The sequence below is a fragment of the Capricornis sumatraensis genome, chromosome 3 (assembly GCF_032405125.1).
Source record: "Capricornis sumatraensis isolate serow.1 chromosome 3, serow.2, whole genome shotgun sequence".
NCBI lineage: Eukaryota > Metazoa > Chordata > Mammalia > Artiodactyla > Bovidae > Capricornis > Capricornis sumatraensis.
Window position 1 is genome coordinate 24,184,450 of NC_091071.1, and position 72,089 is coordinate 24,256,538.

General features: G+C 43.9%; 1 protein-coding gene across 3 annotated transcripts; it reads left to right on the plus strand.

The window, feature by feature from the left end:
• Positions 1-214: 214 nt before the first annotated feature.
• Positions 215-15,292, plus strand: GP2 (glycoprotein 2). 3 transcript variants are annotated; one of them, XM_068968136.1, is made up of 10 exons: positions 215-302; positions 2,830-3,279; positions 3,762-3,872; positions 5,061-5,275; positions 5,771-5,919; positions 7,063-7,308; positions 8,181-8,343; positions 9,990-10,074; positions 11,778-11,822; positions 15,234-15,292. In XM_068968136.1, the coding sequence occupies exons 1-10, from the start codon at positions 215-217 to the stop codon at positions 15,290-15,292; spliced, it is 1,611 nt and encodes a 536-aa protein (XP_068824237.1). The 3 variants fall into 3 exon arrangements, with proteins under 3 accessions (XP_068824237.1, XP_068824238.1, XP_068824239.1); XM_068968137.1 differs by having other exon boundaries at positions 2,830-3,270; XM_068968138.1 differs by lacking the exon at positions 2,830-3,279.
• Positions 15,293-72,089: the final 56,797 nt, after the last annotated feature.

Here is a 72,089-nt window from a genome sequence, read left to right on the forward strand (position 1 = left end):
AAATGATAAATACACCTTCCCTGGAGGGTGGTTTGGTGTCTTAAATGAGCTAAGGTATGCAAGGTGCTTGGTACAAGTCATGTGCTAACTGATGTGAGTTCTCTAGTTTTCTTCTTACCCCTGCAGTCAGGGGAGCAACCTCTGTCTCCCTGATCATATCTGGGTCTCCCCACGACCACTGCATGGAGAATCTGCAGGTTGCTGAGTGACCCACATGTCTCAGCTCCTGGAAAGGATGACTTCTGTCCTGTGGCTGGCCCTGGCCTCCTACATTCTGACCCTGTCATCTACAGAGCAGCAAGGTGAGTACTCTGCTCACCTGGCATCTCAGATAACCCGTGATACCTGGAGAGGCAGCAGGGGAGAGCAGAAAATTGGTTCAGGGTCAGCAAGAAAACAGGGGCATGATAAAAACTCAAGGGAAACAAGATGAGAGAACCTGGAATCTAGTCACAATCTCTCAAAGAGCCAAATCAAAAATTCCCCCTCAAGGGCAGTGGGAGCCAATTAAAACCTCCTATGCCTGGATATGGTGGCAATCAGAGGGCTGGGGGTTCATGTGGATGTGAAGCTCCCAGTTGCTCTGTGCCTTGTTTTGGCAAGCATCTCTCTTTCCTCCAGATCAGTTTGCTCATCTGTAAAATGAAGAGACCAGGCTTAGTGATCTCTCTGTGGTCCTTCCAAAGATCCATGGATTGGGCATCTTAGATGCTTGTAGGAAGGATTCTCAGTCTTTGCACAAGGGTGAAAATTTCTGCTTACGTCCCTGTGGAGGGAGCTGGAGGCACTTAGCTCATGGCCTCCCTTGGGAAAATAGTGTGTGCAATAACCAGTCCAAGAATAATAAGTGCAGTGACTCCTTTCCTTAAAACAAACATGTACAAAAGCAAGGCTTGAAAATCTTTTTCCTAAAAAGTTCCTCTAATGTGATTCAGCTTTGTGGGGATGGACTGAGAGCCCCAGTAATCAGTGCATCAGCGCTGGGCACATGATCACCCATTAAATAGTTTAATACATCAAAAGAAAGGAAAGGAATGCGACCCTGGTAGAATGTACTTAAGTCATCATTGGGGCATTTCAGCATATCAGAAGTAGAGGAGAGAACTAGCTTGAACTACTAGGCTCCGGGTGCTGTGCTTGCCATTTTGCACCTAGTACCTCATTTAACCTTCTAACACTCCTTTAAAGGTTTATTCTCCCAAATGGGGCACGCATATCCTGAAATGAGGTTGCACGGCAAACTCTTAACTGCAGGGGCAAGAGTTCACTCCTTGGTTAGGAAACTAAGATCCCACATGCTTCAGGGAATAGCCAAAAAAAAAAAAAAAAAGAGAGAGAGAGAGAGAGAATTTTTGGTAGCTAAGCTATATGTACTTTTCTTCATGGGTATTAAACCATATAACTAATACATCATACCTATGGTATCACCAATACTATTCCTTAGGATGAAATGAATCTATAAAGAGAATCACTGAAAGAAACATATGAAATATATAATGACCTTGTTAATCACTCAATACAAAATAAAATACAAAATAAAAGGTTTTTAAAAAATTTAAAGAGTAAACTACAGACATCAGTGCATTTTATCTGTAAATATTTCAGCATGCAAATGATTAGTCTGAGTTCAATGTTGGTTTCACTTGCTTTTTTTTTTTTGAGATAAACTTAAAATACAATAAATGTACAAAATTTAAGTTATAAATAAAGAGAAAAAACACATGAGACAAATACAAGGACAGATGGACACCTGTGTGGCAACCATGACCTGAAGTATAGGAATGGATGATATTTGCGTTAGCTTACAGGTGGAATTTTGCAGAAGAGTCTCAGGGGAATTAAACCATCTGCCAAGGTCAGCCAGTCAGCAGGTGCAGAGCTGGATTTAAACCCAGACTGTCTGGCCTGTGACTTCCTTCACCCTCCACCCCACCCCTGCTTTACTTCTCCATATCTTCACACATCACAGTCCTTGAATCTGTTAAAAACCAGAGACCAGCAATAGGAAATGGCCCTATTAGACCCAGTGGTTCTCAATGGGGGTGGGGTGGTGATTTTGCTTTTCAGGGGACACTTGGCAATGTCTGGAAAGAACTTCAGGGAGGAGTACTCTTGGCATTTAGTGAGAAAACTCAAGGAAGCTGCTAAACATCCTACAGTGCACAGGACAGAGCCCATCCCCCAATATAATTATCCAGCCCAAACATCAGTAGTGCTGGGGCTGAGAAATCGTCATCTACTGATAAAGGAAAAATCTCTATGATATTCTAAATAATCAATGCAAGTGGAAAGAAAGCTGTACAGCATTAAACACATTAAAAAAAAACTATTTAAAATATATGCACAGAAAGGGTCTGAAAACTGTATGACAAATTTATGGTTACGTCTGGGAATGGAATGAGCTATGACAGGTGTCATTTCTACTTTATTCATTTTAATAACCTTTGAGTTTTCTCCCATGAGCCTATGCTACATTTACAATGAGAAAAACAAATACTGGCAGGCAGAACCACAGTGTGTGTTGGCTCAGGGGAGCCCTGCAACAATCCAGAGCCTGCATCACCACTCAGGCTCAGTATGAGTGACACCCTCTGAGGCTACGCAGAGAGTGTGGGGACTCTGATGTTCTTAATGCCTACAATATACCACACAAAGCCCTCATTATTATTCTGACCCCGAGGTGATGAAGGCTGATGTGCAACCAATGGGTCGTGTGCCTCTTGCCCACACCAGGTTCCCTAGCATTCCCAAAAGAGAGTGTGCTGGGCACGAAAACCCTGTAGGCCCCAGAGTCTGTTCCGTAAACCCGAGCATACCGTTATTCTCCAGGTTACAGAAACTCCACCAACAGCGGTTCCTATGAAGAGGACTTGGATTGCGGAGCCCCTGGCACCCCAGAGGCCCAGCTCTGTTTTGACCCCTGCCAGAATTACACCCTCCTGAATGAACCCTTTCGAAGCACAGAGAACACAGAGGATGTCCAAGGCTGTGACAGCGACAAACACGGCTGGTACCGATTTGTGGGGGACGGAGGAGTGAGGATGCCGGAGGACTGTGTCCCCACGTTCCGATGCCAGACGTCTGCACCCCTGTGGCTGAATGGCACCCATCCCGGCCTTGGGGAGGGCATCGTCAACCGCACCGCCTGTGCCCACTGGAGTGGCAACTGCTGCCTCTGGAAGACAGAGGTGCTGGTGAAGGCCTGCCCGGGCCCATACCACGTGTACCGGTTGGAGGGCACCCCTCAATGTAGTCTGAGATACTGCACAGGTGAGCGGGGCAGGGCAACCCGGTGAAGTGCCCAGGGTCAGTAGAGTGGGTGCAGCGGGTCAGGAGGAGACTGAACAGAACAGCCTCAGTTCAGCGCCAGCAGTGGGCACAGACAGGTTAAGCAATTCTCCCAATATCACAGAGCTGGAATGTGGCAGAGCCAGTTTGAACCTAGCATCCCAGCTCGACGATCCAAATGCTACCCCCACCCCCACGAGGTCTACATGTGAACTGAAAGAATTCAGGCATGGAAAGTTCTGGGAATAGCATTTGCCCTGTAGTAAAAGCACCAAGATGGCAGCTCCAAGGTTCTCACCCCACCGGATCGGGAGTTGGGAAATTCAAGTTCGAGGCCTGATGATTCCACCAAATATGGCACAACCCTTCCCTTGTCAAACATGGCGCCTCTTCTGTAGAATAAGGTTGGCCTTGGTGGCCTCAAGTCCACCCTGCTGTGCACCCTAATCCTCTTCCTCCACGCCTCACCCCAGACCCTGCCACCTCGGAGCACAAGTGTGACAGGACCTGCCGCCCCGAGGAGGAGTGTCGCCTCGTCAGTGGCACCTGGGGCTGCTTCTGCAGACAGGACCTCAACGTCTCCGGTGAGCACCGAGGCTGTGCTGACTCAGCGGGCAGGGCAGGAGGGAGGGAGCTCCAGAAGGTCAGGACTAGGTGTGGACCACAGTCAGTGGTGATGGAACCGAGGTCAGTGGAAGAGACGTGCAAAGCCAGCGAGTTTGCAAGGATGGGGCCAAGGGTCAGACACATTTCCGGGTCAGCCACTGGACTGTGGCCTTGGGAATGGGTGGGCTTGACTCATGAGCGACAAAGATACTGAGGATGAGGACTCTGCCAGTGTTGGAAGTTGTGTTCAGGTGTTGGCATGGTCTCCACGTGAGGAACAAGGGCAGACTCCTGGGTCAGTCTTGGATTTGTTGGGTGGGGTCTGGGACCTGGGACCAGCTGCTTACCCTCTCTGAACCTGAACATCCTTATCTGCAAAATGTGGGTGAGATAATAATAATAAAACAAAACCCACAAAGCAGGGCTTTGATGAGAATTCAATAAGACCAGTCCAAATGGGCAGGCTCTGGAGGTGATGTTCTTGTCATCCCAGCAGGTAAGCAAGCACAGGCAGGTAACCCATGGCTACAGATGAGCCCTAAGCCCTGGGTGGGAGTTGGAGGAGCTTCCCAGTGAGAAGATCTCCTTCCCTCCTAGACTCTAACGAGAGCCTTTAATTCTTGCTTTGGGCACAAGCCCGCTTTCCTCTGTGTATACTCCTCACCCCTGTGGAGGAGAGAGCGTTCTATGTTGAGGGACAAGAAGGAGCTTGAGGTCCCTATCTGTGGTGGCAAGCGTGTCCTTCTACTCCACATGCAGGGAGAGCACCTTTCACATGGGAGAATCATTTCCTGTTTTCAGGGAAACAGAGAGGTATGTCAGAGCATGGCTCTTGCATTAGCTGCAACTTAAGTAACTTTAATTCAAAATAATCAATACACCATTTGGCATATTTGGGGATGATCTGCTCTGGGTCCCAGGAGGGACCAGACATGAGAGCCTTCGCCAAGCCTGCAGACAGCATGCTTGGAAATCTTGGACGGGGGCATCTTGGCCAGCCTCACCTACCGCAAGCCTGAGTGTAAATCCCACGTGGGCCTCAGGCCCCTTTAGTCTCCCCAGACTCCTGGTGGGCAAGAAGGTTTGCCAAAGGGCACAATATGTGAACTCTACCCTCTCCTTCCAGACCCCTATCCACTCTACCTGCCTTCCTCTCGACTTTCCAGATGTACACAGTTTGCAGCCTCAGCTGGACTGTGGAGACAAGGAGATCAAAGTGTCACTGGACAAGTGTCTGCTGGGAAGCCTGGGTTTTGGAGATGAGGTCCACGCCTACCTGCGGGACGGGAACTGGAACTGCAGCAGCCTCAGGCAGAGTGAAGAGAACTGGATATCCGTGACCGATCCCACCCAGGCTGGTGCCTGCGGAAACATTCTGGAGGTGAGTGATGTTTATACCCCTGCTGCCAGAGTGCAGGAGCTGGGCAGGCGAGGTGTAACTCAGTAACTATGAGTCCTTGGACAAGTAACTTAGCCTCCATGGACCTCTCAGGGCATGTGAGATTACACATGTTGGTCCAGGAGGCAGCTTAGAATAGGCTTGATGCTTAAGCTTAGTAAATGAAACCTATGATTATGATTCTTTCACTTAGCGATAATGTGGGAGGGGTTCACAAAGGAGCAAGCGTGGCAGTTCCTGACTGTTCCCAAGAGTCAACAGTTTATTGATCTAGTTTTCGATCTGGGATCCTCATTCCCCTTCCAATAAAGCGCCAGTGCCACTCGGGGAGGAGACCCATTGCCTCCGTGAGATCAGAGGACAGGGTTGTCCGCTTGATTGACAGCATCAACTCTGGAGTCACACAGACCTGAATCCCAGATACACTTGTACCTGCATCCATGTCGACGTATATGTGGTCTTGTTTTTATGCCAAAGAGAAACCAGACCCATGCCATCTACAAAAACACCCTCTCCTTAGTCAACGATTTCATCATCAGAGACACCATCCTCAGCATCAACTTCCAGTGTGCCTACCCACTGGACATGAAAGTGAGCCTTCAAACGGCCCTGCAGCCCATTGTAAGGTATGGCACTGATCTTTACCCTTTGACCTATAACCCTGACTGACTTCACGCACATTTTATCATGTCCACAGGATGCTACCCACCGCCCCCAGGAACTTCCATTCATTCCACAAATATTTGTTGATTATGTATTAGGATGTTCAGCATGAACAAAGCAGGCATAGAATATTTTGTGGATATTGAAGATTATTACTATGAAGCAATGCAACGACATGAAACAGTGTTAATTAAATAAGCTGAGGAACAGAAGAGCATGACAATTTCATTTATCTTGAGGTAGAAAGGCATTAAACAACTCATTATATCAAAAATTATTTACAGGTGCAATGCAGGCAATGTAGGGGAGGCACAGGGTGCTGTGGGAGCAGGAACAAGGGTCCCTGACCTAATCTTGGCTGGGGGGGAAAGCTGGGGGCAGGAAAGCTTCCCTGCACATGTGGGATTTAAGCCAGACCAGATTTGATTGGATAAACTCATCAGATATAGAACCAAATAGAAATTTGGGTGGAATTCAATTAGGGCAGGGGGTCTGGTCATTTGTTCACTGCTATCTAAGTGTGCCTGGAATGGTCCCTGCTGAAGGAATTCCTTGGCATTCCTAGATGTGCTTAGGAGACTTTCTGAGGTATTCGAAATCCAGAGTACCTGTCCCCATTACCTTTTTGCCTCCTGGGTTCGCAGAATGGCATAATCAGGATTAGAAATTTTATAGTTCCATTTCTAGTTTTCAGTCCGTAATGCGTTGGGGCCCAAGGTTCATAAAAATATAAATATTCAAGCTATTTTATTTGTCTTGTTAAAATTGATGTTAAAATTATGGGATAGAGGGAAGAGGTGTGCTGCTAAAAATTGTGAGCCCACAGAACTGGTCCCAAGCCCAGTTGTGCAGGTGAGAAGACGGAGGTGCTTTTTGAGTGAAGGAGGTATGTGTGCTCTCTGATGCAGGGAGGACTGGTAGGAAACCTGAAGTCAGACATCTGTTGAGTTGAATGCCTAGAAGATAGTAGATACTTGATATAAGGAAATGACTAGTTCATTTAGGAATCAAAGGTGCGCCTCTGGCTTCATAATCTTACACAGGTGTGGGACTCGATTTTGTTCTCACTGTTCAAAACCTCACTCTTGTGGTTTTTGTGCTCTCAGTTCCCTGAACATCAGTATGGAAGGGGAGGGAGAGTTCACTGTCAGGATGGCCCTCTTTCAAGACAAGGACTACAGGTCTCCTTATGAAGGGACTGCAGTCACGCTGTCTGTTGAATCCATGCTCTATGTGGGCGCCATCTTGGAGAGAGGGGACACGTCCCGATTTAACCTGGTGTTGAAGAACTGCTATGCCACACCCACTGAAGACAAGACTGACCCTGTGAAATACTTCATCATCAGGAACAGGTACTGGACAGTCTGGGGTTATCCTTCGGCCTAAATGAGGTGGGGTAGAGAACAATGATCAGCTCATCCCTGCCTGGTGGTTGTGTCAATTGGCTTGCCTCTTTTGGAAAACAATTTAGTATGACATGACCATACCCTTTGACTCAGAAATATCACTCCTGAAATTGTGGCCTTAAAAGATTAATGCAAAATAGATGGGCAAGGTAAAGAAATGCCAGTCATTTTTCAATTCAGTATCTTTTATCATTTTGGAAGTAGGTTCATAGATCAAAGGGGACTTTTATACTGATGTTAACACTGACTACACAACATGAAAACAAAATATGGGACAAAATATGATTGAATTGTTAACTGGCAAAAACAAAGGAAAATGCATATCTATAGATCATGATTCAAACTGTAGTTAAAATACCAGTTAATATTTAGCATAGAGTTTAGGTGTGTACCAAGCACTGTGCTAAGCAGAATACAAGGATTATCTCATTAAATGTTCACATCAATCCTAGGAAGTACATATTCCTGTCCCTACTTTATAGAAAATAAAACTGAGGTTCAGTAAAGTTAAGTAATCAGCTCACAATCATTTAGTTAGAAAGTGGGTTGGGTTGGAATTTGAAATCAGTCTGTCTCATTCTGGGGACTGTAGGCCCTTAAATTTAAACCATGTGAGTTTATTGGTCACATTGTGGAGAAAACCTGGAGGAATAAAAATCTATGCTATAGGTTGGAATGAACCATGGTGGGGGGTGAGGGGGCTCTTTAATTCTCTCCAATGCTGTTTTTACGCTGGATGCAGATTAGAAATGCAGTAAGAGCCTCAGACCCCCTGAGTTTTCCTAGAAGTTAGACCCTTGTCCCTGTCACCCTCCCAGCTGCCCAAATCAACGTGATTCCACTATCTCCGTGGAAGAGAATGGGGTGTCAGCAGAAAGCCGGTTCTCAGTTCAGATGTTCATGTTTGCTGGAAATTATGACCTAGTTTTCCTGCACTGTGAGGTTTCTCTCTGTGATTTCATTAAAGAAGAGTGCCAACCGGTGAGTATCTCTTTGGACTAAACTATTCAGTGCCTGACATGGGGCCTGGTACCTCCATACATGTTTATCGGAATTATGTATGGATTGAAAGAGGGGAGGGTGGGAAGGAGAGAAGAAGGGAGAAAGGGAGAGAAAGAAAATCAGATAGATGATGAGATGGAAAGATGGATGGATGGATGAATTAATGGAAGGGAGGGAAGGAGAAACAGAGAAAAAGAGGGAAGAAAGGATGAATAGATGTAACTTAAGTCTCCAAAAGCCCATGTGTCAGCAATTATAGTATCCCCAGGAAGCATATTAGATGAAAGAGCCTGTCTACTATGTTTCCTTGCTACAGAACATTTTAAATGATTTTACTAATAGTTGACTTCTTTCAGTGCTTACTGTGTCAGTTCAATCCAGTTCAGTTGCTCAGTCATGTCCGACTCTTTGCAACCCCATGGACTGCAGCACACCAGGCCTCCCTGTCCATCACCAACTCCCAGAGCTTGCTCAAACTCATGTCCATCGAGTTGGTGGTGCCATCCAACCATCTCATCCTCTGTCATCCCCTTCTCTTCCCACCTTCAATCTTTCCCAGCATCAGGGTCTTTTCTAATGAGTCAGTTTTTTGCATTAGGTGGCCAAAGTATTGGGGTTTCAGCTTCAGCATCAGTCCTTCCAATGAATATTCAAGACTGATTTCCTTTAGGATGGACTGGTTGGATCTCTTTGCAGTCCAAGGGACTCTCAAGAGTCTTCTCCAACACCACGGTTCAAAAGCATCAATTCTTCTGTGCTTTCTTTACAGTCCAACTCTCACATCCATACATGACTACTGGAAAAACCATAGCTTTGACTAGATGGACCTTTATTGACAAAGTAATGTCTCTGCTTTTTAATATACTGTCTAGGTTGGTCATAACTTTTCTTCTAAGGAGCAAACGCCTTTTAATTTCGTGGCTACAGTCACCATCTGCAGTGATTTTGGAGGCCAAGAAAATAAAGTCTGTCACTGTTTTCATTGTTTCCCCATCTATTTGCCATGAAATGATGGGACCGGATGCCATGATCTTGGTTTTTTGAATGTTGAGTTTTAAGCCTGTGTCAAGCACCATTCTAAAACTTTTATATGCCTTATCCAATTTAATTCTCACAGCACACTTTAAAGTAGATTCTTTTATTAACCACATCTTACAGGTGAAGAAACTGAGCTCAGAGAGGTTACTTGCCTAAGGGCCACAGAGCTAGAAAGTACCAGGGCTGAGTATGCCCTGGCTGAGGAGTGACTTACATGCCCATGCTCTTAACCCAGATTCAACACTGCCTACTAAGAGCTGGCATTTCTTGAGTGCTTGCTGTGTGCCTGTGTGTTGCACACATATTTCCTTTTAACCTTCACAGCCTAGAAGATATGATTTAATAATAGTAGACAGGTGTCATCATTTATCCCAAGTTAGACAACTGAAAGAAAAGAGAGGAGATGCAAACCCAAGTTCATTTGACATGACTGAGAATTCTCTAGATTGAGAAAACCACAGCATCAGAGTCAGGATCATATTGTGCGTGGGGGCCCATTCCTGGGCCAGAGCTCCTCAAGGCAGGAGCAATTTGGATAGGAACATGCCTTTACACTTTGATATAATGAGAATTCTCCATCCCCACAGTCTTGCTCAAGAAGTCAACTCCGCAGTGAAGGAGTGGCTATCGACCCAGCCCGAGTTCTAGACCTGGGACCCATCACTCGAAAAGGTAAGAAGTAGCCAAGTCCTGGTGATAGCTCCAGCTGGCCAAGTGCTGACAGTTAACCTCAGGAGCCTGGGGTCACCAACTTAACAGCCCAGGTCCTTTTCTGCTTCCTCAGGAAACCCAGTGGTAAGTGCATCTTTGCAGGAGATGTTTTGGGTAATGATAGTAGCATTTGCACTTGTGCTGGGCTTCCTATGTACTAGAGATCAGGCTAAAGTCTCAGAACCCACTGACTCAATCCTCCCCAACTGCATCCGTTTTACAGGTGAGAAACTGAAGCTCAGAGAGATTAAGTGACTCCCCAAGATCACCTACTCATGAGCAGCTGGAGTTAGCATTGAAGCCAGCTCAGGCTGATTCCCAAGCACGTGTGTTTTGTCTTTTCCCTCCTTCCAGGAGCTCATAACCCAATCCCTTTGAGATGAGGTCTAAGTGCTAAACCAGCTTAGGTTTCTAGAGAATGACCATGTTTCTCACAATCCAGTTATGGTGTTCTGGGGCATGATGTAGGAGAAGCTTTCCAAACACTCCTTAGATTTTCCTAAGTCTATCCCGCAGGCTAGCAGTTCTCTCATAGCTTTTACTTGCACTGAATTGACAGAATCAAGAAGTCAAAAAACTTCAAGCATTTTTTCTGTCCTAGAGAAATTAAGGTGCAGTAACATTAATAATGGGTTTCCCAGGTGGCCTGGAAAATCCCATGGACGGAGGAGCCTGGTGGGCTGCAGTCCATGGGTTCGCTAAGAGGCGGACATGAGTGAGCGACTTCATTCTCACTTCTCACTTTCATGCATTGGAGAAGGACATGGCAACCCACTCCAGTGTTCTTGCCTGGAGAAGCCCAGGGACAGCGGAGCCTGGTGGGCTGCCATCTATGGGGTCACACAGAGTCGGACACAACTGAAGCAACTTAGCAGCAGCAGGTGGCCCTAGTGGGAAAGAACCCACCTGCCAATGCAGGAGACATAAAAGACTCTGGTTCCATTCCTATAACCGGAAGATCCCCTGGAGGAGGGCATGGCAACCCACTCCAGTATTCTTGCCTGGAGACTCCCATGGACAGAGGAGCTTGGTGGGCTACAGTCCATAGGGTTGCAAAGAGTCAGACATGACTGAAGCGACTTAGCATGCATGCAACAATAATATTAATAATAGTAACAATAATAATACCTCCTGCCTGGCACCATATTTATATGCATTATCCCATGGAATGTTCACAATAGTCTAGGGACATAAGCAGTATTACCGCTATCATTCTCCAGATAAGTAAACTGAGGCTGTCTCATGAAGAAGACCCTGCCTCTAGTTATCTTGTTCTTTTATTGAATCTTCCACTAGAAGCTCATGTGTTGTCACAGAGTACATTGGGGAGGAGGGAAGAGGGATTGAGAACTCCACTTTGCAATCAGGTAGACTGGGGTTCGAATTGAAACTCTTCCACTTATTAGCAGACATTGCTGAGCCTCAGTCTTCTCATCTGTCAAATGGGGATGAGAACACTCTTCACAAATCTCTCAGGAGGATTAAGTTTCAAATGCATGAAATGTGTTTAGAAAGGTACTTGCTAAATAATAGATGTTTCCACAATGTGGATTGCCAGTGACTGTGATGACCAGGTCCAGGAGGTCTTGGAGCAACTCTGGCTACAGTGCCACAGCCAGTGGAGCATGACTGTGGAAATCCTCACCTTCTGATCTTGTCTCTAGGTGCCCAGCCTCTTGGTGTCATGAGTGGAACACCCAACACTGCAGGTACATTATTTTCTCTTGCCTTTCCCACAGCCCTCCCAACTCTCCTTCGTTTTAATTCAGTGCATATTTATTTAGTCTCCTCTATGTGACAGGCCCCATGAACTGTGCCGAGATCTGTGAACCCTGAAATGAATCAAACCCTAGACTGGCTCTAGAGATGCTCACAGTGCAGCAGGAGGGCCATCATTAGACAAAAAAATGTTTATTGAGCACCAGCTGGGGTTAGGCATTGTTATTGGCACTAAGGTTATAATGGTGAATGGTACAGGTCAGGTGCCTGCCCTAATGGAGATTGTGTTCCAGTTTCAAAATAGATGATAAAAAAGCTCACAAGGCAATTTAGAAATAGAAGAGAATAATGTGATAGAAAATTATCAGCATGGGTAATACTGCCTTCAATAATGCAGAAGTTTATTTCTCTCACACACAAATGAAGTCAATAAGACAAGCAATCCAGGACTAACAGGCCAGTATCATGAGGTCATCAAGAATCCAGACTGTCTTCTTGGGTGGGGGAAGGCTAGCTCCTAATAAAGAGAGCAAGGCTCTGAAGGCATTGGTTCAAGGCTATCAGAAGAACCACAATCCTTAGGAGCCTCTATCCAGATGATTTCACCCCATGTTCCTCAGTCCCCAGGTTTTTCCAACCAGGGCTCTGACATTATTGCAAAGCTGCCCAAACAGAGCATTCAACCTTCTTTTAAACCTGGCAACTACCATGATTCCAAATTTGCTCCTTAGGGGTATCCACTCTTCTAATGCTGGAGATAAGGGCCTCTTACAAGTTACCTACCAAAGAGACACTCCAGCTCTTTCACTTGGCCCTAACTATTAAAACCCCTTCATTTCTCACTTTTCTGCAATAGGGCATTACTATGGACAGGGAGGCCTGGCGTGCTGTGATTCATGGGGTCTCAAAGAGTTGGACACGACTGAGCGACTGAACTGAACGACTGAACTGACCTGACTGATAAAGCAGTAATCATTAACCAAGTCCATTTCCCCTGTACTTAAAGGCCTGAATCATTGCACTGGACAGAGGATTCCCCTCCTCAATAGTAACTTTCTCTTGGGTCACTAACTGAAGAAATTTTTTTAGCAATTATTTTGCTACCTTATGATGGGAACTACCCATGCCACACAGATTGTGTTCTAAAAAAAAAAAAAAAAAGAATCCAGGCTCCTTCCATCTCACCCCTCTACCATGTTTAGGATGTTACCATCATATTCATGGTCCAAGATGGCAGACAGAACACCAATCTTTATATCTAGGCCAGGATGGAGGGAACTTGGAAGAAGTCCATGACTTTTAAGGAACAATCCTGGAAGCTGACACCTTATATCTTCACTTACGTCTCATTGATCAGTGCTGAATCACATGGCCACATCTGGCTGCAAAGGAAGTTGGGAAATACAGTCTTGATCCTGGATGGTCACACACCCAACCAATGTTTGATGGATCTGTTAACAAGATAGGAAGGAAGAATGAATATCAGAATGGATAGTCAGAAAATTTTTTGAAGGAGGTAATATTTGAACTAAATGAGAAAAAGGAGCCAGGTATGCAAATATTAGCAGAACAAGCCCTGTAGGAAAAATGAACAACAATTGTGAAATTAAATACTCATATAAGCAAATAAATCACAAGCAAGCAGATAGTGCAGAAGAGTAATTAATTGTATTGAATAAGATCAGAAGAGAATTTCAGCTGATGTTAACATCTGAATGTGGTTTTGATGAATGAATGGAGTTCTTTAGGGAGACAAATCTAAGAAACATATTTTGGTCCAAAGGGAAAGCAATGCTATTAAGATTTCACTCTCCCCCAAAATAGCCTATACTGGTGAACCCAGACATTAAAGAGTTCTACCCATCCTCAAATCTCCAACTAGATAACAGTCTAAATGTTTCCAAATAACCTCAGTGCTAACATTCAGACAATGCTCGGAAAAGCAATACTCATCAGAGAGGGTGGTTAGAGCTCAGACTGCAAGCAGCTTGAGAGCAGGGACCTCAATCTCATTAATTTCTTCCAGTCCTTCAGGTTAGCATAGTGCCTGGAACCACCTGGCTTCTCAATGGACTTTTCTAAATTGACCAGTGGGTACTGGTTTCTGGAGACTTTTGAAAACAGAGGAATCACTCCAACATGACGCGGTGGCAGACTACTGCAAGAGTGCACCTATGGGTTTCATAGTTTGCTCTCTCCCACAGCCATTTATGACGTTTTTAGAATTAACTGAACATCAACCTACGTTTCATAATTATAAACTGGTTGTCATATAATGATATGTATCTGAAAATTGTGATATTCTTCTCCCTCTCCCTCCTAAGGACATCAGAAAGTTATTTAGAAATTTAGGGCTTGAGGAGCCCATATAATCTGGTGTTGGGTAGAAGGAGCTTGCACATGCCTCTCCAAGATCCTTTAATATGAGACAGCTATGATCCAGGAGACAAGCCCTTCTTTAACCCTGAGTATACAGTAACGTTCAGAAGAGATATGATTCCAACCTCCCAGATCTTAGAGTCCGATTTTCAAAACCAATACTTACATGGTGTTTACCATGTGTCAGGCACTGTTCTAAATGCTTGCTATGAGTTCACTCACTCGCCTTACAAAAATTTCATGCAGTAATAGCTGTTAGTAATGATCCTATTTTGCACACAGGGACATTCAGGCACAGACAGGTTCAATAACTCACCTGGGCCTGTATAGCTAGTTGCAGAGCTAGAATTCTAAACTAAGTAGTCAGGCTTCAGAGGTAATGCTTTTTTAACCTCTTTCTGCCTTCAGTGTCTTTCTGCCTCTTCACTATCAGAGTGAGTAATGCTAGCTACTGTGACAAGTGATGCACAGCTTTCCATGCTTTTATACAACAGTTTATTTCCCATAAAATCACTGGAAGATGCAGCTCAGTGCCCTTTACAGTCATTATTAGAAACTGGAGTTCTTGCCTTCTGGTAAATTCTGGCAACTCTGCTGTCCCCTGAAAGTCCTCTCTTGGAGGCTCTGCATCTGGTCCCTAGATGCTGGATGAGGGAGCATGGAAAATTATGTAGGAGGCTTTAAGAACCAGGCCTAAAAGTGGCACATGTGACTTCTACCCACATTCTATTGGTCAGATCCAGTCATATGGCCCTACCTACTGCAATGCACGGGGGGGGGGGGGGGGGGGGGGGGGAAGTAACTTCCTATGTGCCCACAGGGAATTGCAGTGTTTGGTGGTGGTGAGTCAGCTTTGCCTCTACGACATGGCCCTTTGCCACCTCCCAGGGGCAGAAAGCTAAAATAGATATTAAGGATACTCTGTATTTGTCATCCTTGTCCAGCAGAAGATAGAGATGCCACCTCACGTTGGCTGCTGAGTTCCAGAGCCCAGCACCCGACAGTCCTCTCTTGTGTTTCAGGATTCCTGGTGGCCTGGCCCATGGTTCTCCTGCCTGTCCTCCTGGCTGGGCTGTTCTGAGAGCTCGGCTGGGCATCTGGCCTTGAAGCTTGTGTTCTTCCCTCTGGCGATGGCTTCCAGTCACCCTGCAGCTCTGCTGGTTCTGTCTTCAAACAAATCATGTTGTCTCCAGGCCTGACTAGTTCTGGAGAAAAAGAAGAGCTTTCCCTTGTTTAACACTCTCAGTCCTTTGTATTCCTCTTTTTCTCATGGTGGGGGCTCTGACACCTGGCCTGGACTGACTTTTCTCATTCATTAGCAGGCTCTTGAAAGCAAACTTGCTAGGTGTTTGTGTGTCTACAAGTATAACACATGTTCATAGCTTCAGGGAAGAGGGGCTATGTCAATGAGGGGAAGGAGCAGGGGCAGAGCTTGTAAAAGAGGCACCCTCCACGATCTTCGGAAGCACCTCCATTCTGACTGCCAATAAATTGAACAGACTGATGTTTGCTTTCACCCCACTTCCTCTGGTTATTTCCATCATGGTTTCAACAATTTCTATGAAACATGTTGTAATGTGACCACTTTTGGAGACCTTGCACCAGAGAAGACTAGTCCCCATTGCTCCCCTGACCCCACCACACTGCAGACCTGCTTTGACATACTAGAACTATACAAACTCCTACCCCTGGGACCTGGATGCTAGAAGAACTGCTCAGTTTGGGTGCAGAGATGTTGTCTCCCAAGAGCACACCTCTAGTGGTAAATAGTGATGCCCTTGCTCTGAAGGGTTCAGCAGGGAGTCCCAGTGTAAAATAATGCATCAGTTCTGCCCTGAGGATGTAGCAGCAGAGCCTGGAGGGTGAGTAAAACCCGTTTCTGGAAACCTTGAATAAACCTTCAGGAAGACTCCACAAAGATGCCTCAGATAGAGAATACTCTGCATGAGACCCCTCCAAGCTGGCTTCAGGGCAAGTGACAGGATCAATGCTAGGAGATCAGCAGGAGTGTGTGCACAGTCATGTCTGACTCTTTGAGACCCCATGGATTGTAGCTGCCAGGTTTCTCTGTCCATGGAATTTTCCTGGCAAGAACACTAGAGTGAGTTACCATTTCCTAGTCCAGAGGATCTTCCCAACCCAGGGCCTAACCCTGCATCTCTTGTGTCTCCTGCATGGCAGGTGGGTTCTTTACCACTGCGCCACCTGGAAGCCCATAATTGACCAGGGGCAGAGCCTATTCATCTGCCAGGAGGAGACTTTGCAAAGTGCCACATTGGTCAGAGATGATTTGGTTGCAAGAAACAAAACCCCACTCCAACAGACTCAGACCAAAGGGGAATTAATTATAAGAATATAGGAGCACAAAGACCAGGGACAAAAGATACAGCCTCACTGCACAAGGAGAACCACGAGAAACAGGTTTGTCTCTTTCCACCTGTCAGTCTTCCTGAAAGCACACAGCCTTTACATCTGCTTATTTTTGTGTGTCCCCTTCATTTTCCTCTCTCTGTGAAATTAACTTTTCCCATCCATTCATCATCGTTGACTACATATGGACACTGCAGCTTCACATCACTTCAGGGACCACAGAGACCAACTGGCATTTTGGTGTCCCACATTCAAACTGTACCTAGGGAGTATGAGTTCCCTGCGTGGGTCTGAGTGCTTTCCCTGGCTTGTTGAGGCCATGTGAGTGGGCTCATCGAGGACAAACAGAGCCACTAGGGCTGACCTAAGAGGGAAAGTCTCAGATAAATGGGGGTGTTGCCTGGACAGATATACCAAAAGACCGCTGTGATAGTGGCTTCTTTGAAAGGGGGATTCCTGGGAGAAATTGCTTTCTTTTTCCCAGTAAGTTGGAGGATTCACAGCTACTACATGCCAAGGAAGGTGGCGTGCTAGCAATGGACCTCAGAGGAGATCAGAGGTCCTAAATTTTCCCCTCTCTGAGGCTCATCTTCTCCCTTCTGTAGGGAAAAGGGGCTTGGCTATAACAAGAGTCACAACATTTACAGGGGAGCCATTTTTTTTTTTTTTTAATACAAGTCTGCCTGAGCATCCAATATAGAGAAGTTAAGAGACTCTTTCTGATGCCAGGTTTACCTCTTCCATTCTGTGCTTGCCTCCTCAACCCCTCAAAGAAACTCCATGATAACCCACAGGTTACCAGGGGCAAAATTTTGAAATTCCCTGGAACATACCACCTCTAATATCTCTTCCAGTTTAAATTACATGGGATTCTACTTAACTAGACTCAATCCTATCTGTCTGTCTCCTATCTATCTATTTATCTATCAATCTATCTATCTATCCATCCCTTTCCCTTTCTGTCTATCTACCAATCACTGATGTACTTACAACCTTTTGTTTTCTGTGAATGGGCATGCTGAATGAGTTAATAGCCACTGAATATTCAGTCTATGTCATTCATCCAATCAACACTAATCTGCTGAGCAATTGCTATGTCCCAAGTCTAAAGGCCTGGGTAAAATAATAAAGAAACACAGTCCTTGCCCCTAAGACATTCAAAAGCTGGTGGAATGCAAACATTCACAGAGGCACACGCATGCGTATCACACTCACACACACACTTACCACTGACCCTCAGGCCTAGTCCTCACACCCATGCCAACATGCACTTGAAATTGTATACATGTCAACTTTCTGTGCTCAAAGATGCATCTCATACACAGAGGACCTGACCTGGGCCCTCAAGCTCAATCACTTACATATTTATTGCCATGAATAACTTAGTAATAGCTAACATTTTACCGTATCCTCTGCATCATTCTAGATGCCCTGTGGACACTGTATCATTCCACCCTCACATTAGATACTGAAGATACATGCTTTTATTGCCCTTAGTTTAGAGATGAGTAAACCAAGGAATAAGGAATTACTCACTCAAGAGCTTATAGCTTTTATATGCTGTATTCAGGGCTTGAACCCAGGTAGCCTGAATTTGGAGCATTTGCTTTTAACTAGACATTCTATGCTGCCTCTATACACAGAGCACACACACACACACACACACACACACACATGCATACAGAGACATACTCATATATCCCCATGTGTATCACCATATATGTACATGCACCCACTCACATACAGACACATGGGAACACACACGTACACAGCAACACTCACATGTAGACAGACATATACATTTGCTTACACAGAGACCCTCACACATACACAGGCATGAAGATTAATGGACACACAGACGCTAAGTTGCACACTGACATGTGTGGCCATGTAAATGCAGACACATACACCACAGTACAGAAAAATAAATAAAACCAGAAACAGATCTTATGCTATATACATGCCCATACAAACACTTATAGATACATAAGCATATGCATACATACCTACAGCACACAGGACCTGAATCCAGCTCCCCAGGAGCCAGTATTCTAACCACATCTCCTCTCTCATTCATTTTCCTCTCCTCCATCCCCAGTCCTGCCCAACTGGGCACTGAGATAAGAAGTCCATCCCAAGACCCAGTGAAAATAGACTCTAGACTCAGCATCTGGAAGTTCTGGAGTAGAAGGATGACAGAGACAGTGAGAAGGAGCTTGACCTGTATCAGGAACACCGGTGTCTCCATCCTTGAGGGTGGGAGCATCTCCTCGTAGCAGCGATTGAGGATGCAGAGAACAGGGCAGCCCTGCCCTCTAGGACCTTGGAGTCAACTTGGGGAAGCCGGGTTTGCAAACTACAGGCTAAAGCCAAGCAGTGTGAGACTGGCGCAGACGCTGCTGCAACATCGAGAGAAAGGAAGACTCGACTTACCCTGGGAGAAGAGGGAAGGAGCCCATCTCAGAAGATTTTTAGTTCCTTTATTTTCCAGGTGGAAACTGAGGTCCCCAAAAGAGAAAGGAGCACATCCATTCTTAATCCTATAAGGGATCCTAGAAGATATATTGTAACCAGCTGGGTGTGAGGCGGCAGGGAGAAAGTGGTCCTCTGAAAATGGGTCACCTGAAGGAAATTGGAATGAGGACCCTAAAGGATAAATTCCACCTAACCTAAGTCATTTCATAATCTCTTCTCACCCTCTCCTTCTACTTCCACCTGGAAATCACCCTTTTCTTTTCCTTCTCATCATGGTAGATTCTCCCTTCTAAAACACTACTACATTCAGTCACTTTTCTTCAGCTCCTTTGACCCAGATCTTCTCTAAGTTACTGTCCCCTCTCACCTCTATTAACAGTTCCTCAAGTGGCCTGTCTCCAGTCTCATCCCTCCTCATCCACTCTCTACTCTGCAGTGAGCCAGCATTTAAAGCAACTTTACTTCTCTCTTGAAACCCCTTCGCCGGCTCTTTGCCTTCTATGGGATGGGATCGGCCTCCTAGCCGGAAAAGTCCTCCACAGTCTGAACCCTGCCTGTCTCTTCAGCCTTAGATCTTGGATGCATCTGCTCTACACCCTTGTTCTGCCTGCTCTGAATTTCCCAGTTCTCTGACCTATTTCACTTCACCTGTGCTGCCTTCGCATGTGCTGGTCTCACTGCCTGGAGACCCTTCACATTCTGGGGATGTGATCCTGTGATCCTAATCAGCTTTAGGGTCATTTCTTCCGAGAAGCCTTCCTGACCCTGCTTCCCAGTCTAGATCTGATCACACTCCACTCTGTGAGCCCTTCTCTACAGAACCTCATGCTCATGTGCGTTATCTGCCTCTAAAGTGATCTAATTACACTCATCACCGACATCCCCCACCCTGGACTGCTGGTTTTTTGAAGGCAGAGGCTTTGCCATATCCGTACGTTACTGGCTGGATAAATGAAGACACAGGCTGCATTATGCTGTCATCTTCCAGGAGGGGAAGAAATAGCTTATATCAAAAATAAAGAAGAACTTCTCACTTGGATAATTATGGTGGAAGAACCAACTCAGAATGTGAATAGGAATTCTGGGTTCAACTCCAAACGTGCACCCCCATCCCAGGGTCAGCCAGTTTCACTGAAGATCCATTTTCTCTCCCTTTAGTTCCCATCTTCTCTTGCTTCAGGGGAAGTTGATTGGGAATCTGAGTATTTTCTTCCTCTTTTTCTTATTGAGAGGGGTTATAATGAAACTGATAAAGTGGTTATTGGTGGAGAGCAAATTAAGAGGGCTGAAGAGGGATTACTAATTTGCAGCAGCGGGGTAAATACACACAAAATCCCACAAAAACCAAGCCCATAAATGCTAGGGAGACTAAGCCCAGAACTGAATGCACACAGCAGTTGGGTGGAAAAATAGCATTCCCTCTACCTTTATAGGGCTTCCCTTGTAGCTCAGTTGGTAAAGAATCTGCCTGCAATTTAGGAGACCTGGGTTCTACTCCTGGGTCAGGAAGATCCCCTGGAGAAGGAAATGGCAACCCACTCCAGTATTCTGGCCTGGAGAATCCCATGGACAGATGAGCCTGGCAGGCTACAGTCCATGGGATTGCAAGAGTCGGACACAACTTAGTGACTAAACCACCACCAGCAGCCCTACAGGTGGAGGTTGAGACACGTCCTCCCTGCGGGCACACACACACACACACACACACACACATACACACATTGTAACAAAAGAAAGACTAACAGGAGAAGAGCAAACAGAAACTTAATAACATGTCTGCTGCTGCTGCTGCTGCTAAGTCTGTTCAGTCGTGTCCAACTCTGTGTGACCCCATAGACGGCAGCCCACCAGGCTCCCCGCTCCCTGGGATTCTCCAGGCAAGAACACTGGAGTGGGTTGTCATTTCCTTCTCCAATGCATGAAAGTGAAAAGTAAAAGTGAAGTTGCTCAGTCATTTCCGACTCTTTGCAACCCCATGGACTGCAGCCTACCAGGCTCCTCTGTCTATGGGATTTCCCAGGCAAGAGTACTGGAGTGGGGTGCTATTGCCTTCTCCAATAACACGCCTACCTCCTATATACATGAGAGATGCCCAGGAAAAGTGTGTAACTCCCTGAAATGGTCCAAGCCATCACCTTAAATACCATCTCCAACTAGAGGTGAAAGACAATTTGGGGGAGCAGAGTGGGGAGGAGGCCAGTTATGGACAGTCACCAGGAAAATAAGGGCCTAGTGGTTTTGCAAAGTTGTTATACAGATTTAAATCTTTGCCTGTCTTTTGTTAGAGGTTTCTAGAGGTTTAGAGTCATCTTTCTCTTCCTGGTACAGAGAAGGAGACACCCTTACAGATGGAGTTTTCCCTCATAGATGTGAACGTCTCTTGTAAGACGTTAGATGAATTCTAACACCTTATTAAAACGATAACTTCTACTCAGGTTTCAGAGTGTCTCCTGTGTCTGCCATTTCTTAAAAATAACAGCTCAAAATGATCCTTATGTCCAAGAATCGTATTTTGGAGTGGTGAATTCTGTCCCCCTTAGCAGCCAATCAGCAAACAAATCTTAGAAAATCACAGAGAGGGACTTTCAAACAGACAAGTGTTAGAGAAAGAGTCCATTGTGCACTCCAGCCACAGTACCGGATTCTGGGAGCTCTTGTGTTCAAGAAAAATTAGCCTTGTTTCATACAATACTTTGCATGTGAATTGAGTTGGCAAGGAGGCAGAGGGGCCTGGTTTGTACATACTTTATTTCAGTGCACACACCTGCCTCCAAACTCACTGAGAAGAGCTACGACTTTAAATGGCAGCACACTCAGACTCTGGGTCCCAAACAACCCATGCAAGTGCTCCCACTCCTTAAATGTAAAAATGGGATTTTCAAGGTTGCCAGAGAAGCAAAGAAGATACAAGCCATGAAGTCACTTTGCAACCATACAGATGATGACTGCAGCACTACCAACATGACTGATCATCCTCACCGTGGCTATTTCCCCACTGTAGGGTAATACGCTGTATCTCATGTCTCTGTTTGTACTCCTAGCTTCTAGATGGGACCAAAATAGATTGTTTTTCATAATCTTTGTGCTTGCCAGAAATAGGACTCTTGGGAGCATGTGGAAGGGAGTACCCCCTCCCTCAGACATGGGGTAATACTTTATGAGAACTTAATATGTACAAGATCTCATCAAGAAAATTAGAGATACCAAGGGAACATTTCATGCAAAGATGAGCACAATAAAGGACAGAAACGGTATGGACCTAACCGAAGCAGAAGATATTAAGAAGAGGTGGCAAGAATACACAGAAGAATTATACAAAAAAGATCATCATGACCCAGATAATCATGATGGTGTGATCACTCACCTAGAGCCAGACATCCTGGAATGTGAAGTCAAGTGGGCTTTAGGAAGCATCATTACAAACTGAGTGGAGGTGATGGAATTCCAGTTGAGCTATTTCAAATCCTAAAAAGATGATGCCGTGAAAGTGCTGCATTCAATATGCCAGCAAATCTGGAAAACTCACCAGTGGCCTGGAAACAGTGCTGGAAAACGTCAGTTTTTATTCCAATCCCAAAGAAAGGCAATGGCAAAAAATGTTCAAACTACTGCACAATTGCCCTCATCTCACATGCTAACTAAATAATGCTCAAAATTCTCCAAGCCAGGCTTCAACTTCCAAATGTTCAAGCTGGATTTAGAAAAGGCAGAGGAACCAGAGATCAAATTGCCAACATCCGCTGGATCATCGAAAAAGTAAGAGAGTTCCAGAAAAACATCTACTTTTGCTTTATTGACAACGCCAAAACCTTTGACTGTGTGGGTCACCACAAACTGTGGGAAATTCTTCAAGAGATGGGAATACCAGACCACCTGACCTGCCTCCTGAGAAATCTGTATGCAGGTCAAGAAGCAACAGTTAAAGCCAGACATGGAACAACAGACTGGTTCCAAATCGGGAAAGGAGTACATGAAGGCTATATATTGTCACCCTGCTTATTTAACTTCTATGGAGAGTACATCATGAGAAACGCTGGGCAGGAAGAAGCACAAGCTGGAATCAAGATTGCCGGGAGAAATATCAATAACCTCAGATATGCAGATGACACCACCCTTATGGCAGAAAGTGAAGAACTAAAGAGCCTCTTGATGAAAGTGAAAGAGAAGAGTGAAAAACTTGGCTTAAAGCTCAACATTCAGAAAACTAAGATCATGGCATCTGGTTCATGGCAAACGGGTGGGGAAACAATGGAAACGGTGACAGACTTTATTTTCTTGGTCTCCAAAATCACTGCAGATGGTGACTGTAGCCATGAAATTATAAGACGCTTGTTTCTTGGAAGAAAAGTTATGGCCAAAACTAGACAGCATATTAAAAAGCAGAGACATTACTTTACCAACAAAGATCCATCTAGTCAAAGCTATGGCTTTTCCAGTAGTTGTGTATGGATGTGAGAGCTGGACTATAAAGAAAGCTGAACACCGAAGAATTGATGCATTTGAACTGCGGTGTTGGAGAAGACTCTTAAGAGTCCCTTGGACTGCAAGGAGATATAACCAGTCAATCTTACAGGAAATTAGTCCTGAATATTCACTGGAAAGACTGATACTGAAGCTGAACCTCCAATACTTTGGCCATCTGATGCGAAGAACTGACTCATTTGAAAAGACCCTGATGTGAAAGTGGACACCCTTGTCTTGTTCCTGACTTTAGGGGAAATGCTTTCAATTTTTCACCATTAAGGATAATGTTTGCTGTGGGTTTGTCATATATAGCGTTTATTATGTTGAGGTATGTTCCTTCTATTCCTGCTTTCTGGAGAGTTTTTATCATAAATGGATGTTGAATTTTGTCAAAGGCCTTCTCTGCATCTATTGAGATAATCATATGGTTTTTATTTTTCAATTTGTTAATGTGGTGAATTACATTGATTGATTTGCGGATATTGAAGAATCCTTGCATCCCTGGGATAAAGCCCACTTGGTCATGGTGTATGATCTTTTTAATATGTTGTTGGATTCTGATTGCTAGAATTTTGTTGAGGATTTTTGCATCTATGTTCATCAGTGATATTGGCCTGTAGTTTTCTTTTTTTGTGACATCTTTGTCAGGTTTTGGTATTAGGGTGATGAAGAATGGAACTGGAGGAATCAACTTGCCTGACTTCAGGCTCTACTACAAAGCCACAGTCATCAAAACAGTATGGTACTGGCACAAAGACAGACATATAGATCAATGGAACAAAATAGAAAGCCCAGAGATAAATCCACACACATATGGACACCTTATCTTTGACAAAGGAGGCAAGAATATACAATGGAGTAAAGACAATCTCTTTAACAAGTGGTGCTGGGAAAACTGGTCAACCACTTGTAAAAGAATGAAACTAGATCACTTTCTAACACCGCACACAAAAATAAACTCAAAATGGATTAAAGATCTAAATGTAAGACCAGAAACTATAAAACTCCTAGAGGAGAATATAGGCAAAACACTCTCAGACATAAATCACAGCAGGATCCTCTATGATCCACCTCCCGGAATTCTGGAAATAAAAGCAAAAATAAACAAATGGGATCTAATTAAAATTAAAAGCTTCTGCACAACAAAGGAAAATATAAGCAAGGTGAAAAGACAGCCTTCTGAATGGGAGGAAATAATAGCAAATGAAGCAACTGACAAACAACTAATCTCAAAAATATACAAGCAACTTATGCAGCTCAATTCCAGAAAAATAAACGACCCAATCAAAAAATGGGCCAAAGAACTAAATAGACATTTCTCCAAAGAAGACATACGGATGGCTAACAAACACATGAAAAGATGCTCAACATCACTCATTATCAGAGAAATGCAAATCAAAACCACAATGAGGTACCACTTCACACCAGTCAGAATGGCTGCGATCCAAAAATCTGCAAGCAATAAATGCTGGAGAGGGTGTGGAGAAAAGGGAACCCTCCTACACTGTTGGTGGGAATGCAAACTAGTACAGCCACTATGGAGAACAGTGTGGAGATTCCTTAAAAAATTGCAAATAGAACTACCTTATGACCCAGCAATCCCACTGCTGGGTATACACACCGAGGAAACCAGAATTGAAAGAGACACATGTACCCCAATGTTCATCGCAGCACTGTTTATAATAGCCAGGACATGGAAACAACCTAGATGTCCATCAGCAGATGAATGGATAAGAAAGCTGTGGTACATGTACACAATGGAGTATTACTCAGCCGTTAAAAAGAATTCATTTGAATCAGTTCTGATGAGATGGATGAAACTGGAGCCGATTATACAGAGTGAAGTAAGCCAGAAAGAAAAACACCAATACAGTATACTAACACATATATATGGAATTTAGAAAGATGGCAATGACGACCCTGTATGCAAGACAGGAAAAAAGACACAGCGGTGTATAACGGACTTTTGGACTCAGAGAGAGAGGGAGAGGGTGGGATGATTTGGGAGAATGGCATTCTATCATGTATACTATCATGTAAGAATTGAATCGCCAGTCTATGTCTGACGCAGGATACAGCATGCTTGGGGCTGGTGCATGGGGATGACCCACAGAGATGTTATGGGGAGGGAGGTGGGAGGGGGTTTCATGTTTGGGAACATATGTAAGAATTAAAGATTTTAAAATTAAATAAAAAAAATTAATTAATAAAAAAAAAAAGAAAAAAAAAAAAAAAAGAAAAGAAAAGACCCTGATGCTGGGAAAGATTGAAGGTGGGAGGAGAAGGGGATGACAGAGGATGAGATGATTGGATGGCATCACTGATGGTATGGACATGAGTTTGAGTAGGCTCCAGGATTTGCTGATGGACGGAGAAGCCTAGTGTGCTATAGTCCATGGGGTTGCAAAGCGTTGGACATGACTGAGTGGCTGAACTGGACTGAATACGTACAAACTGTTGAGGCAGTCTGAGCACAGGGGGAAAAAGAATTTCCTGACACAGAGAAGTTCAGAAGGGAGTGAATTTATTAAGGGCAGGAGCAGACATAATGAAGTCACTGCAGTGGGCCAGCCTCCTGACAGACCAGAGAGAGCAGATGCTTTTCACGGGTTAGTTGCTAATTTTTATAGCCGCAAGACAAAGAACAGTCCTGCTGGCAGGCTGGTATTTGGTGAATGGTTAGAGCACTACAGAGAGTGCCAGGGTGGGCATTTTTGCCTAATTTGGGGTCAGGAAGCTTGCTGGTGATGATCCAGGGGGCTTTTGACAATGATTACAGTGGGGCTCAGTCAGCTTCAAAAGTGACCTTGATTCTGGGCTCTGCTTCTGTGGCCTTGGTGCAAGACCTCATACCTGTGGCCTTGGGGCAGGAGTCCACACAAACCAGTGTGCTGCACATTTTACATTTAGTACCTAACTTAATCCTCACAATAATCCTTTGAGATAGGTGCTATCATGCCCACTTAACAGAGGAAGAAATTGAGGTATTGGGAGATTTAAGGGACTCATATCACATGGATAGCACACACCTGTCATTTGTGCGTGTGTGCTCAATGGGTCAGCGGTTCAAATTTCACCTATTACAGAGGAGGAAGCTGAGATTCTGAAACACTGGTAACCTGTTCAAGGTTGCACAGTGAGGAAATGACAGACTCCAAGGCTGGAACTCAGGGTTGCTGAAATTTAAAATATGTGCTCTTACTTCCATGCCACACTGGCCTCCCCACATGAGCCTTGAGGCTCTGCAATGACAGTTAAAAACCTACCTCAGAACTATGGCAAAATGCACACATGCATATGTGTGTGTGTGTATGCAAGTACGCGGGCTTCCCAGGTGGCTCGGTGGGTAAAGAATCTGCCTGCAATGCAGAAGACACAAGGGACATGGGTTCAATCCCTGGGTCGGGAAGATCCCTTGGCAAAGGGCATGGCAACCCACTGGAGAATCCCAAAGACAGGAGGAGCCTGGCAGGTTACAGTCCAGAGGGTCGCAAAGAGTCAGACATGACTGAGGTGACTAGCACAGACGCACACATGCACACCCTTTTTTGTGTATTTGTAGGTGTATGCACGCATGTGTATGTACATGTGTGTTTTGGCAGCCACTAGATAACTAACTGTAAGCTGAATGATATAAAAACCACATTTCCTGAGACATCCTTGAAATCCTTTCCCACTCAGTAGGAATTCAGAAGGCTCTTTGGACCTGGGAGGCCTGAGGAGCTTTACAGACGATCTAATCCTACCCCTTCTTGTGTCCACAGCTAAGGTGAGACCCAAAATGCACTGGGGCAAGAATCCGGAAATTCAGATTTTAGACTGATATCTGCTGATGTGAGTTCAAGAATGCCACATAATTTCCCTCAGGCCGTCAGGAAATGAAAAGAATGATATCTCCTCTGCTGCACTAAATGATCTTTGACTCTGCCATTGACAGGCCGTGGCCGTCACACATTCTAGTCCCAGCACAGCCATCTCTGTCTAGCCTGGGGCTGACTCAAGACACATTCTCAGTGGTAAACTTGTCCTTGGCCTCTATTTGCCTCGGAATCTGGGAGAAGACTTCTCTGGTCCTGAAATGCTAGGCGGGAGGGCGGTTCAGAACTCAGAGATTGCTCCCTGCCTTGATTCCTTCAAGCTCTTTCTGAAGAGTCCAGTAGGCCAGCCCTTGTGTTAGTCTTTCTTTGCTTTTCAGGGACTCACTGGAACTGGTTTACTTTGCCAAGTGTCCCTTCCAGCTGAAACTTCTCAGGTGGAAAAATGGCACATAAAGTCTTTTTTTTGTCCTCAAAATAGTTGTGGCTGTGTTGCATTGTGAACAATAGTAATGCAACTGTGATTGAAAAGGTGATGTCACTTTGTAGCCACAGAATGCTTTTACTGGTGTATAATGCACATAGCTAAGATCATGGCATCCGGTCCCATCACTTCATGGCAAATAGATGGGGAAACAATGGAAACAGTGACAGACTTTATTTTCTTGGGCTCCAAAATCACTGCAGATGGTGACTGCAGCCATTAAATTAAAAGGCTCTTGCTCCTTGGAAGAAATGGAGAATGGAAAGGCAACCGACTCCAGTATTCTTGCCTGGAGAATTCCATGGACAGGGGAGCCTGGTGGGCTACAGTCCTTGGAGTTGCATAGAGTCAGACACAACTGAGCAACTAACACTTACCTTGGAAGAAAAGTTATGACAAACCTAGACAGTATATTAAAAAGCAGCGACATCACTTTGCCAACAAAGGTCCATATAGTCAAAGCTATGGTTTTTCCAGTAGTCATGTATGGATGTGTGAGTTGGACCATAAAGAAGGCTGAGTGCTGAAGAACTGATGTTTTTGAACAGTGGTGTTGGAGAAGATTCTTGAGAGTCCCCTGGACTACAGGGAGATCTAACCAGTCCATCTTAAAGCAGATCAGTCCTGGGTGTTCATTGGAAGGACTGATGTTGAAGCTGAAACTCCAATACTTTGGCCAACTTATATGAAGATATGACTCATTAGAAAAGACCCTGATGCTGGGAAAGACCGAAGGCAGGAGGAGAGGGAGATGACAGAAGACGAGATGGTTGGATGGCATCACCGACTCAATGGACATGAGTTTGAGTAAGCTCCGGGAGATGGTGAAGGATAGAGAGGTCTGGCATGCTGCAGTCCACGGGGTCCCAAAGGGTCGGACACGACTGAGTGACTGAACAACAATACACATTTCATGCATATCTCATGTACATGGCTTGATGAATTTTAACAAAGCGAACACTCCAATGTAAGCACTACCCAGTTCAAAAATAGAAGCCCCCTTCCTGCCCCTCCAGTTACTGCATCTCCCAAATGCAGCACCTGTCCCAGCTTCCAGCACCACAGAGTAGCTCTGTCTGATTTTTAACTTTATCTGAGAGGAGTCCTACAATGTCTCTTTTGAGCCTGGCTTCTTATAGTCAATGTTATCTTTGTGAACTTGATCCATGTTGTTGTGTTTAGTTATAGTTTGATTGACATTATTCTATTGAAAGAATGCAACCTAAATTATTCATCACTTCTACTATTGACAAGCTTGTCAGTTATTTCCGGTTTTCAGCTGTCGTGAAGTGTGCTTCTTCTTGTTCAGGGCTTTTGGTGAACACAGGTACCCATTTCTGATGAAGTGTGTATATTCAACTACAGTAATAACAACTAGGGCCATTTTTCAAGCTGACTGTACTTATATCCTACATGCTTCTTTTTAATCTTTTTTTAAAACATCCCAAGATTCTTTATCCTCTAGTGTCTAGTGACTATTGACTCTATTTTCTTTCATTCCTTGAGCAAAGCAAAGCCCTTGCCTTCCTCGGGGCCTTTGCACATGTATCCTCTTGGCCTGTCATGATCTTTCCAGGTGAAGGATGGACAAGTGCTCACCCTGTGGGTCTCATTACTGATGTGCCCCCTTTTAAGCCTGTGACTGTTATGCTCACCACTTCATGCACTGCGACCAGCCCGGCCCGGTAAATAGTTAGCAGTAAGCAAATATTAGCTAATACTGCTGTTGTTGCAATAGATAGTCTCTTTGCAAAAAGAAAAAGACGACCACGTTTCTCTCTCCGAAATTCTGATTCCAGGAAGTCAGATTTCCTTACTCTTCTTATTTCGATGTGCCGATCCATATGTACCCGCTAAGGATTCTAAATCCTCCGGGGGGTTGAGGGATAGGCATTAGCAAGGAGAGATCTCCACAGGCCCAGGGGTACCTCCTATCTTCCGGGAGGTGCGCACTTCCTGTTCTCTACAGAATGGCCAGTAGAGGGCACTGTGGGAACATGTCCAAAGAAGGAGAGAGGCGGTCAGAATTAGAGCCGGAAGGGATCTTCACTCTGCAGACCCAAACCATCATTTTACAGCTGAGCAAACAGATGCCTAGATAGGAGACGTGACTGACCCAAGGTCACCCTGCTTCCGCTGGGCGAGGAGAGGTGACTCTTCACCGGTTGGCGTTCTCCGCTCTGCTCTGGAGCTGCCGGCCACCGGTGGGCGCTGCAGCCTTCAGCCGCCGAGGCCCCTTTTGCCAAGCCCCTCACAGCCCCTTCCTTGCTCCTGCTTTCCCCTTCCTCGCCCATGTTGCATCAGAGAAAGGATCTAGATTTTGGAAGCAGGAGAAAGCACACAACGCCCTTTTGATTCCACAATGATCTCTGAGGAAGTATTCTACTTTTCTTAATAATAGCTACCAATTACTGGGAACTTCCTGGGTGCCAAATACTGTGCATTACAGATTTAACCCTCAATCCAGGAATGCTTTGCAGGTTCAACTTTTCCATCTCTTCTGGGACTCCTTTCCTGATCATCACCCCACTGAAAGAGATCTCTTCCCACACCCATTTCCTCCCTATCACAGTGCCTGGTTTATTCCTTTACAGTTCTAACAACTATGTTTATAACACTTCTGATTATTTACTTATCTACTTATTTATTGTCTGTATCAACTCCTCTCCTCCTCCCAGTAGACTGAATTTAGTGAAAGAAGAAATCTGGAGCTAGAGAGGCCTGAGTTCAAGTTTCAACTCATTAATTTACAAGCATTATGACAACCTTGCATTAGTCATTAAAACTGAGGCCCTTATTTCCTTTTGTAAAATAGGGATTCATGCTTGTATTGTACAAGTATATGGGTGGCTGTGCCCGTCATTTGTTGATTAGATCTCCTCTCTAATATTGATATTGTGGTCATCGACCCTGTATTTGGGGGGCTTCCCAGGTGGCTCAGTGGTAAAGAATCTGCCTGCAAATAAAGGAGACCCAGGAGACATGGGTTCAATCCCTGGTTTGAGAAGATCCCCTGGAGTAGGAAATGGCAACCCACTCCAGTATTCCTGTCTGGAAAATTCCATGGAAAGAGGAGCCTGGTGCGCTACAGTCTATGGGGTTGCAAAGAGTCAGACATGACTGAGTGTGCAGCATGCACCCTATATTTGATTGCCTTTAGTGATGGAGAACTCACTAAAAGGCAGCCCAAATAAGACAACATATTTTGGCATCCCAAGGTCATTCATAGCTATGTAACTTTGGAAAAGCCAGAAAACTTTTCTGAGCCTCAATTTCTTATTCTGTAAAGTGGAGATGCTGATGATAATACCCATTTCCCAGGGTTGATATGAGGATGCAGCGAGATTGTCTATTGTGTATAAGTGGATGGCATCTGGCAGGTGCTTACTAAATGTTGGTTTCCTCACCTTGTTACTTAGATAGGGGGAAATGACTCTAAAAAGCACATCTTATGATATCTGAAGTTTCTGTAATTGATGGCATGACATAGTTTCTAGGTACTATTCTTTTATTCTTGGTGATATATATAATAATGGTGTATTTTATAATCAGAGTAATCTTAGATTCATTGATATCTGATAGTAGTTTCCAGAGACAATATTCAAATTCAGATTTGCCTGACTCCCAAGGTCTGTTTCTGGGGAGAAGAGTCGGGTGATGGAGGACAGGGTTGAGAAGAAAACAGACAGCAGAAGTGTGTTCCAACTAAGGTTTATCTGAGCCCAGAATGCCCCCACTGCTCAGCTGGTATTTGAATTTGGAAACATTTTACCATGTAGATCTGTCTGAATAAGACTCTCATAACCACTGGCTCCTCTGCAACCCCAGCCCTATCTGCAGTCAAGCCAAACAAAAACTTAGAGCAGTTAAGGGTCATATTAAAATGCTATGCTTATGTGTCTGGGGGCAAGGAGAATCTGGGGATGAATTAAACAAAGATGTCCATCATATGCTATTGCCAATAGATAAGTCTGGAGATTGTACCTGTGGTTGCTGGAAAGGACATGACATTTATTGAGTTTCTACTGAGTTCAAGGCATTGGGCTTTGCATTTCGACAAAGGCAAGCAAATCAGCTCCTCACCACAACCCTGTGAGGTTTAGTTCAGTTCAGTTCAGTCGCTCAGTCGTGTCCGACTCTTTGTGACCCCATGAATCACAGCACGCCAGGCCTCCCTGTCCATCACCGGCTCCCGGAGTTCACTTAGACTCACGTCCATCGAGTCCGTGATGCCATCCAGCCAACTCATCCTCGGTCGTCCCCTTCTCCTCCTGCCCCCAATCCCTCCCAGCAGGTGTTATTAATTAAGCTCATTTACATATAGGGTTAAGAGACTTGTCCAAGATCGTGCAACTAGAAAGCGGCAGAGCACGGACTGGAGTCCAGGGTTACTTGGGCACAGAACAGCAAGGAAGTTGGTTGAAATCACTAGTTGTAAATCTTGAATGGTCCAACACTCATTCTGTTTCTTGGATCACAGGGATCCCCCAAATTCTGACTGTGTCACCTTTGCAACATGTACCCTGTATTCAAGAAAAATTAGACAAAGGGATGAAAACCCCCATATATAAGCATTCATCTACTTCTCCCTCTTTCAAGACAGGGTGTCTTTTTTGGGTGGACTTTGTAGCAAAATGCACCAGGTTGGCCCAAGTTCCATGTTACTCTTTTAGGCCCCAGTAACCACATCTAAGGGAGGGTGCTAACCCTTCCTTTGTTGTGGGACAAGAGCCTAAAAAGATGCTCTGAAGGTTCAGGAGCAATGATCAAAGGAGAAAGTGTCAGCGTTGACCCAGCTGGGGAGCCAAAACTTTGGGCACAGGGATTTCCAGACCCAAATGGAACAGAAAAGAAAATTAGAAGATTTGAACCCAAGGAGGTAATATTTCAGGGTCCACCCTATCAATCGTTGTGTTATTTGCCTTTCTGATCCTCACTGCTTCTGTCCTCTCAGTTTCTCTGCTCCAATTACTATAGGCCAGTCATTAAACTTCAACTGCTTTATTCCAGGATTTCTCAAGCTCAGCACTCTTGACCATTTTGAAGGTAAACCAACTGAAGCTCAGAGAGGTTAAATTACTTGCACAGAGCTGAGCAATCTGAAACAAGTCTGACTCCCAAACCCAAGTTTGTTCCACTACAGTATACTTTCTGCCCACTGGAGCATGGTTCAGGCAGATGGACAGTCATGGGCATGAGTGGCAAGCTATTAGAAACAAGAAATAATGTCATTGGGACAACCATTTCGAAGGATGTGTATTTCCCCCCAGACACAACACAACACTTGATAATCAGCACATTCTATGGTTACGTCCTGGTATGCAGTTCCCAGGTCTCAGCCCCATAGTCTAATCCTAAACTAAAAAAACTAAGACAGGGACAAGCTCCTTAACAACAAACACATAGTGTTTATCATGTTGCAGGCACTGCCCCAAGCATCATAGCAATATTAAGTCCTTTAACCCTAGCAAGGAAAGTACAATTGTATTCTCCTGTAAGATGGGAAACTAAGTCACAGAGACATTAAATGACTGCCAAGTCACACAGCTAGCAGACTGCAGTGGTAAGATTTCAACCCAGGCAGTTGGGTGGTAAAGCCTGCGTCATTCAACCATTGTGCCTGTCTGAACCCATATGTTTTCAGCCCCAAGTCTTCTCTGCTCCCAGAGCCTTGGCATCCTGGTTTGAAGGATTTGTTTTGTGCCTGGAGCAGAGACAGCCAGTCGTGCTCTCCCTGACAGCCTCTGTAGTCCAGTCAATAAATTACCAATGGGCTGTCAACAAGGAGGCTTCAAAAGTGTACAGAAAGACCCCATAGGATAGATTCTTGGGATGGCTCCATACTTTCTGGGTGGGTATACTTCCAATAGCCTCTGGGGTTTTTATCTATCCCCTAAACTTCCCCTTGTCTTGCTTTTGCCTCGATATATGTTTATTTTACTCTGGCCTAGAAAAGTCTTCACTCTCAGCAGCCAGAGGGGTGAATCATACTGTGGCTTTTCACCTCCTGCTGGCAGTAGGCAAACAGATCACCACTGATAAGAGTCTCTTCCTACACCTCTTGGAACTCACTGCTGTTATGGCCTGTTCCAAACTGTGATGGTTTGTTTATGCGTCTGTCTCTACTCCTCTAACTTGTGAACTCCTACAGAGAATGAACCATCTTATCCACCCAAGAACCATCTTCCACGCCCTTAGTGTAGAACCTGACACTTAAAGAAACTTTATACATATTGGTTGAATACATAGGTGGGTGGATGGGTTGGTGGATGGATGGATGGAAGGATGGATGGATGGATGAATATACCAGATAACTCTCAGAGAGACCACTTTTCATCACTACCCCCATCAGTTCCTATTCAGATAGACATAGCAGCTTTCTAGAAGTTTCTTCAGTTCCACTTTGCACCCCCTCAATCCATTATTCATACAACAGACAAAGGAATGCTGTAAAGATGTATATCTGATCAGCCTTGACTCAACCTCTATCTAAAATATGCTAATGACTTCCCATTGCCCTTAGAATAAAATCCAAATTCCTTCGCAGGGCCTAGGTGGACCTATAAGCTGTGGTTCTGCTGACCACTCCATCTTCATTCTGTGTCAGCCTCCTCCTCACTGATGACGTTTGGACACCCTGACCATCTTTCATCTCCTAGAATGAGCCCAGCTCTTTCCTGCCTCAGCGGTTGTGTCTGAACTTGCTGTTCTCTGTTTCTGGGATGCCCTTCCTCTGACTTTTTGGGTTGCTGGCTCCTTCTCTTTAAGGTTTCACTTTCAAAATAAACTCTTGGGGAAATTTTCTTTGCCTCCCCCTTTGAAGTTGCACCACCTGCATCTTCTTTAAGGCACTCATGTGTTACATCCACTTTCATTATAGTACTTTGGTGAACATTTTCAGCGTTATTTGTTAATATCTATCTTCTTAGCTAGGGGCTTCCCTGGTGGCTCAGAAGATAAAGAATCTGCCTGCAACACAGCAGACCTGGATTTGAACACTGTGTCAGGAAGACCCCCTGGAGAAGAAAATGGCAACCCACTCTAGTATTCTTGCTTGAAGAATTCTATGGACAGAGCAGCCTGGCAGGCTACAGTCCACGGGTCTGCAAAGAGTTGGACGTGACTGGCCGACTAACACTTTCATAGGCATCTTCTTAGCTAAGCTGTAAACTCTAAGACGACAAGGGGGACAGGGACCACCTGTCTTATTCACTGCTGTACCCTTAGTACTAAGCAAATGGTAGGTACCTGAAAATATTTTAAATAGGTATTGTAGGTGAATGGATGGACAGGCATAGGATATGTTCTGACATTTCATCAGACTGAGGACACTTGGAGGACTTCATGAGGGTAATACCCGGGCCTCTTTCCTTTCCTCTGAACATCACTGATAAGTATTAATAAGTTTAGGTTCAGAATCATGAAATCCAATAACCTTGGAGTTGAAATGAATTTTTTTGATCATTTTGAATCATTAAGATGATAAATGAAAGAGCAATCTCATTTTAAATTTATAGAGATGGAGCCCAAACGTGAAAGTCACTTGCCAGGGGTTACTGTAGTTGGAATTGCTAGTTACCTGAGCAATATCAGGTATTGCTTTTTTGTCCTTATAAGCAGAACCAACCCAGATTTTGGTGGCAATGGTGATAAGCCCAGAAATGAATAAATAAGCAAATAAATACTATATTTATCAGCCTCATTTTCAGAGGGAGATGGTCATGTAATGGTTCTGACCAATTCAATGTAAATGGACATTGTTGATATGGTTTCTAGAACATCTTCTTAAAAGAGGGTCTGACAACAGATATCCCCTTTGTCTTTTCCCCTTTCTTCTTCTGTAACACAAGGATGAAGGCCAGAGCAGAGGGGACTATTTTGTGTCCAAGAGGCAATCTTAGAGACAGAAGCCAAAAGCAAGAGTAGGGCAGAAAGTTACGGGTCTGGAATATCGACGACATCCAGAACCTAGCCTTGGATCACTTTGCATTTTGTGTCACTCGAGGCAAAAATAGGCCCCGGTTTTGTACAAGCCATTGTTATTTGGATTTTCCATTATACAGAGCTAACTTAATCCATAATGGATATGGTCACTGACAGAGTCAGTGGCACAGCCAGGATTCGAAGCCAGGGATCCTAGCTCCATACCAGATGCCGCGTGCATAGGGATAGCCCAGTGCGTCTAACCACATGCACATAATAAGCAAATGCCATCCTAGAGATATTACTGTGATACAGCCATTCTCAACTGGCCCCTAGACAAGCAGGATCAACATCACCTGGGAACTTGAAACTGCAAACTCTCAGACCCCCACCACAGACCTACTGAATCAGAAACTCTGGGATGAGGCCCACTGAGCTATGTTTTCACAGGCCTTCCAAATGAGTCTATAGCATTCTAAAGATTGGGGACCACTGCCAGGGTAATAATGTGTATAACGTATGGGAAGTACAAGTAAAGCAAATCATATCTCAGCCTGGGGAGGCTTCTGTGGGAAGGGGGCGGGGCAGGGGGGGAGGTGCAGAAGTCACTCCTAGCACAGAAAGGAGAGAGTTCTCTCCAAGTTCAGGGGTACACGGGCTCTCAAAGACAGAACAGGCAGTTATACTTGCTTTTTTATCCACTTGCTATGCAGAGTGTGGTCTGCAGATCAGCAGCACTTGCTTTACCAGGGACTTTGTTGGAACTGCAGAATCTCAGGCTTCACCAGACCTAGTGAATGAAACTGCACACTTTAATAATATTCCCCCCTGGTGGTGCATACAGAGGTTAAAATATGAGTGCCCAACTCACTCAGCAAGGGCTGGGGATAGGAATGAGGTGGCCCAGGCCCTGATCCCTGGAAATACATGCAGATGTTTGTGGGAAGATGGCACCCCACCTGATGCCAAAGGAGACGGGGACACAAAGCTGACAATTAGCATAGCTGCCCCATGGCACTTATTACCCACCCCCCCACCCACCAGCCGCTCCATCTTGCTGTCTCCACTTCCCCCTAACATTCCCCTAATACTTCCTATCCATCCTCACCCTAATGTTTATGACAGTCCTAGAGTCAGATCTGCCTTGCTTTAACTTTACAACTTTTAACTGTTTCATATCTCTGAGTCTTGGTACCAACTTGATGGAGCTGTCATGGAGATTAAATTTCTAAAACACCCAGAGCAGAGCTTCACAATCCTGGATCACCTGAGGAGCTTTTAAAGCATGCTGAGGGCTGGGCACCTGAGACCATTTAAATAAAAGTCTTCAGAAAAAAGGGCCCAGCATTCATATTAAAATAGATCAAGCACAGGCTTCCATAGGTCTTTCTAATGTGCAGCCAGGAGAAAGAATCACTGATGTAAAGCAGCAGCAGGCACACAGTAGATACTCCATAAATGCTGCTGTTGTTATTCACATCGTTTGCCCTTCCTCACACACCCTGAGACTGTCATCATCCCAAGGCTTAATCCTTTGCCTCAAATGACCTGCCCCTCCAGGACTGCCTGGCACACAGCTGTTCCTCCAAGATTTGGCAAATCTCACCACCTTGAGGAAGACTTTCCTGATTCCTCCAGACTATGGACCACCTCCTCCCCCAGGCTCTCATGTAACTGAGTTGATAATAAACATACTGACTTAACCCTTTTATGGGGTATGAATTTATCCTAGGTGTTGTGCTGGGTCGAGTGTACCTTCTCTTTCATGTCTCATAAATCTAGGAAGGCTCCATTGAAAGCCGCATCATATGAGTGAGGAGATAAGGATCCAGAAAGGTGTAGTCACAAGTTTGGAGTGCCTGCTGATACCTTCGACAGGTCATATTTGCACTCAGACTTAGCGGCTCCAGGGCCTGGGCTCAAACCCCGGCACCACACTGCCTGTATCTTGCATGCCTGTCTCCTGCTACAGCTTCTTAAACTTTTCAAGGACAAGGATTGTGTGAAATTTATCATTCATTGTATTTCTAACACCTGAGATATGTTGGGCACATAATAAATGATTTAATTAATTAACTGTCAAGGTAGGATGTGATATATATCTGCCACCTACTGTGAGCCAGACAGTCGGCTTGCTGCTTTCTCAATACTGGGGACAAAAAGTACAGAATTTGAACGCAAGAACTGTGGTGGTGGTCTCACTGGGCTCAAATACTGGCTGCCTACAGGACTCCACTGAGATGGTGACCTTGGTAAGTCACGTCATCTCTTACAGAACTAACTCCTTGTCCGTAACTGGGGACAGCGAATATGGCCTCTTCATGGGATTGAGTTACTCACGTGAGGTTCCTAGCCTGGAGCCTGGTACTCAGCCAGGGCTCATCAGTGTGAGCGACTATTGGCATCCCCTTTTATCTTCATAATAACTGATTTGGATGGATGACCATGCTTTTCTTTTTTTGGTGGAGGAAGCTGAGTCTTTGCCACTCCAAAGCTGAGAAGTTGCCACTGCCAGAAGTCACTCCTACTTTAGGGGGCAGAGAAGGGACTAGAACACAGTTTGGCCTGAGAGTAAGTCTGAGCTGCTTTCTAGGCTCACTCAGGCAGACAATATGGTCTAGTGGCTTTTTTTTATTTTTTTAATTTTAAAATCTTTAATTCTTACATGTGTTCCCAAACATGAATTAAAGATTTTAAAATTAAAAAAAATAAAAAAAAACACAATTAAAAAAAAATATATGGTCTAGTGGCCTGGAGCTCTGCCCTGGAGGAGGTTGTAGGTGGGGAGCACATGGGGGAAGAGGCTGTCTGAAGCATCACAGCTCAGAGATTCCTCCTGTTTCCGCACTTCAGTGTGCGCCCAGGAGAGAGGCAGCCCCAAGGCCCGCGGGGGTTATGGCCGGTGGGCAGAGAGCAGGGGGAAGCCAATGAGGAGGGGCCAAGTGCAGGGAGAGGACGGATGGGGAGGCTGGGACGAGAGGAGGGGGTAGGATGGGGGAGCATGATGGAGGGAGGGGGATGGTGGCGGCGCAGGACGACTCTCAGGAGCAGATGGAAAGGTGACTAGGACGACGGTGTGGTGGGGACGAGGTGGTACAGGGGCTGAAGAGAGGGAGAGGTGGCCTGGGAAGAGGAGGCGGGGAGACTGAGGACAGTCTCCGCTGTGGCGAGCTGATCTCTTCCGAGTAGGAGAGCCGTTGCCATGACAACGCTGAGAGCCAGATCGATGCTTGGCGCTGGATGGAGCTCTCAGTCACTGACAGCTCCCTCCATCTCTTTCGCCCCTGAAGTGGGGAGTGTGGTGGGGAGTGTGGCGGGGAGTGGGGAATCATTTCTCACTCTTCTGAGCCTTCCGCAGTGACGACCGGGGTCCCCAGAGCCCCTCTACCGGAGTACTGCACATCCTGTCCCAGAGAATGGGCCAACTGGGCGATAAAAGGGATGCTTCTTCCTCCCTCCCAGCTCCTTTGATGATGGGGTGAGGAGGGAACACGGGGTTCCCTGAGAGCTGGGGGAGCCTCCTGGCTGCTGTCACTAAGGCTCAAGGGTACAGAAGCCAGGTGACAGCTCCTCCCCTCCGTCTTGCCGAGAGACCTGCAGAGGGTATCACAAGGCATGAGTTCAAATTCCTTTCTAGCCTTCCTGTTTGAAACGTGGAAAACAGCAGTAGATTTTCTCTGAAACTCCATTCCATCCTAAAAGCCATGACTTTTTTTCTTGTTAGCTTTCTGAGGTGGGGTCACCTGGTATGACTGCAGAACCCCGTGGAATCCTCTCCCGCCTCAATACAGGCTTTTCCACTGGTCAGTCAAGAAGGTCTGAAAGGACATTAGAAGGTCAACTTCTTTGAACTGCTATAAAAATGCGAGTTCTCCATGGCAGGATCATGTGTTAGCTTCTTACCAGGCTCAGGCCTGGAACTCCCAGACCTTTACGTAAAAAGCTGAGCCCTCCATGCGCTGGCTCTTTGATCCTGGCAAACGACACAACTTCTCTGAAAGCAGTTCCTCCACCAAAAAGTACTGTTTGTGAAAATAATAATACAACGGGGTATGGTGAGCATGGGTATAAGTGAGATGACAGAAATTAAAATATATTTAAAAGAAATCATTATGTAACTATTTTAAATTATTATCAGTCATACCTGAGTGAGTCAGCCTGATAGAAAGAGGTTTTAATGAGCATGGGGACCTGGGAACAAGCCTTGTGAGGTGCCACGTACTATACTATATCATTTGATCTCAACGACACTGGTGGGCCTGTTATTCCCATTTTTCAGTTAAAGAAACTGAGTCTCAGAAAGGTTAAGTATATCACCAAGGTCACATTAAAGGTCGGAGACCATTCTGGGATTTGATCTCAGGACTCTCTGATTCCAAAGTTCCTCAGCTATCCTCAGGAAGGATAGCTGTTGAGCTGAGTCTCTTGTCCAAGCAGGGCCAGGCTTAGGAGCTATCTTGTAAAGACATTAGAGGTTTTGGCAAGAAAGGTAGAGAAGTTGGTGAGGGACTGAAGATTGATTCTACCCACCCCCTCTGTGGGGTCCCAGAAGAAGAATTTCTGAATGAGTTCAAGTTCAGAGGATGCCTCAGGGGTGAGCAGTTTGTCACTGATATCAGCTCAGGAAGGAAGATAGAAACCAAGGAGGGAAGGAAGGGGGAAGGGAAGAGAAGGAAGAAGGGAGGGAAGAAAGGAATGGAGAGCAAGAAATCCTGACTCCGACGTAATGCAGTTCTCCTTTCTCTAGGCCAAGGCTGACAGGATTTCATAAAGGTCCCACCTAGACAATCCAGACAAGCCCCGCCCAGGCACTCCCAACTTTGCCAAAGCCTGGCCCCCTGGGTTTGTGGGGAGCAAGGAAGGGGAATGCAACTCTGCAGCAGTTTGAGCATTCTTTGGCATTGCTCTTCTTTGGGATTGGAATGAAAACTGATCTTTTCCAGTCCTGTGGCCACTGCTGAGTTTTCCAAATTTGCTGGCATACTGAGTGCAGCACTTTCATAGCACCATCTTTAAAGATTTGAAATAGCTCAGCTGGAATTTCATCACCTCCACTAGCTTAGTTTGTACTAATGCTCCCTAAGGCCCATTCCAGGATGTCTGGCTCTAGGTGAGTGATCACACCATCGTGGTCATCTGGATCATTAAGACCTTTTCTGTATAGTTCTTCTGTGTATTCTTGCCACCTCTTCTTAATATCTTCTGCTTCTGTTAGGTCCATAGCATTTCTGTCCTTTATTATGCCCATCTTTGCATGAAATCTTCCCTTGGTATCTCTAATTTTCTTGGATATCTCTAGTCTTTCCCATTCTATTGTTTTCCTCTATTTCTTTGCATTGTTCACTTAAGAAGGCCTTCTTCTCTCTCCTTGCTTTGGGACTCTGCATTCAGATGAATGTATCTTTCCTTTGCTCCTTTGCCTTTTGCTTCTCTTCCTTTCTCAGCTATTTGTAAGGCCTCCTCAGACAACCAGTTTGCCTTTTTGCATTTCTTTTTCTTGGAGATGATTTTGATCACCACCTGTTACAAACCTCCATCCATAGTTTTTCAGGCACTCTATCAGATCTAACCCCTTAAATCTATTTGTCACCTCCACTGTATAATTATAAGGGATTTGATTTAGATCATACCTGAATGGCCTAATGGTTTTCCCTACTTTCTTCAACTGAAGTCTGAATTTTGCTATAAGGAGTTCATTATCTGAGCCACAGTCAGCTCCAGGTCTGGATTATGCTGACTGTATAGAACTTCTCCATCTTCAGCTGCAAAAATATAATCAACAAAGAGCAGTTTATCATTGACTTTGATGAAAAGGGTGTTTACTATGACCAGCATATTCTCTTGACTCTGTTAGCTCTTGCCCTACTTCATTTTGTACTCCAAGGCCAAACTTGCCTGTTACTCCAGCTATCTCTTGAATTCCTACTTTTGCATTCCAGTCACCTCTGATGATAAAGGACATCTTTTTCTGGTGTTAGTTCCAGAAGGTCTTGTAGGTCTTCATAGAATTCTTCAGTTTCAACTTCTTTAGCTTTAGTGGTGGGGGCATAGACTTGGATTACTGTGATGTTGAAGTTTTGCCTTGGAAACAAACCGAGATCATTCTGTTGTTTTTGAGATTGCACCCAAGTACTAAGTACTGAATTTTGAACTCTTTCATTGACTGTAGGGGCTATTTCATTTCTTCTAAGGGAATCTTGCTCACAGTAGTAGATATAATGGTCATCTGAATTAAAATCACCCATTCCAGGCCATTTTAGTTCACTGATTCCTAAAATGTCGATGTTCACTCTTGCCATCTCCTGTTTAACCACTCAAAATTTGCCTTGATTCATAGAGCTAACAGTCAAGGTTCCTATGCAATATTGTTCTTTACAGGATCGGACTTTATTTTCACCACCAGACACCTCCACAGCTGGGTGTCATTTCTGCTTTAGCTCAACCTCTTAATTCCTTCTGGAGCTATTATTGCACTATTCTCCAGTAGCATATTGGACATCTAAGACCCTGATGCTGGGAAGGATCAAAGGCAGGAGGAGAAGGGGACAACAGAGGATGAGATGGCTGGATGGCATCACTGACTCAATGGACATGAGTTTGGGTAAACTCCGGGAGTTGGTGATGGACAGGGAGGCCTGGTGTGCTGCAGTCCATGGGGTTGCAAAGAGTCAGACAAGACTGAGCAACTGAAATGAACTGAACTGAACTGAACCAACCTGGGGGTTTCATCTGTCAATGTCATATCTTTTTCCTTTTTCATACTTTTTGTGGGGTTCTCAAGGCAAGAATGCTGAAGTCCTTTGCCATTCCCTTCTCCACTGGATCATGTTTTGTCAGAACTCTCCACCATGATCTGTCTACCTTGCGTGGACCTACATGGCATAGTTTTATTAATTACACAAAACTGTGGTCCATGTGATCATTTTGGTTAGTTTCCTGTGATTGTGGGTTTCATTCAGTCTACCCTCTGGTGGATGAGGATGAGAGATTTCTGCAAGTTGAAATGGCAACCTACTCCAGTATTCTTGCCTGGAGAATCCCACTGATGGAGGAGCCTGGTGGGCTACAGTCCACGGGGACAGAAAGAGTCGGACACAACTGAGCAACTCACTTTCACTTTCCTGATGGGAGGAGCTGGCTTGGGGAAAACTGGGTCTTGCTCTAGTGAGCAGTACCATGCTTCAGTTGAGTTCAGTTCAGTCGCTCAGTCATGTCTGACTCTTTGCGGCCCCAAGAAGTGTAGCACACCAAGCCTCCCGGTTCATCACCAACTCTAGGAGTTCACTCAAACACATGTCCATTGAGTCAGTGATGCCATCCAGCCATCTCATCCTCTGTCGTCCCCTTCTCCTCCTGCCCCCAGTTCCTCCCAGCATCAGAGTCTTTTCCAATGAATCAACTCTTCGCATGAGGTGGCCAAAGTATTGGAGTTTCAGCTTTAGCATCAGTCCTTCCAATGAATACCAAGGACTGATCTCCTTTAGAATGAACTGGTTGAATTTCCTTACAGACCAAGAGACTCTCAAGAGTATTCTCCAACACCACACTTCAAAAGCATCAATTCTTTGGTGCTCAGCTTTCTTCACAGTCCAACTCTCACATCCACACATGACCACTGGAAAAAGCATAGCCTTGACTAGACGGACCTTTGTTGGCAAAGTAATGTTTCTGCTTTTGAATATGCTATCTGGGTTGGTCATAACTTTCTTTCCAAGCAGTAAGCATCTTTTTTTGTTAGTTTGTTTTTATTATTTATTTACTTTTTTTTTTTTTACTTTGGCTGCAGTCACCATCTGCAATGATTTTGGAGCCCCCCAAAAATAAAGTCTGACACTGTTCCCACTGTTTCCCCATCTATTTCCCATGAAGTGATGGGACCAGACGCCATGATCTTCATTTTCTGAGTGTTGAATTGAAGCCAACTTTTTCACTCTCCTCTATCACTTTCATCAACAGGCTTTTTAGTTCCTCTTCACTTTTTGCCATAAGGGTGGTGTCATCTGCATATCTGAGATTATTGATATTTCTCCCAGCAATCTTGATTCCAGCTTGTGCTTCTTCCAGTCCAGCGTTTCTCATGATGTACTCTACATATAAGTTAAATAAGCAGGGTGACAATATACTGCCTTGAAGTACTCCTTTTCCTATTTGGAACCAGCCTGTTGTTCCATGTCCAATTCTGACTGTTGCTTCCTGAGCTGCATACAGGTTTCTCAAGAGGCAGGTCAGGTGGTCTGGTATTCCCATCTCTTTCAGAATTTTCCACAGTTTATTGTGATTCACACAGTCAAAGGCTTTGGCATAGTCAATAAAGTGTAAATAGAAGTTTTCCTGGAACTCTCTTGCTTTTTCGATGATGCAGCGGATGTTGGCAATTTGATCTCTCATTCCTCTGCCTTTTCTAAAACCACCTTGAACATCTGGAAGTTCATGGTTGATGTATTGCTGAAGCCTGGAGAAGGGAATGGCAAACCACTTCAGTATTGTTGCCTTGAGAACCCCATGAACAGTATGAAAAGGCAAAATGATAGGATACTGAAAGAGGAACTCCCCAGGTCTGTAAGTGCCTAATACGCTACAGGCGATCCGTGGAGAAATAACTCCAGAAAGAATGAAGGGATGGAGTCAAACCAAAAACAATACCCAGTTGTGGATGTGACTGGTGATAGAAGCAAGGTCCAATGCTGTAAAGAGCAATATTGCATAGGAACCTGGAATGTCAGGTCCATGAATAAAGGCAAATTGGAAGTGGTCAAACAGAAGATGGCAAGAGTGAACATTGACATTCTAGGAATCAGCAAACTAAAATGGACTGGAATGGGTGAATTTAAATCAGATGACCGCTATATCTACTACTGTGGGCAAGAATCCCTTAGAAGAAGTGGAGTAGCCATCATGGTCAGTAAAACAGTCCGAAATGCAGTCCTTGGATGCAATCTCAAAAATAACAGAATGATCTCTGTTCATTTCCAAGGCAAACCATTCAATATCACAGTTATCCAAGCCTATGCTCCAACAAGTAACACTGAAGAAGCTGAAGTTGAACGGTTCTATGAAGACCTACAAGACCTTTTAGAACTAACACCCAAAAAAGATGTCCTTTTCATTATAGGGGATTGGAATGCAAAAGTAGGAAGTCAAGAAACACCTGGAGTAACAGGCAAATTTGGCCTTGGAATATGAAATGAAGCAGGGCAAAGGCTAATAGAGTTTTGCCAAGAGAATGCACTGGTCATAGAAAACACCCTCTTCCAACAACACAAGAGAAGACTCTACACATGGACATCATCAGGTGGTCAACACCAAAATCAGACTGATTATATTCTTTGCAGCCAAAGATGGAGAAGCTCTATATAGTCAACAAAAACGAGACCAGGAGCTGACTGTGGCTCAGACCATGAACTCCTATTGCCAAATTCAGACTTAAATTGAAGAAACTGGGGAAAACCACTGGACCATTCAGGTATGACCTAAATCAAATCCCTTATGATTATACAGTGGAAGTGAGAAATAGATTTAAGGGCCTAGATCTGATAGATAGAGTGCCTGATGAACTATGGACAGAGGTTCGTGACATTGTACAGGAGACAGGGATCAAGACCATCCCCATGGAAAAGAAATGCAAAAAAAGCAAAATGGCTGTCTGGGGAGGCCTTACAAATAGCTGTGAAAAGAAGAGAAGTGAAAAGCAAAGGAGAAAAGGAAAGCTATAAGCATCTGAATGCAGAGTTCCAAAGAATAGCAAGGAGAGATAAGAAAGCCTTCTTCAGCGATCAATGCAAAGAAATAGAGGAAAGCAACAGAATGGGAAAGACTAAACATCTCTTCAAGAAAACTAGAGATACCAAGGGAAGATCCCATGCAAAGACGGGTTCGATAAAGGACAGAAATGGTCTGGACCTAACAGAAGCAGAAGTTATTAAGAAGAGGTGGCAAGAATACACATAACTATACAAAAAAGATCTTTATGACCAGGATAATCATGATGGTGTGATCACTCACCTAGAGCCAGACATCCTGGAATGTAAAGTCAAATGGGCCTTAGAAAGCATCACTATGAACAAAGCTAGTGGAGGTGATGGAATTCCAGTTGAGCTATTTCACATCCTGAAAGATGATGCTATGAAAGTGCCGCACTCAATATGCCAGCAAATTTGGAAAACTCAGCATTGGCCACAGGACTGAAAAAGGTCAGTGTTCATTCCAATCGCAAAGAAAGGCAATGCCAAAGAATGCTTAAACTACTGCACAATTGCACTCATCTCACACGCTAGTACCATGCTTAGTAAATCTTTAATCCAATCTTCTGCTGATGGATGTTGCCTCCTTATAGTTTGTCCTGAGGCCAAACTATGGTAGAGGTAATGGTGGTAATGGCGACCTCCTCCAAAAGGACTTATGCCAGCATACTGTGCCTCCAAGGACATGAGTTTGAGCAAACTCTGGGAGATGGTGAAGGACAGGGAAGCCTGGTGTGCTGCAGTCCATATGGTCACAAAGAGTTGGACATGACTGAGTGACTGAACAACAACAAAGAGAAGGGGAGCATTTTATAGAAAAGCAAGCAGTTGACACGGAGAGCATGGCTTTCCCAGAGAGGAGAGGGGAGGATGGCATGACCACAGGTGCCCTGCTCAGTCAGATTTCAAGAAACCCCAGCCAGCAAATGCCAGTCTGGCTCTCCAGTAATCAGACCAGAGCCAGAGGCTCAGAGGCTATGGGTGAGAGCCAGCCCTGCAGGGAGGGCAGTGAGCTCTGCTAACTAGCAGCCGCATACAGATGCCAGCCTTCTGCTATCTGTTTTGGTTTGGATACTGGCTTTTTTTTTTTAAGGAGTAAGTTTTGCTCTAACTTGGAAAGTGAGCAGATTTTTCTGCACATAGTGATCAATTTGCTTCTTAACAACATGGTCTCTGCTGTTAGGTGTTACTGGGTTCTGCTCCTGTCCAGCCTGTGATGAACCGTACAACCTCCAAGGACCAGTGTCTTTGGTGATGTCTAGCCTAGAGGGTGGCTGTAGGGATTAAATGAGATGATGTGTGAATGGAGCTTAAAGGGTCCCTGTCTTCCAATTTCAGATGTGCAAAGGGGCTAAGTGAGATTTCTCCTAGGAATTCAGGGTTCAGAGCAAGGGCTGGAATGGACTCTGAGGTCCCGAAGAGGGCACATCACTGAGGTTGTGAGGAAGCAGGTGTGGGTCACAGGGCTGACGAGGGGTCCCACAGGAACAGAATGTTTCATTTTCACTGGGTGGGACACCATCAGCCCCATTTTACAGATATGGGGCTGAGAAAGTTTATCTGGTCACCATGTTCCACTGAGTGGTAGAAACAGAAGGCAAGCCCAAGCCTTTCTCATACTGTCCCTGGAGAGGGCAGCATTGGAGGCAGGCAGCCCTGGGTGCCAGCTTCACCTCTGCCACTGTAGTCAGAGGGCTTCATCTCACTGAGCCTCAGTTTCCTCATCTGTAAAGTGAGGGTTATCTCTGATAACCTACTAAAAGAGCCCAGCAATTTCAGGTGAATGAAGATGTGTTGGGAAGACTGTTCTGAGAACCAGGAGTCCTGGGCTCTAGCCTTGCCTCTGCCTCTTGTTGTATGACCTTGGGCAAATCCCACTCTCTCTGGACATTAGGATTACCAGGGAAACTTTAAACACACAAGCAATTTAGCCTGTCTTCTAGAGATTCTGATTCAGTTGGTCTGGACGCCGACATACCCCGTGCTGTGGCTATATAACCAGCATTGAGATGACAATGGTGCTTCTCAAATGTAGTCCTGAACCAGCAACATCACTGAGGAACTTGCTAGAAATGCAAAATCTTAGCCCTACAGAGACCCACTGCATCAGAAACTTCAGAGGTGGAGCCCAGCAATCTGTTTTTATAAAACCAAGTCTGAGGGTCTCTGGGCTACAGGACCCAGCCCTAAGATCTTGCACTTTTCAGGTTGTGTGCATCAGAGGAGCAAAATGAAGTGTAAGAGTAGGAGAAAGCATGGGTGAGATCAGGAAAACAAAGAGAGATGGGAGAAGAGACCCAGAGAATCAAGAGGTGACCTCAGCCTTGTCCCTGGGTGTGTTGGCATCACAGCTATGGAATCTGTTAAAAAATTTAAAAGCCTCCAAGGACATGCTTCTGAAAACAGCATGTGCAGTGTGGGTGGTGGAAGCCACAGAAGGAAGATAACCATCTTCCTCCTGGAAAGTCAATTTACCAGAAGATGTTTTAGGTGGCGGGGGGTGGGGGGGGGGAGTTAAATTATTTCATCAATGAGTAATTGAAAACAAGACCATTAGATTAAAGCAAACAGATATATTATGGCACAGAATACACTTCAAAGATAAAAGAAAGACCCCCAAAACACATTGCACTTATGTTCAGGAGCTTCAGACCCCAGTCTCAGGCCCTAGGAGGTCAGTTCTCTTTTCCTTGCCCTTTGGACAACTGCAGTAGAAGACAACCATTAATGAATGAATTAATGGATTGACTGATTAGACAAATGGCTGAGCCCCTACCCTGTCCCAAGCTCACTGCTAGACACAGAGAATTACCAGTAGGAAAAATAGGCAGAGTTTCTGTCTTGCAAAAGCTTATGTGTAATGAGTGTGGGAAGGGTGGACAAACACCAACATTAACCCAGTTATCACACAAAGAGATAGATAATTACAATCTGTGATAAATGTTTTGAGGGGGAAAAAGGGAGAAAAAAGGAAAGGGAGCATGTGATAAGAGAGCAAAGTGACAGGGAGATCAGGAAAGACTTCTCCCAGAAAGTAACTCTGGACCCCAACCCTAGAGTCAAGAGTGGGAAGCCTGTTCCAGGTCTAGAAACAGCACACCAAATCTTTGGTTTCCCCACCTGAAACTGTCTTTCTTCTGCATCAATTTAACCCCTAGATCAAGCCCAGCCCCCTCCAGGAAACATGGCCTGACCTGGACCAATTCTGGCTATTTTGGCCATGCTCTGAATCTCTATGCCCCATTTTTCTAGCACCTACTGTCATTTTTTTTTGTCATTCAGATCCCACCTTCATGATATTCTCTGCTGCTGCTGCTGCTGCTGCTGCTGCTGCTGCTAAGTTGCTTCAGTCATGTCTGACTCTGTGTGACCCCACAGAAGGCAGCCCACCAGGCTCCCCCATCCCTGAGATTCTCCAGGCAAGAACACTGGAGTGGGTTGCCATTTCCTTCTCCAATGCATGAAAGTGAAAAGTGAAAGTGAAGTCGCTCAGTCGTGTCCGACTCTTAGGGACTCCATGGACTGCAGCCTACCAGGATCCTCCGTCTATGGGATTTCCCAGGCAAGAGCATTGGAGTGGGTTGCCATTTCCTTCTCCTCATGATATTCTCTAAACCCAAGTAATATCAATCCATTTTGTCTTCAATAAAAGGTAAATAAAAGTGGCTGCTATGCCACTTCCTTTGTGATGAAGGGAAACTGGCCAATTTTAGAAGGATGTTAAAGACATATTGGCACTGAGACGTCTTCCTGAGATCAGAAAGACCAATGAAGATATGCAAAGGGAAATATGCTCGCTCTGTGATTCACTGGTTGTCCACATAGCTCCAGAGATAACTTCCTGTCTCACTACTGATACAAGCATTGCATTTTTTGTTAGTTTGTTGTTTCATGTTTTGTTTCTAGGAAGATGTTAGGGATCTGTAACAAAACTGAAATCTTCAAGGATAAGGGTTCTCCATAGTACCTGCAGTTAGTTTTCAAATGTTTCTGAATCCAGAGGAAATATTTTTGACTTGCCATGACCCAGAAGAGCTGAGAGTTGTTGTGTCCTTAATGTCTTCCCTGAACTATGTGAAATGCTTTACATCTATTGCCTCATTTTATTCTCACAATAACCCTGGGACAGAGGTCGCGCAGTCATTTCAGTTTTAGAGAAAAAGAAACTGAGGTTCAAGAGACAGAAGGAAATGACTTAATTGTGTTCATCTAGGAAGAGTCAGAGCTCAGTCTGGAGCCAGGCCTGGCCTGAAGTGCTCCTGGCCATGGCAGTCAGCTAGAGCATGAGGACACAGCAGGGTCATTCAAGCCTGACTCACAGGCATATGTTCTGATGAGCAGTCTCACTTTGGGGGAGGGGCCCCTTCCCCTAGGATCGTTATGAAAATACAATGAGAACACAGATGTGTAAGAGGGTGAAAGGAACAACGTGATGCCAAGTACTACACACAACTGGCTAACTCTCCTCAGCCACCCTGCTCTTCTCTGCCTTCCCATTGCCTACACATGGGTCTCAGACACATGCCTTGTACTGCCATGATGATCTTTACCAAAGAGATGACTTGCACTCCTTAATATTAAGTAATTGAGCTTAGAATGCATTTATGTGGTTCAAAATGCAGAAATTACCAAAGGGTATACAGCAAAAATTCTCCTACCCACCCTGTCAGTTAGGTTCCTTTCTCGAAGGCGGCCACCATTGCTATGGTCTGAATGTACATCTTCCCAAAATTTGTATGTTGGAATCCCAACCCCCACGTCATGGTGTTGGAAGGTGTGGGCTTCAGAAGGGGATTAGGTCATGAGGTTGGAGGCCCTGTGAATGGATTAGTGCCCTTATGAAACAGACCCCAGAGAGTTCTCGTCCCCTTTCCCTCGTGTGAGGACACATGGAAAAGACTTCAGCTGTGAACCCTGAAGAGGGTATCCTCCAGAAAGCACCCATGCTGGTACTGTGAACTTGGACTTCTCAATCTCCAGAACTGTGAAGAGTAAATTTGTTTTTTTATTTTTTAACTTTCTACACACATTTAATGTAAAATAATTTTTTAAATTACAAATCAATATGCATTCACTATGGAAAAACCAAAACATAATACAGGCAGATATAACTAATGTTAACACCTTGGAGGATTAGACATTTACCAGACATGTTTTCCCATACTGTCCACATAGTTTGTAATGAAACCAAACAGAATATATTCTTATAGATTATTGCATAATTTGTCGTGAACATCTTTCCATGGCATTGAGTAGATGTCTAGATATTCTTATTAATGCTTCCTACCATTTTCACAGATTTCTAGGTTCTGTCCATTTTTTCACATTTTTAGCATGACCACAAACAGGCTGGCACCAAAAACTTTTACTCATATCCATGATTATTTTCTTAGATGAATCTCTGGGAGTAAAATCTCCAAGTCAAATGATCTATGTAAATTCTTTTGCCATCAGAGTCAAATTGCCCCACAGAAAGGCTTACATACATCAGAAACAAATCAGTGTGCATAATTCTCGACAAACTAAAAATATTTTTAAAATCTTGACCAACATAATGTGAGGAAATGAATCTCATGTAACTTGTATTTACATTTGTTTGGAGTCAAACGTGAAAGTCATTTTAAATGGCCCCAAGAATATCTTGGGTTAGTGAACAAATACTTTATTGGAAGTAAATAACACCTACTGGGTCTTCAGTCCTGAAATTTTTAACTTTCCACAGGTTACCAAAACATTTAATATTTAACTTTAAATTTTCATTAATCAGCTATATGTCTTGCTTGTGCTGAAATCCCTAAATGTTTGATATTTTGAATGAAATAACTAGATAATGGAAGAAACTTTTCATTTTTCCGTGTAGATGTTTTGATGTGGTTTGGATTTAGCCAAAGTTGCCTTTCAAAAAACTTAATCGGTATTGAAGCCATATTTTTTCCATATTCAAAATTTCCATGCATTTCAAAAATTATGGTGCTGGAATCACAGAAATTTATTAGCACTAGTCACATTTAAATAATATTTTAAAACATCTCGCTGTTTGGCATCATGGAGGTCCTTTCCCTTTCTCAGTATCCCCCACTCCTCCAAAAAAGAAACATACCAGATTTCACACAGTTACCTGTGGTAACCTATCTGGAGCAGACGGAACGGAGGTGCTAACATTGGCCAGTTAATCCACAAGAGGAATCAACACCTACACCAGAGAGAAAAAGACTCTCAAAGCTTCATCTCCATACCAGTTCCACCACCCTATCTAATTCTCTACAAGAAATATTCCTCAGATTATTTGATATGCAATGCATTTTGTACCCAACGATATGCCAACGTTTGCAAAGGGGAGAGAGCATGGAATTTAAGAGTTTGCTTCAAGTTCCATTTTTCAGAAAATGACTCATAGGAAAAATAAAGACTGATAAACCAATCAAATCAATTAACCAGAACTATTAACATTTTCTACTTTGCCTGAAATTACTGAACTTGAGTTCTCAAGACTTCTCAATCTCCAGAACTGTGAGAAATAAATTTCCGTTGTTTTTAAGCTGTCCCCTTCTACCCAGGGATTGAATCCAGGTCTCCCGCATTGTAAGCAGATTCCTTACCAGCTGAGCCAACAGGGAAGCCTAAGAACACTGAAGTGGGTAGCCTATCCCTTCTCCAGCAGACCTTCCTGACCCAGGAGTCAAACTGGGGTTTTCTGCATTGCAGGCAGATTCTTTACCAGGGAAACCCTTAAGCCACCCAGAGTATGGTATTTTGTTATAGCAGCCTGAGCAGACTAAGGCAACTGTTATTAGTTGCTTGTGTCCTTCTGGAGAAAATCCACTAATACATAAGCAAATAAACACACGCACACACACACACACACCCCTTTTAATACAAAAAATCATACCAGACATAATGTTCTGCCAATTGCTTTTATGACTTAACAGTACACCTTAGAGCTTGTTCTAGATCCGAATACAAAAATCTTCTTCATTTTTAAAGGCTACTTTGTATTCACTCGCCCCATTCTTCGACCAACTGATGAACATTTAGGTGGTTCCTAATATTTTCATATTGCAAACAATGCAACATGAATAATCCTCCAATTATATTGTTAGTGATATAACATCTTTCTCTCAATGAACTATTTTTTAAAACTTTGCTCCCACACTAAGCAATATGTATGAAATCATAGGTTTGGTGGGCTTGTTGTTGTTGTTCAGTCACTAGTCATGTCTGACTCTTTGTGAGCCCATGGATTGCGCCTTGCCAGGCCTCCCTATCCTTCACCATCTCCCAGAGCTTGCTCAAACTCATGTCCATTAGTGATGCCATCCAATCATCTTGTCCTGTGTTATCCCCTTCTTCTCCTGCCTTCAATCTTTCCCAGCATTTGGGTCTTTTCTAATGAGTCAGTTCTTCAAGTCAGGTGGCCAAAGTACTGGAGCTTCAGCTTCAGTATCAGTCTTTCCAAAGAATATTCTGGATTGATTTCCTTTAGGATTGACTGGTTTGATCTTGCAGTCCAAGGGACTCTCAAGAGACTTATCCAACATCACAATTTGAACACATCAATTCTTCAGTGCTCAGTCTTCTTTATGGTCCAACTCTCACATCCATACATGACAATTGGAAAAACCATAGCTTTGACTATACGCACTTTTGTCGGCAAAGTAACGTCTCTACTTTTTAATATGCTGTCTAGGTATGCTCCTCTTCCAAGGAGCAAGAGCCTTTTATTTTCATGACTGCAGTCACCATCTGCAGTGATTTTTGAGCCCAAGAAAATAAAGTCTGTCACTGTTTCCATTGTTTCCCCATCTATTTGCCATGAAGTGATGGGACAAGATGCCATGATCTTAGTTTTTTGAATGTTGAATTTTAAGCCAACTTTTTCACTCTCCTCTTTCACCTTCATCAAGAGGCTCTTTAGTTCCTCTTCACTTTCTGCTATAAGGGTGGTGTCATCTGCCTATCTGATGTTATTGATATTTCTCCCAGCAATCCTGACTGCAGCTTGAGCTTCTTTCAGCCCGGCATTTTGCATGATGTACTCTGCATATAAGTTAACTAAGCAGGGTGACAATATATAGCCTTGACGTACTCCTTCCCCAATTTTGAACCAGTCCATTGTTCCATGTCTGGTTCTAACTGTTGCTTCTTGACCTACATATAGGTTTCTCAGAAGGAAGGTGATGGGCCAAACATATTTTTCAAATTCACATTGATATAAGTAGATAAGAAGTCCGTAATCATTTAAATGAAAGTGCTTGCCTATGTGTTACATATAATTTGCTTGTACCATGCATTCACTATTTAGGGAAACACTGATCCCCCAGACATTACAAATTTCTTGGCCGTGATCCAATCTCTGCCTCCTCCAAGCTCATTTCTCAGATATGCTATGCTCCAGCCTTCTGGACTCATGTGTTCTTTCAGGCCTGTGCCTAGCTTGATCATGCCCATGACTGTACATGCTGCCCCAGCCAAGACGAGCATCTGTACCCTGTTCCCTGGAGAAATCCCATTCCTTGTTCAAGTCACAGTCCAAGTCCTCCTACTCCAGGATGCCTTCTTCATCCCAAACCTGCATCCACACATTTTGTGCATGCTTCCACTAGCACTCAGTGTGCAGAACTATAATAAAAAGTAGGGACTGAATTGGGTAGCTCTAGGTTCAAATCCCACATCTACCATTTATTATCTGTTGTGAAATGAAAGTGAAAAAGTGTGAAAGTGTTAGTCACTCAGTTATGTCCTACTCTTTGCAACCCCATGCACTATAGCCCACCAGGCTCCTTTGTCCATGGAATTCCCCAGGCAAGAATACTGGAGTGGGTAGCCATTCCCTTCTCCAGGGGATCCTCCTGACTCAGGGAAAGAATCCAGGTCTCCTGCATTGAAGACAAACTCTTTACTGGCTGAGCCACCAAGGAATGTGTGTGCATGCGTGCTAAGTCGCTTCAGTTGTGTCCCACTCTTTGCAACCCTATGGACTGTAGCCCACTAGGCTCCTCTGTCCATAGAATTCTCCAGGCAAGAATACTGGAGTGGGTTGCCAGGCCCTCCTCCAGGGGATCTTCCCAACCCAGGGGTCACAGCAGCGTCTGTTATATCCACCTGCATTGGCAGGCAGGTCCTTTACCACTGGTGCTGCCTGGGAAGCTGCACCAGAGAATGGGAGGCCTCAGTTCTCCCATATGTAAGATGGTGATAAGCATAACATCTACCTCCTTGTTACAGTGAGGATTAAAAGATGTGTTTAGCAGATATGGTGTTCCCTATACATAGCTGTTGCTTTTACAGCTGTTTCCCCCACTATATTACTAGCTCTTTTGAGCTTCTGAACTTTCTATTTGGAATTCTGTCAGGTTTATCTTCAAAACAGATCTCATTTCTCAGCACACCATAATTCATCCACAGCACCTACCAAACCACCAGCCATCTTCTCCCACCTGGATATTAGCCTCCTACCAGATTCTGTGTACTGTGCCCACTCCCTCAGACTGTGCTTTATAGTGGCCAGAGGGATCCTTCAACATAGAAGTCAGATTGGGTCTTATCCTGCTCTGAACCATCTAGTGGTTTCTCATCATTACTAATGTAAAATCCAAAGTGCAAAATCCAAAATCCACTGTGGCAAAAGTGGCCCATGGGACCTGGCCCTGCCTTCTCCTTCCTCGCACCACCTTCTCCAGCCACACCGGCCTCTTTGCTCCTCTGTCTCATGTAGCAAGAGCTTTGCACTGGCTGGTCGGTCCTGTGGTCTGATTTCTCCACGGGAAACTGCGCTGCACAGCTGGATCTGTCATTTCATTCAGGTTGCTGCCCAGATGCTGTTTCCAGATCGTCTCAGACCCTACCCAAAAGGACCATCACCACCCCTCTCTAGTCCTCTGTTCAAAGCATTACAGCTTCCTAATATGACGTTTAAATTTGTCAGTCCGTCCCACTGAATGCATGTTCTGCAAGGCCAGGGGATTGACTTTATTCACGGTGGTCTCCCCACTCCCCACGCCAGTGCCTGGCACATAATAGACACTCAATAAATATCTGCAGAGTGAGTGGATGAATGAATGACTTCAGTACCTAGTACTGGGCCAGGCACATTTTGTGAGCAAATGTTGAGAGGAAGAGAGAGAGGGAGAGAGAGAAGAAAGCAAGGAATAAAGGAAGGAGAGAAAGAAGTCCAGAGGATTCTCTTTAGTTGCCCTGTCTCTTTAGTGAGGTATAATTTGCATCCCATAAAAATTACCCATTGCAAGTGTACAGTTCAGTAAGTCTTAGTAAATTTCCACAGTTAGGAAACCATCCCCACAATCCTGTTTTAGAATTCTTTTATCACTCTCCTTGCTCATTTGCTGCCAGTCCCTACTCAGAACTCCAGTCCCAAGCGACCACTGATCAGCTTCCTCACTCTCTAATTTTTCCTTTTCTAGAAATTTCATATAAATGGAATCATACATTATGTAGTCTTTTCTGTCTGGCTTTCCCCACAAAGTTTCATAAGTATTTTTAGGTTCAGCCATGTCAGGCATGCATCAGTAGTTTGTTCCTTTTAATTTTGGAGTAGCATTCTAGTCCATGGATGTGCCACATTTTATGGAGGCACTAGTGGTAAAGAACCCACCTACCAGGCAAGAGACATGGGTTCAAACCCCTGGGTCGAGAAGATCCCCTGGAGTAGGAAACAGCAAACTGCTCCAGTATTCTTGATTAGAAAATTCCATGGAGAGAGGAGCCTGGTGGGCTACAGTCCATGGGGCTGCAAAGAGTCAGACGTGACTGAGCACACGCGCACACACACACACACACACACACACGCCAGTTGATGGATGTTTGTAGGGTTCCCATTTTTAGGCTGTTATGAAGAATGTGGTCATGATTTTCATGAACAGGTTTTTAAATGGACATATATTTCCAAATGTCTGAGATGAATGATCCCTAGGAGTAAAATTGCTGGGCCACACAGAAAGCATGTGAGTCCAGAAGATTCTGATGCCCTAAAACATGGCTTACTTTTGGAGTCTCCACCTAGGCTTGTAAGAAAATGACCCAAACATGGTAGAGAAAAATGAAAGTAAAACTCAGTTTGAGCTGCCAGCTCAGCTCCAAGCCCTCAATTGCTGTTCTAAGTGCGTGGCCAATTCATTACGCCTGTGTTTGAGGCCCATTTGTAGCTGCATTTGATGTATTGTCTGTTGGGAGGTGGTGAAATTTGCCAGCCTCAAGACTAACAACTGAGCCTTATTTTTCACCCAGTGATTCTCAAGAAGTGTCTTCTTGGCAGAGGTTTGAGAGAGAAACAGTTGATGAAATTGATCGTGGCACAATGATGTGGGAAGAAGTCACACATTTTTTATCACTGAAAGGCACAAATAAGAGGTGAAGTGAACACAGGTGAACACAACCATATGGAAGCTTCTCTGCCCCCTATTAGATTTTGGCCCCTTCCTAGTGTCACCATTTCCCACTGTAGATGTCCCCAGCACCAAGATCTCAAGTCCTGCCAGATACATCATGCCAGATCCTTGCTTTGGGTTTTAAACTATATCTACTATGATAATGAGGCTGCAGGTAGCATCTACACAAAGCTTCGAGGCTTTCATCTCCTGCCTTGCCACTGATGCTGCACTTCGCTCTGTTGTACAAGACTTTACCCAGGGAGGGAGCTGACCTCCAGGTAGAAACTTCAGGGGCTTCTTGTCCCGTTGAGAAAAATGAAAAGCTCACTCACCTCTCATTAGTGATCTCTTGTAGCATAACATCAGAGTTGGTCCTAGGATATAATTTTGGCTTCTAAGCCAGCTTCTGATATTCATGACTGAACAATGCCCATTCAAAAGAAGAAGAAAATAGCAGACTAAAAGCAGAAGTTCTCAGAGCCTTGGGTAAATAAATAACCTTTCTGATGGGTTTCAGTCTCCCTGAAGAGAAGACACTGACAACGTGATGAGCCAAGGAAGCAGATTTCATACGAATTTTTGTTGCTTGATGTAACAGGGGTTCTGTCTGAGAAAATGGGGATTCAAGCTATTTTGCAGGTCAGACAAGTTGGGAGGTCAGCATCCCCAAGATAATCCACGTGCAGGTGTTGATTGACGTGGAATAAAAATGTGGGGTTCTCACTGGCTGCAAGGTTGGTGTACAAGCCCGGAGGAGAAAGATGCTGAGGGAATATCTTTGAGTCTCAAGCTCAAACAGCTTTGGAGACCAGGGGACCAGGTGGGGGCAGGTGCAATGGCAGGGTGGCATTTGACTCATGTCAATACAGCGTGGCTTCCACTCAGGAAAGACTGGAAATTTGGTCTTCCCCAGTGGGGCAGACTTCAGGCTCTGGACTGACCACCTGGGTTCAAACTCTGGCTCTGCTTCTTTCTAACTAACTTTGGGCAAGTTGCTTCTCCTGTTTGAGTCTTATTTTTCTCATCTGTCAAATGGGTATATTAATTAATAATGACAGCCTCCTAAGTCTGATATGAGGAATATGTAAGTTCCCACACGGAGAGTGCTTATCTGGGTGTACAGAGAATGTTTGCTAAATGATGGATAGTTTTTTGATGTTGCTGTTGTTAAGGAATTCCAGCTTTGGGAAGCACTGGGTGACATCTCCCTAATGTATACATCAATGCTGTCAAGGTGGTTCCAGCAGGAGCTGGTGAGAGGTAGCCACTGGAGAGGGGCCTGGGGCAAACACAGCTGGAACAAATTATTTTAGAGCTAGTGTGAAACCCCTTTGGGACTCACAGCAAAATCTGGGTGAGACCTCACCTGGAAGGGGAGAACCCAAAGGCCTACACAGATGGGGTGTCAAACAGTGAAATAATGGTGACCCACTGTCAGTAATGATCTATTAAACTCTCAGCTTCAGGGTCATGGGGCTATCCAGGTTACCCCCCAAAGAGACTGGTAGAGACATAGAGGAAATAACTGCTGAATAGTTAACAACTGAGAGCATAGCCATCCACACTCCCTAGACTCAAACTCGAGATCTGTCACTTCCTATCTATGTGTTCTGAGCAAGTTAAATTTCTTTGTGCCTCAGTTTCCTCAACTGCAAAGTGGGAATAAAACTAATAGTCCATATTTTATAAGTTGTTAGGCTTTAAAGAGATCATTAAAATAAAACACTTGACATGGTATTGTAAACCTTAGTGAGCCAAACTAGCAGATTAGAAGGACAAAGTTCCCATGTGCAAAGGCCCAGAGGCACAGGAGGCAAAGTCTGAGGCTGTTCTAGGCTCATAGGGCTTCTTGTCACAAGTACAGTCATGATGAGCAAGAGAGGAATTTCTGGGGGGTCAGTCAAGAACCCTATTTGTGTGTGTATGACCATCTGAACTGTAAGCCTTTGACAGCAGGAATCTTATTTTCTCTTCTTTGTTCCCAGAGCATCTACCACCACACCTGGCAGGCAGTGAGTGCTAAGTTGGCATTTTCAAGATGTACAAAGCACTGGAAGAAGCTCCAGACCAGGATTCTGGTCCACCTTGGCCTTTACTGATTTTCTTTGGGCCTATGGCCAAGTCATACCATTGATGTCCAGGTTTTGCTGGACCGACAGAGATCATGGAAAGGATTTTATTTTCTATAATTTTTTTTATCATCCCAAAACTTTATTATTCATTTTATCAACACTTACTGCCAAATAAAAGATGCTTCCCCAGGTGGCACAGTGGCAAAGAATCCACTGGCCAGTGCAGGAGATGCAAGAGACTCAGGTTTGGTCCTGGAGTCAGGAAGATCCCCTGGAGTAGGACAGAGCAACCCATTCCAGTATTCTTGCCTGGGAAATCCCAAGGACAGAGGAGCCTGGTGGGCTACAGTTCATGGGGTTACCAAGGAGTCCGACACGACCAAGCACACAGTATGAGCACAAAGCATTAAGTGTTAGCTCCCAAGCAGTTCAATGACGCTCCTCTTTTCTCCTGGAAGGGATTTTAGAGATGAGGAAATGAAGGCCCAGAGGACAGAAGGAACGCAGTTAATGTAGACACTGAGATAGCAATAGAGTCAGGCCTGGAAGCCACTCGCTCTGCTAAGTCCAGTGTCCATTTCCACTTGATTTCTCACAGGGCAGATCAATGGCAGATTTTGCTGTGTAGTTGAACTTCATAGCCTCTATCAAGCTTGCATATTTATTTTCAGTGAGCTGATCAATTCACCCTGAAACTATTCTTTCAAACAAAGTTAGGGATTAATAATACACAGTTAAAACAGTGGTATGAAGAAATGTTACAAATGAGGACAGTTAGCCTCAAAAAAGCTGAATTGACTTGTCTAGGTTCTCACACCTGGTAGGGAAGTTGCAGAGTGCTCACTCAACTCAGATCTCTCTGAAGCCAAAGCCCATGTACTTATCTACTGAGAGCAAATTCCAGGTATAGTTAAGGAACTTTGCCTGGGTTCAAGGGTTCTACTAGAAGTCTGGGGTTCTGCCTGCCCCACTAAGAAAGGCCTCTAGGATAGAAGGCTATAGTATGGGGTGATGGCTCAGCTATTCAGGAGGCTCGATGTCCTCTTGGTGCACTTGGCTATTTTGGTAAACCAGTTAAAATCTCAATCCCTCCCTAATTATCTCCCTTTCTCCTTCCCTGAGGCATTGAGCCTGAAGAAAATTCTTCACTCTCACCATGCCAATTTCCCAGACTGAAAACAGAGGTCAAGTAGAAATGTAGCTTCATAATTTGCAACTGATGGGAAAGAGCAGGGAATGCTCTGAGTGATGGTATTAGATACAGCACAAAGGATGTGGGTCACCTTTAAATTAAACAGCCTCCAGAGACTCCACAAATTTCTCCCTCCTAGCCCTAATCCTCTTCAAGAGAATCAATGTTTTCACCTTACTTTAACTGAAATTAATATTTAAATCCCCATTACCACATAAACTGTCTTGTGCATTCCCACAGATTTACCAAATGTCTTTTGCATTTATTTATTTTTTTCATAAAGATCTATCTTACTCAAATATTGCTCCATCTCCATTAAGGCACCTCCTTTAAAGGTTAGCCCTATAAGAATGCTCCTTAAGTGGCTGCAGTTTCACCCCCATTGTCAGCTGGAGAATTCTAAAGATAAATCATAGCTACAATCTTTTGAGCACCTACTATGTGCCATGCCTCTTACACAATGATAGATTATATAATTTAAATTATAATTTTGGTTACTATAACTTAAATCCCCAAATTGCAGTGGTTAAATGATATTAAATTTTATTTCTCTCTCATTCAATAGTCAAGGAATAAGCTGCCCAGGGTTGGTATGGGGTCTCCAGGATACCAGAAATCCTAGGTTCCTTTTATCTTGTTGCTCTGCTATCTTCACATATTGCCCTCATTAACCTTGTCCAAGATGGTGCATTGCTACATTCCAGCCAGCTGGAAAGAGAGGTGGAGAAAAAGAATGCCCCTTTCCTTTAAGGATGTGAACTTACGAATAGCATAGTTGTACATTTCCCATTAGCCAGCTGCAAGGGTGGCTGAAAATTGTAATCTTTAATCTCCTTGGGTGGCATAGACCCAAGGAGAAATCAGAGGTTCTAATTCCATCGATATAGGTCTCTTGCACTCTAGGCAGATTCTTTACCATCTGAGCCACCAGGGAAGCCCAATTCCGTACACAAAGATAATGATATGGTAATACATGCCATATCAGATGTTTCTAAAGGAGATCAGGCCACAAGATTTTTGAACCTATGATAAGAAAAGGCTGAAAAGAAAATTCTCTGAGAGAAGTACAGCTTCACCTGGACTGGAATCTCCATGCCTCATTTCCAACTTTACTTAATATAAAATAACCTCAAAGATGGGATGTGGGATTGTTCTGTCTGTGGGCAGGGACAGGTCACAGCCCTGTGGGTGGGGGTGGGGTTTTCCCTGAAAAGGGAGGCTGCTGCAGTCAGACCTCTTGTAAGGTGGTCAGTCCTGGAGCAGGAAATGAGAATTCTGAAAACAGACCTTAAATGAGAAGGATGGAAAGTGGTCTCCTCTGTGAACTGGGGGTCAGCTGGGCCTGGAGTCAGGGCAGAGATGCCTGGAGTATTTCTGGTGAGGGAAGGGGGGGACTCTAGCCCAGTTACAGTGAAACAGGCTGAGAGAGACATACAGAGCCAGGCATTCAAGAAAAGCTGAGGACACATCTGGACCAGTTTAGTCGTTTGTATGTGTTCATGTGTGTGAGTGTGTGTTCAGTTGCTCAGTCGTGTCCAACTCTTTGTGACCCCATGGACTAGGCCGCCAGGTTCCTCTGTCCATGGAATGGCAAGAATACTGGAGTGGGTTGCCATTACCTACTCTAGGGGATCTTCCCCACCCAGGGGTCGAAACTCTCTTGCGTCTCCTGCATTGGTAGGTAGGTTCTCTACCACTGCACCACCTGGGAAGCTCCTGTTCAGTCATAATTATTCTCTATATTATTTCCTTCTCAACTAGCCCCAGGTTGCCAATAAATGCTTGTTATTAGCTAATATTGGTCTCTGCTCTAATGGGGGAATGAAGGCAAAGTGCCTACACCACACTTAGGGGGAGGTAGGCGTGTCACTCTAGCCTTCCTTCAGACCTTCAAATATGCTACATCCCTTCCTGCCTCAGAGCCTTTGCACACCTTTGCCTGGAAGGCTGGCCTCCACCCACTTTGCCTTCACACTCCTATCTGGTCACTCTGACCTATCATTGAAAATGTCACTTCTTCAAGAAAACCCTCCTAATTGTCATCCTCAGACCAGGTAGATGCCTCCTATGTTCTCTCATAATCCCCTAATTATCATATTCATGACTTGCAATTACATATTTATTCATGGGATTGTTTGATCAGTATCTTTCTCCCCTGTGCTGTGCTGTGCTTAGTTGCTTAGTCATGTCCTACTCTTTGCAACCCCATGGACTGCAACCTGCCAGGCTTCTCTGTCCATGGGGATTTTCCTGGCAAAAATGCTGGAGAAGGTTGCCATGCCCTCCTCCAGGGAATCTTTCCAACCCAGGGATCCCACATTATAGGCAGATTCTTTACCATCTGAGCCACCATGGAAGCTCTCTTTCTCTCCTACTAGACTGTAAGTACCACAAGGAGAGGAAGCATATTCAATTTTTCTCACTCTTCAATTTCCGGCATCTAAGTTCCTTGCATGTAGTAGGTACTCAATAGATATATGTGGAATGAATGCCGAGAATGGTGTCCCATCCATTGCAGAGGCCAGAGTACTTGGGCTCATCAGCAGAGTACAGGTTTGAGGACCAGAGTATTGGCCCTCAAGGGACTTTGCCACGGTGGCATGAAGGGAAGACGGGGACAGAAATGCTGCCAGTTCAGAAGGTCCCCTAAGAGCTTCCCAGAAATATTTGAGGAGACACACGGGGGCATAAGGGGCCTAACCTGGCAGGCTCTTATGTTCTCTGGATTCTACACATGGAAATGATCTCATCTAATTCTCTAAGCATCCTGCGGGACAAGTGTTTTTATCTCCAATTAAAAGATGTGAAAACTGAGATCCAGAAATGTTTGAAAACCACTCAATGACATACAGTCAATAAATGAAGTCTAGATTCAGATTCCTGTCATCTCCAAAGATCACCCTCATTCTACCCATCCAGTTTGTTCCCCAGAGAAACAAAAGGAAATGGGAAAAAACTACAAAGTCAGCTCACTGAAACAACTCAAGTGTCAACTGTTTCCAGCTCATGGCTGCTCCAGGAGGCCTTTCCTTCTCCATGAATGTTTGTGTGGTTGAATACTCCTAGCTTACTCCCAGACCTCTGCTACTTGAGCTTGATACTACTTTTTGTGACATTTGGTGCCAGTTACCAACAAAGGTCTGTCTAGTCAAGGCTATGGTTTTACCAGTAGTCATGTATGGATGTGAGAGTTGGACTGTGAAGAAGGCTGAGTGCCAAAGAATTGATGCTTTTGAACTGTGGTTTGGAGAAGACTCTTGAGGGTCCCTTGGACTGCAAGGAGATCCAACCAGTCCATTCTGAAGGAGATCAGCCCTGGGATTTCTTTGGAAGGAATGATGCTAAAGCTGAAGCTCCAGTACTTTGGCCACCTCATGAGAAGAGTTGACTCATTGGAAAAGACTCTGATGCTGGGAGGGATTGGGGGCAGGAGGAGAAGGGGACGACCCAGGATGAGATGGCTGGATGGCATCACTGACTCGATGGACGTGAGTCTGAGTGAACTCTGGGAGTTGGTGATGGACAGGGAGGCCTGGCGTGCTGTGATTCATGGGGTCACAAAGAGTTGGACACGACTGAGCGATTGAACTGAACTGAACTGATGCCTTTTGGCTTCCACTAACAGACTCTCAGGTTTCCATATCTTTGAAGGCTGCTGTTGTCACTTCCCTGAACTACCTTTCTCCCAGGCTAGCTGGATTTCTCTTTCTTTCTTTCATGCTTTGGGGTCCTGTGCTCTGAACACATCTATGCTGCTTTAAGGCTAGCAACCCCAAAAGATGCCTAAGTAGACCTGGTCTTTTCAAAGCACAGTTTGGACTTGTGTCTGCAAAGCTTGTGAAATCTGCATCTATCCCATCCAGCATTTCTGCTTCATGGGGTTTATCCCAAGAACTTAATCAGACAGATGTGTAAAGATGTCAAATCAGGGATTTTTTTATTGGCAGAAGTATTTACAACAGTAAAAATATGGAAACAACCAAATATCCAATAATAGGGGATCAGTAAAATAAATGGAGAGACATCTATACAATGATATACATTAAAATGTGCATATATGTCATTAGAATGACATATACAGACTTTTGCTGATGTTGAAAAATATTCACAATGAGAAAAAGCAGGTTCAGAAGCAAATTATATAATACAATTTCAATTCTGTTACAATCAGGTTCATTTGTTGATTCAATCAAATGTATTGAGTGGTAGCTATTTATCAGATGCTATAACAGTTGGGGATATAGCAGTGAACAAAATAAAGATTGTCCATCAGGAAATCACCAATCCATTGACCAGTCTCTGCGGGTGACCACTGAGGTCAAATTCTGAGCCTCCATTTTCTCATCTATCAAGAAAGAATAATAAGAGTTATCTACAGAGATGTGAGGAGGTTAAACATGAATGAAAACAAGGGTTCAATAAATGAAAGAGAGTGTATTTATCACACCAAAATCTACTACTCCCATTTACCATTACTCCCTAAGAAGGAAAGAAAGTGAAGTCGCTCAGTCGTGTCTGACTCTTTGCGACCCCATGGACTGTAGCCTACCAGGCTGCTCCTCTGTCCATGGGATTTTCCAGGCAATAGTCCTGGAGTGGATTGCCATTTCCTTCTCCAGAGGATCTTCCCAACCCAGGGATTGAACCTGGGTCTCCCGCATTGTAGACAGATGCTTTGCCGTCTGAGCCACCATTTACCAGGGATTCTTGTGATCATGGGGCTTCCCTGGTGGCTCAGACAGTGAAGAATCTGCCTAGCAATGCAGGAGACTCGGGTTCAATCCTTGAGCTGGGAAGATCCCTTGGAGAAGGAAATGGCAATCCACTTCAGTATTCTTGCCTGGAGAATTCCATTGGCAGAGAAGCCTGGAGGGCTATAGTCCGTGGGTTCGCAAAGAGTCAAACACAATTGAGCAACTAACACTTAAAAACTTATTGTGATCTTATGTAAAAACCCTGAGGCTGCATCTCAAGTTTTAGTCTCAACAAAACTATCAAATACTTCATATGAAGGAAAGAAAAAGTGAAGGTGTAGTCACTCAATCTATATCGACTAGGATAAATCACTACATTCAGTCACTTCGATCAGTTGGTTAGTTAGTCATTCAACAAACACTGAGCATCTACGATGTATCCTCCCATAGCCTCAAAGCTTCTACACCCTTTAAGCCCTACCGTCATTCTGTTCTCTTCTCCTACCACCAGCTTCCCAACTCTGGCCTTCTCGAAGTTTCTCAAACACGGCAAGTTTGTTCCCATTTCAGGACCTGCTGTTTCCTCTTCCTTCTCTATGTTATAACTGACACTTTCTATCCTCCCAGTCTCAGTTTGAATATCTCCTCTCAGAAAAGTCCTCAGCATCCTAGGGCATCCTAGACCCCATGCTCACAACTCAACTCTGGTGTTTTCATAACATTACTATGATCTTAAGATCAAATTTATTTTCTTGTTTATTATCTGTCTTTCTCAATATAATGTAAGCTCCAGGACAGCAGACACCTACTTTGTCTAGTTCATTGCTATACTCTAGCTCTTAAAACTGTACTTGTAATATAATGAATGTTTAATGAATCAGGTCAGAGGAAAGAATGAAAGGATGGGCCTGGCCCTTTACTAAGGCAGAGGGCACACCCATGAACAGGACACATGTAATTTGTTATAGTCATCACCTTGTGATGTCTAGTTTCTCAGTCCTCCAAAAGGGAACTATTCTTGCCCCTGTCTTACCTGAGAATTCTTTATAGTTTTGAAACTAACATTCATTTAAATATGCACAGCCCCCATCAGATTCTTTCTTCAAGATTATCCTCTGCCAAAGTGCTGAGTAATTACCTTTTAGGAGTTACAATGGCTCCAAATTTTGATTAAGTGTTTTCCTGGCTTTTAAGATGCCAGGCCAGACTATTAGGCTGTGTTCTGCTACGGCATTACTCAACGCAGTGATTGACTGAGACAGACTTTGTCCTCCACTTACTTTGCAGCTATTTCCTTAGTATTTTGATCCAGGCAAGAAGTATGACATTATTGATTTGCTCTGCTCCACGCACCAACTGCCTCATCTGCAAGAGCAGGAATCTTTATGGCTTCAATAATTTCCCGGAGTGCAGAGAACTCCTATATTTTTGCTTGGCGCTTTGCAATTCTGTAAATTTTTTATGGACTCTGAGGTTAAGTTTTGTCCTTTGCTCTCAGGCTCATCATCTGCTTGTGCTCTATGAAAGCACCTGACCCCTTTGGTACCCAGTTTTGTTGCATGCCATTCTTATCATCAGACAGGGAGGGAGAGAAAGAGAAATAGATTAGAATAGAATTCTGGAAGAATAGCATTCTATATTCTTTTTACTGAAAAAAAAAAAAAAAGCAGCTCAGTAAAGTTTAGTGATTTACCTAAAAGAACCCCTATTAGTAGTGAATAATAAGTGAGAAACATTCTTCTGCTTCTGGGACCATCATTGGTGGTCTTCACCAATATTTTGGTTCTCCTCTCTCTGAACACAAAATAGGGTTCCCTTTCTTTGACCCGACCAAGGCCATGAGATTTGCAGAGGCCAATATGATATGAGTGGAAGTGAGCTGTGTCACTTCAGGTGGAAGCCATCCAGAGTGTCAAGATGGTAGTGTCTCCATCTACCTGCATCCCTGAATGAGCTCAAGCTCATCAAGCAATGAAAGGTCCAGTTCACTAGGAAAATATTCAGATCCCTTCACAACTTGACCCTAAGCTTCCTTCTCAGTCTCAACCCTCCACCACTCCACTACCCCTGGCGAGACTCTGCTTCCATATCATTAACCTCTTTCCCTGCACAGATTTATTAATTCTTTGTTTGTATAGTCATTCATTCAAAAAATGCCTACTGCATTTCTAGTATGTTCAAACATGCTGTGGCTTCTGTGTATCAAACTGTTGCCTGTACTTCTTTATTCATGTTTCAAAGTTCAGATCAAAATCCTTTCCACCAAGAAGGCTTGTCTAACACCACTTTTTACCAAAGCACATTTAGCCTCTTCTTTCTCTGGGTGTTAACATTTTGTAGGTTTTTCTTTTACCTATTGTGCTTATGGTACTACAAATGTTGTTTCATATATTTATCTCTCTCACTAGACAGTGAACTCTTTGAAAGTAGGGATCATGCTGGAGTCATCCTGAGCTCCAATGCCTGACTCATAGTCTATGCTCAATAAATATCTAATGGATGGAGGGATGAACAGTGATTCAATGTCACTATTCTGTTTCTGCTTTCAACATCCCAGCAGCATCTTAGCTCTCCAAGGGGCAAAATGGCACCCAGAGTCCCAGAAATATGGTTGAGCTGGAAATCTGGGTGTGTCTGATTTATAAACATACCAGGTAAGTTAGTGAGGATGAGGAGCTATTTAATATCTTTGCACCTACCTGGACAAGAAGCAGCAGAGAGAGACCATGATGAGCTAATACTTGGTAGAAGGCACTTTGAGACTGGCTTGCTTAGGGGAGCAAATGCCACTTAATGAGCAGGAATCACTCTTTCAGAGGCCCTGGAAAATAATTATGCCAGTGGGGATGTTCTCCCTCTCTGCTTATATTTCAAACATAATAAGTCATGTACCACCCTCCTGAGTCCAAGCTTGGATCCCAATGGTAGAGTATAATGAGACTCAGGCTGTGCAGGAAGGCCTGTCACTTCGGCAACAACATCAGCACTATTGATCTGTGGAGTAACTCTGAGTCAGCTGAGCCTTCAGACAGCCACCCCCTCACCCTACAGTTACCCTCCCCTCATGCTTGTGTCAACACAGAGCCTGGGCTTTCTGTGTTACTTTCCTCAGCCACATGTGACATAATCCATAGTTTCCATTTTAAATATTTATAGAAAACTTGGAGAGAAAACATTCTTTTTTGAACAGGCCTTCTAATTTCATTTAACAGTGAAGGTCAGAGCAATGAATGCTCTGCAAAGGAATTTCTCTCTTGATTGTCGGTCTATGGCAAGTAGAACGGAGAGCAGGAAGCTGGGCATTCTTTTACCTAGTTTCACTCTCCATTCCCTGCACTACCAAAGATCTGGAGTCTCCTATTAAGGGGAAAACAGCTGAGAAATCACCTTTTCATAGATTTATAGTATTTTTTGGATTGTAAAAATGTATATCCCTTTCAATAATTTCAGGGTATAGATAAAACTGAGGGCTTCCCAGAGGGTGCTAGTGGTAATGAATCTGCCTGCCAATGCAGGAGACAGACAGACTCAGTTTCGATCCCTGGGTTGAGAAGACCCCATGGAGGAGGGCTTAGCTGCCCAATTCAGTATTCTTGCCTGGAGAATCCCATGGACAGAGGAGCCTGGAGGGCTACAGTGCATAGGGTCACAAAGAGTCAGATACTACTAAAGTGACTTAGCATGTACACACGCATAGATAACATTATACAGAAGAAAATAAAGGCTGCCTTTAATCCAGCATACAGAAATAATGATTATTGACAATTTGATGTCTAATCTTTTAGATCTTCTTCCAGAAAAGAAATATATTATTTATTACTAAAATGGGATTGTATTATGCAAACTATTTTGCAAATATCTTTTCTAATTATAATTACAGTATGGAGATCTTTCTTGCATGGAAGTGTGTTTTTCTGATGCACATAACTTAAAAATTTTTTTTTTAATTGAAGCATAATTGCTTTGCAGAATTTTGTTGTTTTCTGTCAAACCTCAACATGGAATCAACCATAGGTATATATATATCCCCTCCCTTTTGAACCTCCCTCCCATCTTCCTCCCCATTCCACCCCTCTAGGTTGATACGGAGCCCCTGTTTGAGTTTCCTGAGCCATACAGCAAATTCCCATTGGCTACCTATTTTACATATGGTAATATAAGTTTCCATGTTACTCTTTCCATACATCTCACCCTCTCCTCCTCTCTCCCCATGTCCATAAGCCTGTTCTCTATGTCTATTTCTCCATTCTAAGGCACATAACTTTTAATGGCTGTATGTTATTCCACTGTATAAAAGTACAAGAGATAACTAATCAATCCCCTGTATCTGGACACTTAGATTGTTTCCAATTGTTCATTATTATGTAAAAAATAACTGAAAGATGCAGTGAGTATCTACAGACAGATGAGTGCCTTTCTCTTACTATTTCCTTCATATAAATTTCTTGATGTGAAACTGTTTTTTTCAGAGGATATGGGTCTTTTAAAGACTTTGACTCCCATTATGAAAAGAAAAAAAAAACAGAAAATAAATGCTCAGTTTGCTTTCACAAACAGTGCATGACCCTGCTATTTCCTAGCAAATGCCACATCAGTTCTGTGTATGAGCCATCTTTATATTTTTGACAATGTGATGGCAGAAAAAAATGGTGATAACATTACCGTTTCCTTTTTAATACATTAATACATTTCATTAATATTAAGCTTATTAAACATTTTTGTGAATGTGTATATTAGGCGTCTTGTTCATTTTTTTCCATTGAAGTAACTTGGTATACTGCCATTTAAAATTTTAAAGATAGATATGCTGTAAATACTCTTCTTTTTTAATATAAATTTATTTATTTTAACTGGAGGTTAATTACTTTACAATATTGTATTGGTTTTGCCATACATCAACATGAATCCACCACAGGTATACATGTGTTCCCCATCCTGAACCCCCCTCCCTCCTCCCTCCCCATACCATCCCTCTGGGTCGTCTCAGTGCACCAGCCCCCAGCATCCAGTATCATACATTGAACCTGGACTGGCTATTCATTTCATATATGATATTATACATGTTTCAATGCCATTCTCCCAAATCATCCCACCCTCGCCCTCTCCCACAGAGTCCAAAAGACTGTTCTATACATCTGTGTCTCTTTTGCTGTCTCGCATACAGGATTACCGTTACCATCTTTCTAAATTCCATATATATGCGTTAGTATACTATATTGGTGTTTTTCTTTCTGGCTTACTTCACTCTGTATAACAGGCTCCAGTTTCATCCACCTCATTAGAACTGATTCAAATGAATTCTTTTTAATGGCTGAGTAATATTCCATTGTGTATATGTACCACAGCTTTCTTATCCATTCATCTGCTGATGGATATCTAGGTTACTTCCATGTCCTGGCTATTATAAACAGTGCTGAGATGAACATTGGGGTACACGTGTCTCTTTCAATTCTGGTTTCCTCAGTGTGTATGCCCAGCAGTGGGATTGCTGGGTCATAAGGCAGTTCTCGGAGAAGGCAATGGCACCCCACTCCAGTACTCTTGCCTGGAAAATCCCATGGATGGAGGAGCCTGGTGGGCTGCAGTCCATGGGGTCGCTAGGAGTCGGACACAACTGAGCGACTTCACTTTCACTTTTCACTTTCATGCATTGGAGAAGGAAATGGCAACCCACTCCAGTGTTCTTACCTTGAGAATCCCAAGGACGGGGGAGACTGGTGGGCTGCCATCTATGGGGTCGCATAGAGTAGGACACAACTGAAGCAACTTAGCAGTTCTATTTCCAGTTTTTTAAGGAATTTCCACACTGTTCTCCATAGTGGCTGTAGTTTGCATTCCCACCAACAGTGTAAGAGGGTTCCCTTTTCTCCACACCCTCTCCAGCATTTATTGTTTGTAGACTTTTGGATTGCAGCCATTCTGACTGAATGTGCCTTTGTCCTTTAACTTTGTTCTCTTTTGCTGTGCAGATTTTCAATTGTGTGTAATAAAGGCATTGATGTTTTTTCTTTTTGAAAAATTTATTTTGGTCATACATAGTTGATTTACTTCTAAATGGCTGTAAATGTTGTGCTAATTTTTGCTGTATAGCAGAGTGATACAGATATGCATATATACACATTCTTTTACATATTCTTTTCCGTTGTGGTTTATCACAGGATACAGAGCATATTTCCCTGTGCTATACAGTAGCCTCCAGTTGTTTATCCATCGTATATATAATACTTTGCATCTGCTAATCCTAAATCCCTCATCTATCCCTCGCCCTCCCTTCCTCACTTGGCAGCCACAAGCCTGTTCTCTGTGTCTGTAAGTCTGTTTTGCAGATAAGTGTCTCATATTTTAGACTCCATATATAAGCGATATCATATGGCATTTATCTTTCTCTTTCTGACTTACTCCATTTAGTATAATAATCTCCAGGCCCATCCACATGACTGCAAATAGCATTGTCTCATTCTTTTCTATGGCTGAGTAGTATTCCATTGTATACAAGCACCACATCTTCTTTATCCATTCATCTGTTGATAGATATATCAATGTTTTTTCTTGATGGTTTCTGACTTTGATTTCAAATTTTAAAAGGCTTTCCCCTCTCTCAAGAGAATAGAACTTTCACCTACATTTTTCCATAAGAATTTTGTTTATTTGCTTATTTTTATATAAATATTTAAATAATGTGAAATTTATTTTTATATAAAATATGAGATAGGGGATCTAAATTTATTCTTTCCAATAAAGTTAATTCATTTTACAATTAGCCCTTCCCTCTGTTCTGAAATACTTTTATGATATATAGACATTTTCTTAGAAGAAATCCATTCATTGCTCTTCTTTTTTCAGAAAATCCTTGAATAATTTTCAGCCATTTATTGTTCCAGATGAGTTTATTATTTTGTCAAGTGATAAAAATGCTGCTAGTATTTAATTAATATCACATAATATTTATATCATTTTGGATAAACTGCAAGTATTTGATACTGAAAACATAAGATCACATTTATTTATCTCTTATACACTTCAATAAAGATTTTCAATTTCATACAATACAGCATATGTTTCTTTTTTAAAATTTTAATTGGAGGCTAATTGCTTTACAATATCATGGTGGTTTTTGCCATACACTCACATGAATCCACCACGGGTGTACATGTGTTCCCCATCCCACGTCCCTCCCCATCCCATCCCTCTGGGTCATTCCAGTGCATCAGCCCTGAGCTCCCTGTCTCATGCATCGAACCTGGACTGGAGATCTATTTCAC

Bases quoted from the DNA above. Each gene is read 5' to 3' on its own strand.
- GP2 (XM_068968136.1), top strand. From the start codon at position 215: ATGTCTCAGCTCCTGGAAAGGATGACTTCTGTCCTGTGGCTGGCCCTG. The intron at 3,873-5,060 runs GTGAGCACCGAG...TCGACTTTCCAG, and splicing joins ACAGGACCTCAACGTCTCCG to ATGTACACAGTTTGCAGCCT. The intron at 10,075-11,777 runs GTAAGAAGTAGC...TCTTGTCTCTAG, and splicing joins GGGACCCATCACTCGAAAAG to GTGCCCAGCCTCTTGGTGTC.